The sequence below is a fragment of the Zea mays genome, chromosome 1 (assembly GCF_902167145.1).
Source record: "Zea mays cultivar B73 chromosome 1, Zm-B73-REFERENCE-NAM-5.0, whole genome shotgun sequence".
Taxonomy (NCBI): Eukaryota; Viridiplantae; Streptophyta; class Magnoliopsida; order Poales; family Poaceae; genus Zea; species Zea mays.
This window is the reverse complement of record NC_050096.1, coordinates 33,526,301-33,598,389: the sequence shown is the minus strand read 5'-3', so window position 1 is coordinate 33,598,389 and position 72,089 is coordinate 33,526,301. Positions and strand designations below refer to the sequence as shown.

The window sequence follows — 72,089 nt, the reverse complement described above, 5'->3', positions numbered from 1 at the left end:
TCTCGTATGGCACTGGGGTTACCAAGTCCAGAGAAATCCCAACAAAAGTCGGGCTCGTCATCTTCCTCGGAACCCGAGGGCCCGTAGGTCGAGACGGCTGTCAGCCGGTCCCAGGGCGACCGCCTATGATACCCCGGAGGGTTTGGACTCGCCTCTACGAAAGCGTCCACCAAAGCAAGGTCGCTTGGTGGGTCGAGGCTGAATCCAAAAGGCACGAGATGGGAATCGGTCGGTACCTCTTGGTCGACGGGCGGTGACGAAGTCGCGTCAGGGGCAGACTGCACCATCGTCTCAGGTACGAGGGTGACGCCCAACAAGTCCCTCGCGAGCGTGCTGGCGTCGTTCGTTTGCTTGGAGTTGGTGTGTTGCGGGGAAACGACACTCGTCTTCGTCTCAGACGTGAAGTCGATGCCCGACGTGTCCCCCGTTGGGGCGCCGGTGCCGTCGACTCGCTCGACAGCCGACGAGGTGCTGCCTCCTGCTTGGCCTTGGTTGCCCCGCCTCCTCCTCCATCGGCAGGGGAGGCGACGTGACAGACCCGAAAGTCGTTCTTCCGCCACGTGGGGAAGACGTCATCGATTCCGCCGCCGGCGAGCGGGTTGTCGGCTGCCATTGACGCTGTCGTGCGGCGGAGGAAGGAGTATCATGTCATAGCTGCCGTCGAGGGACATGAACTCAAGACTCCCAAAACGGAGCACCGTCCTGGGCTGGAAAGGTTGCTGGAGACTACCCATCTGGAGCTTGACGGGAAGCTGTTCGTCAACACGCAGCAGGCCCCTACCTGGCGCGCCAACTGTCGGCGTTTCGACCCCGGGGGGTCCCTGGACCGACGAGTAAATTGTCGCCGCGTGCCCCAGCCCAGATGGGTCGGCGCGAGACGGAGCGCAAAGGGGGGGAGAAAGCCGGAGGGAGACATGCATAAAAGGGGAAACCCACGGCCTTCGTGTTTGTCCCGCGCCCAGGTCGGGTGCGCTTGCAGTAGGGGGTTACAAGCGTCCACGCGGGAGGGAGCGAGAGGCTTACGCAAGCGCCGTACCGTCCTTCCCCGCGCGGCCAACCCTATGTAAGAGGGCCCTAGACCTTCCTTTTATAGGCGTAAGGAGATGGTCCAGGTGTACAATTGGGAGATGTAGCAGTGTGCTAATGTGTCTAGCAGAGAGGAGCTAGTGCCCTAAGTACATGCCGTCGTGGCAGCCGGAGAGGTTTTGGCACCCTGTTCCTGTGATGTCGTGGCCGTCGGAGGAGCGCTGGAGCCTAGCGGAAGGTCAGCTGTCGGGGCTGTCGAGTCCTTGCTGACGTCTCCTTGCTTCCGTAAGAGGGCTGAGAGCCGCCGTCGTCATGAAGCATGCGGGGCGCCATCATTACTTGTTTACCGGGGTGAGCCAGATGGGACGCCGGTCTTGTTCCCCGTAGCCTGAGCTAGCTAGGGGTAGGGTAATGATGGCCCCTCCTGTGACGTGGTCGGTCCGAGCCCTGGGTTGGGCGAGGCAGAGGCTCCTCCGAGGTCGAGGTCGAGTCTGTCTTTCGAGGTCGAGGTCGAGTCCGAGCCCTGGGTCGGGCGAGGCAGAGTTCGTCGTCTTCCAGGGCCGAGGCCGAGTCCGAGCCCTAGGTCCGGCGAGGCGGAGTTCGTCGTCTTCCGGGGCCGAGCCCGAGTCCAAGCCCTGGGTCGGGCGAGGCGGAGTTCGTCGTCTTCTGGGGCCGAGCCTGAGTCTGAGCCCTAGGTCGGGCGAGGCGGAGTTCGTCGTCTTCCGGGGCTGAGCCCGAGTCCGAGCCCTGGGTCGGGCGAGGCGGAGTTTCCTATGGCGCCTGATGCCGGGCTTGGCCGCTGTCAGCCTCACTCTGTCGAGTGGCACAGCAGTTGGAGCGACGCGGGCGGCGCTGTCTTCTTGTCAGACTGGTCAGTGGAGCGGCGAAGTGACTGCGGTCACTTTGGCTCAGTCGACTGAAGGGCGTGTGTTAGGATAAGGTGTCAGGCCACCCTTGCATTAAATGCCCCTGCGATACGGTCGGTCGTCGTGGCGATTTGGCCAAGGTTGCTTCTTGGCGAAGACTGGGCCTCGGGCAAACCGAAGGTGTGTCCGTTGCTGGAGGGGGTCCTCGGGCGAGACGTAAATCCTCCGGGGTCGGCTGCACTTGCCCGAGGCTGGGCTCGGGCGAGGTGAGATCGTGTCCCTTGAGTGGACCGAGCCTCGACTTAATCGCACCCATCAGGCCTTTGCGGCTTTGTGCTGATGGGGGTTATCAGCTGAGATTAGGAGTCTTGGGGGTACCCCTAATTATGGTCCCCGACAGGTATGTTTACTGTTCTTTATCTGCTGCTGTGCACGGGCTACGATTTGTGTGCGACGAACTTGCCATCGCTGTCGTGGTGCACTGCACCTAAACCCCGACAAGAAAACTTGTGGCGGTGTTGACCGTCCCTGCGCACAGAGCTCGCCCGGCGCGTACAATGCAACAGCCAGCGCAGCTGCCCTGCCGTGGAGACCTAGTCTTGCATGCAATGTGCTCCCGCATGCGGCTCGCACGCACGCACCTGATGTGCCCCACTACCTTATCTCCTATTATTACGGCATGCAAGAATTGGTCCATGGATCCATTTGCTACGCTGCTCAATGGCATGCAAGAAGTGGTCTGCATGTGTGCATGCAAGAATTGGTCCCATGGGTCCATTTGCTACGCTGCTCCACGACATGCAAGAAGTGGTCCCATGGAGTCGGAACCATGGGTTGAAATAAATAAAAGCAAAAGAACTTCCATTTTTATACTATTTATTCTTGTTGCAAATAGCAAGTAGAATAAAGCATGTTTATATATTAATTAATTATTTCCCGTAGTAATTAATTAGTAGAAAAATACATGCTTCAAAATGAGGAAATACCTTTTGCACTCGATGTGCTTATGTTCATGTATTAATTTTAGTATTATTTTTCTGCTTTATTTTCGGTAGTAAGTAGCAGAAAATTATTTGAAATACATGTGAACGTTAGGTTGCGCATTTTTATGTCGCTCTAAATATTTATGATATGTTGAGCTTTTGGACTCACGTCGAGCGATTAAATTGTATAGTGGGTACTCAGACACGTCGATCAGACTACGTTATTAATCGACCGAGTTATGGCATTGGCTGAGCACTGGCTGCGTCCTGGCAACACGACGCAGTATTTGTGCCGTTCGAACTTGGCTGCGTCATGTGATTGCTATGTCGCGCTCTGCATTAATCGGATTGCTCCCGTTGAGTCAGACCGTCATCGCTGAGTCGCGTATTTTTTGCATGCCCTGTAGGCACTATCTGTCTGACGCGAGCCAAAATTGCGCCTATTGCGCACGTTGCGTGGATTTATCGTGTACCCCAATTAACGAGCCATAGTTGTGCCTATTGCGCTTATTACGAAGGCTTGCTATACTGTCGTAGCTCTGATGGCCGCAACCGTGTTGCCGCCAGATACGCTGGAGCTTGTACTCGCAGAATGTGGTGGGTTATCCGAGCCCCTGAAGTCACAGCATAGCGCAACCTTCGTAAATAATTTCGTTTGGCTCTATATTTTGTTTGACATGTGTTGTGTGGCTTAATATATTTATATATATCGCCAAGTGGCCATAACAACTTTGACAAGCTCTATGGTGCTTGTAAGATCTGGGAAGTTAATGAAATACCTATGAAACACAAATAAATAATTCTCTGCTCTCTCCTCATGCATAAAGTTTTACCCGAAGTAACCCGAAGATATATAATATAATGCATGAAAGCCTCTTTGGCATAAGACATCACAAATTGGGATTTTATTAGTAAGCAATATGTCCTTACCAAATAATTTATGACCAAAAATCTCAGTCATACATTGCTCAACCAGATGTTAGCACATTGCTCTCTTTGTCGCTGAATGACATGAAGCAAACTATGAGATAAAAGGACATGTAGTCGCTAGCAACACGAAGTTGCGAGTATACCGAGAGGTTATTCTGAGAAGATTTTCACTATGTTGGTGTGAAAACTATTGTGTGTTCCCGTTGAACCACTTTGCTCATCCTGTCTAGGACCTTTATGCTTATGTTGCATACATCTCTCAGAATTGTAAATACTCATGGTCGCTGAATTGACTCGAGATAGTCCCTTCACGAGTATGGTATACATTATAAGTCAAATGGTAACAGTCAGTCCTGAATGGACATATAACTGGGGTTTTGTAGTAGAACTACAATGGATTCTACTCTTTGACATGCTTATCGTAATCTATCTCTGATCTACCAGAAGTAAGAAGAGTAGAAAATAGCCATAAAATCCCACATCACCATAGAGCTTGAAGCGAAATTGGGCATTAATCTATCACTGGCCCTTGGCACCGAAAGATCCATAATTCTTGACCACTAAGTTGTTGGTGTTGGTAATTTGTGATAGAAATATGAAGATATTGTAGAGACCTATTGTATCCTCTCTACTCCTGATGATTTCTTCGTATGAGAGCAGTATTATCTGTTGTTAAGGTCTGGTCCCAGATGGATACTGGTCTTGTTTCGTTCTTGCTAAGCAGATATTATCATTTGCTTCATCAAAAGCTAGTTATATGGTGATTTTTCCTAGATAAAACGAATTTTTGGCCTTGTATGTTCTATTTCAAAGCTTCTCTTTTTGCTAAACAATGAAGAGATCAAAATAATGCTTTATAGAACAAATTGGTGTATAATATGAGGAGAAAAGTTTGCCTTTTGGCAGCTTACACAACAAATATTTGACTATTGGTATAAGTTCTCTCTCAAAATTATTATACCTAAAAATGTTGCATTAATCGATACCCAATTTCAAAGCGGTATGAGTAATTGGGTAAACCATGGGCAGTGATAAAAACGAGCTGGACTATACATCTCTGCATATAAAAATCTTTGCTTGGCAGCATTGGCCTGATGTCGTGCACTTTACTACCAATATAAACACATTTTCCTATGTGCCTCAAAGCACAATGCAACCAGTGAATGTCTTTGTGAGCGTTAGACCCTGATGGTCATTTTACTTGTTGATCTGAAGTCAACTAATGGCTCCAAATGACGAATGGTATTCATGAGCCCCTGAAGAAGCCTTATGGATAAAATAGTGTTGTGCATGTTAGTCTAAATCTTAATGATTGACTGTGTATTTGGTAATAATAACAATAAGTTTGCAGAATTGTAACCACGAAGCAACTTGTGTTGCGTGTCTCGCTGGATGTTGAGACTAACCCTTCATGTTGAAGGGAAAAGATGTAGTATTCATGCCACTACATTAATCTAAGTCCAATGCTCACTGCATAAAACCTCTATCTGTAATGTGCGTAAGATTTCCCAAATAAATCACCACAATAGCATACATTGGCCACAACTAGATGATTGTGGTTGGGGATTTTATCTGTATGCTTTTAGAACATCTCGGCATTAGGGGGAGGAATGCCCATATAATGTAATGCCTCAATATTCTATTAAACGCACAAAAGCCAAACTGAACCTGTCGTTCAGTGTGTACTCCTGTGTATATGGAGTTCGCCAGAAATCGTTGAGGAGTAACCATATTGGTCTTAATGCTTCTACCTGATGTAGATGTGGATATACCCGAGATTAATATCATATCCACATTTGACTTATTGGTATTTGATCTATTCTCGGGGACGCCTATGAATATGGTCCATTAGCCTTAGTCAAAGCATATGTTCTGATTGCAGATTTACGTGGTCTGTGATAACTCTCATCCGATTAATTCACCCTGATGGTGATTTGCCTCACGAAGAGGTTCATCTTGATGATGAAATTCCTAGCAATGCGCGCAATGTCATTGTGCTGGGAATACGGAACAATGAATCTTTCGTTTTGGGAAATAACAGAGATCATTATTAAATGTGGGAGACAAATATGTCGACACCTATATTGCCTCTCTAGATTGCAAATGGATCCAAAACAAAGTCCTAGGCATGAGTGCTTTAAGCTCTCTTATCGGGTCATTGATAAATGCAATCGAGGCTGAACCAAGAATCGCAAAATGAAAGTCGCGAGCTTGAAGTTCAGACATTTATGGGCACTATTGAAATAATGTGTGGTGAATGTGATGGTTCAAGTGGTCTAGTGAGAGACCCATCCCACATATGTGTTGAATAAACACAGTTCCACTATGTAATATATCTGGCAAATGGCATAAATTATAATATGCAGTTAATAGGATTCTGAAGATCCGTCATGAGATCCTAGGAGGACTCATATCTTTGAATTATAAATATGCAACATATAAATCTCGTACCGGATAATACATTCCTGATGAATGACCACTCTCCAGTGTAGAGAGAATATCTCATAGTTGAGATTATAGTTCCTAGCTGGAACCTTCCAAAAGAAATAAAGTCTGTGTTAAACACCAAAGTTTGATAATCCCTATAAAGGGATAAAGACCCATACAGACCCAAAAAGGTATAAGATGAGGTACCAAAGGATTTGAAGTTCACCGAATAAGCACATGTGCATTCCACGAGTTTTACTCATGGTATTTTCCACTAGATGTGGAATTACGGTATCCTCTAAAGCCCCGATGGCAGAAACCTATAAGGTTTAGGTGTTACTAGCAAAATATCCCCATTATGCCAGAATGACAGACTATAACGATATATCTGATCGATGAAAAATCCCTGATGGATTACGATCTTAGATGGACTTTGGTTACACCATCATAGATGTTGCAATGGATGAACGCCTCGAGCGATGTGTCATATTTAGAATATGTACTATTGCAACTATATTATCCTCTAAGTCCTATTGAAGGACATGTTATTTGCTTTGCACAACTATGTATAAATTGTGGTGTAAGATAGAAAATGATAGCACCTCAACCTCATCCATTCTCGTTATTCCAGATGAACAATAAGACATATATCTTGAAGAATATGCTTGAATAATGAGGGATAACGACTTTGACAGATGTCATCGTCAGGGGGGAGTGAATGCTTATATTGATCACAACCGTGAGACAAGAAATGTCATATTCTATGCCCTGAAGGCGTGAGCTTGATGATCAATATGTGAACATTTATGGAACTTTCTATCAAATATATAGATCCAGTCGATCGAACACCATCACTCAAAGTAGCTTATTTATATTGATACGTGCACTTACCTCGTATGTCCTAGAAGTGAGTAGAGGTAAAGTTCCTGAAATAGTCCTTGCAAAGATATGCAATCCGTTTGCTAAATCTTTATGTGCATATACTTCTAGAAGAAGATGTTTTGCCTTATTGATACAATTTTGCAAGGATCAGGGGGAGCATATTTCTAAAAGTTAGCCCTTGTAGAAGATTCGATAGAATCTAGATCCCAGAGGATCGAAATCTGTCCCGATGACAGCTGTTGTACTCTTTTCCCTTGGTGAGTTTTCTTGATGTTTCTCACATGAGGTTTTTAACGAGGCAACAAAATGCAAATGCAATTTGTATCACCATGCACTCTTTCTCCACATTTTTCCCACTGGGTTTTTTGGAGTTTCAACGAGGCATGTGTTGGTCGCGGTATTCGCCCAAGGGGGAGTGTTAAGTAACCCTAGTTAGGGTTATGTGGGCAAATACCTGCTTTGCCCCTGAGGGGTCTCACATCTCTATATAAGGAACCTGTACACCCCCTCATAATACAGAGATCAGAAAGTGGCCAGAGGCCCAACCCTATATCCAGTGTCTCGTGTGTTTCCTCTGTCGTGCTTATGGGAAGGGAGACGGGTTCTCTACAGCTTCTTGCGCCTCTACTGCTAACGAGAGGGAAGGGAGCGGATCTGGTGATCCGTGGTAACGTAGTTCTCAACAAAAAGGAAGCAACAGAGATAGCCTTTCACATAGACATTTCCCAGGGTTTTACAAGCGCGTCATCAAATCACTAAGGGGCCGTTTGTTTCCTTGGAAATGAAACTCATTCCATGAATAACATTCTAGATATTAGATTACTAAAGAAAGTAATTCCTTAGAATTTGATTCAATTCATTTTTTTGTTTGGATGCTAATGGAATTCTTTTCCATGAATCAAATTCAATATCCTGTTTGGATAGTTATATATGGAATTTACATATTTAGAGGGAAGTAACCACATCAACTTATACACGACAAAATACACTTGTTTCTTGTGTGCACATGTGCCTTGATGAGTCATATACATGTGCAATAGATTAGAGACAAGTTTTCACCCTACAATTTATCAAGCAGCATGCATCACGAGAATAGTAATAATAATGCATCACGAGAATAGTAATAAGATGTCTAGGTCTTTTTCGATAATAATAGTCCGCAATCATACCCATGACAGTTGCAACAAATAATGATGCTACTCTTTGCCTCTTCTTCCTACGCCTCTCTCTCATTTCCCCCAAATTTGTTATAACCAATTCTAAGTTGTTGTGAGGAATCTACAACAGATAAACCATACATCATAAGCACACTTGAACAAACATGCATATATAGTTTGTTTGATTGAATGCACAACTGTTTGAAAAAAGAACATGCTCTTAGCTATTTTTTAGTGATCATCAATCAGCATATATAATGAACAACTACATGTATTGCTGCGGAATTAGAAACACATTCCAAGCACAACAACTAAAAAATTGGAAGAATTTCATCTGCTACCTCATCTCATTAAGTAGATGACAAATAATAAAATCATTCTATACACATATAGCATTGCCAATGCACATTCTCATGAGACATTGTATCAAACTTAAACACCTAGAGCACCTACGCGTGCTGAAAGTCGCCTAGAGGGGGGGGGGTGAATAGGCAAATCTGAAATTTATAAACTTAAGCACACACTACAAGCTGGGTTAGCATTAGAAATATAAACGAGTCCGAAAGAGAGGGCGAAAACAAATCACAAGCAAATAAGAACGGATGACACAGTGATTTGTTTTACCGAGGTTCAGTTTTTGCAAACCTACTCCCCGTTGATGTGGTCACAAAGACCGAGTCTCTTTCAACCCTTTCCCTCTCTCAAACGGTCACCTAGACCGAGTGAGCCTTTCTCTTCAATCAAATGGGACACTAAGTCCACTACAAGGACCACCACAACTTGGTGTCTCTTGTTTTTATTACAAGTGAGTTGAACACAAGAAAAGAGGGAGAAGAAAAGCAATCCAAGCGCAAGAGCTCAAATGAACACAAATGTCTCTCTCTCTAGTCACTAATTTGGTTGGAGTGATTCCGGACTTGGGAGAGGATTTGATCTCTTTGGTTGTGTCTTGTATTGAATGCTATAGCTCTTGTATGAGGTTTAAAGTCTGAAAACTTGGATGCAATGAATGTTGGGTGGTTGGGGGTATTTATAGCCCCAACCACCAAAATGACTGTTGGTGGAGGCTGCTGTCGAATGGCGCACCGGACAGTGTCCGGTGCGCCACCGGACACTGTCCGGTGCGCCAGCCACGTCACCAGGTCGTTAGGGTTCGACCGTTGGAGCTTCTGACATGTGGGCCACTGGACAGTCCGGTGGTGCATCGGACAGTCACTATTCACTGTCTGGTGCGCCTTCTGGCGCTGCTCTGAATTCTGCGCGCGCAGGTGCGTACTGTAGCACATTTATTGTTCGTTGCAGACGATCGTTGGCGCTGTGTAGCCGTTACTCCGCTGGCGCACCGGACAGTCCGGTGAATTATAGCGGAGAAGCTCCCAGAATTCCCGAAGGTGGCAAGTTCGGATTTGGGTTCCCTGGTGCACCGGACACTGTCCGGCGGCACACCGGACAGTCCGGTGCGCCAGACCAGGGCACACTTTGGTAGTCTTATGCTCTTTTTATTTGAACCCTTTCTTGGTCTTTTTATTGGTTTGTTGTGAACCTTTGGCACCTGTAGAACTCATAATCTAGAGCAAACTAGTTAGTCCAATTATTTGTGTTGGGCAATTCAACCACCAAAATCAATTAGGAAAAGGTGTAAGTCTATTTCCCTTTCAATCTCCCCCTTTTTGGTGATTGATGCCAACACAAACCAAAGCAAATATAAAAGTGCAGAATTGAACTAGTTTACATAAGGTAAGTGCAAAGGTTGCTTGGAATGAAACCAATAATTATTTCTACTAGATATGCATGGATGACTTTCTTCTTATTTAAGATTTTGGACCATGCTTGCACCACTTGTTTTGTTTTGCAAATGTTTTGTAAATTCTTTTCAAAGTCTTTTGCAAATAGTCAAAGGTAAATGAGTAAGATTTTGAGAAGCATTTATTTTCAAGATTTGAGATTTTCTCCCCCTGTTTCAAATGCTTTTCCTTACTAAAACAAAACTCCCCCTCAATGAAATCCTCCTCTTAGTGTTCAAGAGGGTTTTAGATAGTAATTTTGAAGAGGGTATACAAATTTGAAATCATATCAAAGATAAGATACCAATTGAAAAATATTTTCTTAACACAAATTGAAAGACTACATTTTTGAAATTGGTGGTGGTGCGGTCCTTTTGCTTTGGGCTAATACTTTCTCCCCCTTTGGCATGAATCGCCAAAAACGAATACTTGTGAGTGAAATATAAGCCCTATCTTCAAACTTGCTCCCCCTTTGGTAAATAATATAAGAGTGAAGATTATACCAATTTGGAGAGCATTGTGGAGCGACGGCGAAGGATGAATAATTCGATGGAGTGGAGTGGAAGCCTTTTGTCTTCGTCGAGGATTCCATTTCCCTTTCAATCTATGACTTAGCATGAAATACACTTGAAAACCACATTAGTCATAGCACATGAAAGAGATATGATCAAAGGTATATAAATGAGCTATGTGTGCATAATATCAATCAAAATTTCTAGAATCAAGAATATTTAGCTCATGCCTAAGTTCGGTAAATGTTTTCTCATCTAGTGGTTTGGTAAATATATCGGCCAATTGATCTTTGGTGTGAATATAAGCAATCTCGATATCTCCCCGTTGTTGGTGATCCCTCAAAAAGTAATATCGAATGGCTATGTGTTTAGTGCGACTGTGCTCAACGGGATTATCCGCCATGCGGATTACACTCTCATTATCACATAGAAGAGGAACTTTGGTTAATTTGTAACCATAGTCCCTAAGGGTTTGCCTCATCCAAAGCAATTGCGCGCAACAATGACCTGTGGCAATATACTCGGCTTCGGCGGTAGAAAGAGCTACAGAATTTTGTTTCTTAGAAGCCCAAGACACCAGAGATCTTCCTAAGAACTGGCAAGTCCCTGATGTGCTCTTTCTATCAATCTTACACCCTGCCCAATCAGCATCGGAATAACCAATTAAATCAAAAGTGGATCCCCTAGGGTACCAAAGGCCAAACTTAGGAGTATAAACTAAATATCTCAAGATTTGTTTCACGACCCTAAGGTGAACTTCCTTAGGATCGGCTTGGAATCTTGCACACATGCATACGGAAAGCATAATATCTAGTCGTGAAGCACATAAATAGAGTAAAGAACCTATCATCGACCGGTATACCTTTTGATCTACGAATTTACCTCCCGTGTCGAGGTCGAGATGCCCATTGGTTCCCATGGGTGTCTTGATGGGTTTAGCATCCTTCATCCCAAAATTTGCAAGAATTTCTTGAATGTACTTCGTTTGGCTAATGAAGGTGCCCTCTTGGAGTTGCTTGACTTGGAATCCTAAGAAATACTTCAACTCCCCCATCATAGACATCTCGAATTTTTGGGTCATGATCCTACTAAACTCTTCACAAATGGATTTGTTAGTAGACCCAAATATGATATCATCAACATAAATTTGGCATACAAACAAATCATTTTCAATAGTTTTAGTAAAGAGAGTAGGATCGGCCTTGCCGACTTTGAAGCTATTAGTGATAAGGAAATCTCTTAGGCATTCATACCATGCTCTCGGTGCTTGCTTGAGCCCATAAAGCGCCTTAGAGAGTTTGTAGACATGGTTAGGATACTCACTATCTTCAAAGTCGGGGGTTGCTCAACATAGACCTCCTCCTTGATTGGTCCATTGAGGAAGGCACTCTTCACGTCCATTTGATAAAGCTTGAAGCCATGGTAAGTAGCATAGGCAAGTAATATACGAATTGACTCAAGCCTAGCTACGGGTGCATAGGTTTCACCAAAATCCAAACCTTTGACTTGTGAATATCCCTTGGCCACAAGTCGGGCTTTGTTCCTTGTCACCACACCATGCTCATCTTGCTTGTTGCAGAAGACCCACTTGGTACCTACAACATTTGGTTAGGACATGGAACTAAATGCCATACCTCATTCCTCGTGAAGTTGTTGAGCTCCTCTTGCATCGCCAGCACCCAATCCGAATCTTGAAGTGCTTCCTCTACCCTGTGTGGCTCAATAGAGGAAACAAAAGAGTAATGTTCACAAAAATGAGCAACACGAGATCGAGTGGTTACCCCCTTATGAATGTCATCGAGGATGGTGTTCACGGGGTGATCTCGTTGAATTTCTTGGTGGACTCTTGGGTGTGGCGGCCTTGGATCTTGTTCATCCTCCTTGTCTTGATCATTTGCATCTCCCCCTTGATCATTGTCGTCTTCTTGAGGTGGCTCATCTTCTTGATCTTCTCCTTCTTCATCTTGAGCCTCATCCTCATCTTGAGTTGGTGGAGATGCTTGCATTGAGGAAGATGGTTGATCTTGTGCTTGTGGAGGCTCTTCGGATTCCTTAGGACACACATCCCCAATGGACATGTTCCTTAGCGCGATGCATGGAGCCTCTTCATCATCTAGTTCATCAAGATCAACTTGCTCTACTTGAGAGCCGTTAGTATCATCAAACACAATGTCACAAGAAACTTCAACTAGTCCAGTGGACTTGTTAAAGACTCTATATGCCCTTGTGTTTGAATCATATCCTAGTAAAAAGCCTTCTACAGCCTTAGGAGCAAATTTAGATTTTCTACCTCTTTTAACAAGAATAAAGCATTTGCTACCAAAGACTCTAAAATATGAAACATTGGGCTTTTTACCGGTTAGGAGTTCATATGATGTCTTCTTGAGGATTCGGTGAAGATATAACCGGTTGATGGCGTAGCAAGCGGTGTTGATCGCCTCGGCCCAAAACCGATCCGAAGTCTTGTACTCATCAAGCATGGTTCTTGCCATGTCCAATAGAGTTCTATTCTTCCTCTCCACTACACCATTTTGTTGTGGCATGTAGGGAGAAGAGAACTCATGCTTGATGCCCTCCTCCTCAAGAAAGCCTTCTATTTGTGAGTTCTTGAACTCCGTCCTGTTGTCGCTTCTTATTTTCTTGATCCTCAAGCCGAACTCATTTTGAGCACGTCTCAAGAATCCTTTCAAGGTCTCTTGGGTTTGTGATTTTTCCTGCAAAAAGAATACCCAAGTGAAGCGAGAATAATCATCCACTATAACTAGACAGTACTTACTCCCGCCGATGCTTATGTAAGCAATCGGGCCAAATAAATCCATGTGGAGTAGCTCCAGTGGCCTGTCAGCCGGCATGATGTTCTTGTGTGGATGATGAACACCAATTTGCTTCCCTGCTTGACATGCGCTACAAACCCTGTCTTTCTCAAAATGAACATTGGTTAGTCCCAAAATGTGCTCTCCCTTTAGAAGCTTATGAAGATTCTTTATCCCAACGTGGGCTAGTCGGCGATGACAGAGCCAACCCATGTTAGTCTTAGCAATTAAGCAAGTGTCGAGTTCAGCTCTATTGAAATCAACTAAGTATAGCTGACCCTCTAACACTCCCTTAAAAGCTACTGAATCATCACTTCTTCTAAAGACAGTAACACCAACATCCGTAAAAAGACAATTGTAGCCCATTTTGCATAATTGAGAAACAGAACGCAAATTGTAATCTAAAGAATCTACAAGGAAAAACATTGGAAATAGAATGGTCAGGTGATATAGCAATTTTACCCAATCCTTTGACCAAACCTTGATTTCCATCCCCGAATGTGATAGTTCGTTGGGGATCTTGGTTTTTCTCATAGGAGGAGAACATCCTTTTCTCCCCTGTCATGTGGTTTGTGCACCCGCTATCGATGATCCAACTTGAGCCTCCGGATGCATAAACCTACAAAACAAATTTAGGCCTTGTTCTTAGGTAACCAAACGGTCTTGGGTCCTTTCACATTAGAAACAAGCACCTTGGGTACCCCAACACAAGTCTTTGACCCCTTGTGTTTGCCCCCAACATATTTGGCAACTACTTTGCCTGATTTGTTAGTAAGCACATAAGATGCATCAAAAGTCTTGAATGAAACATTAGGTTCATTCGATGCAATAGGAGTTTTCTTCTTAGGAAATTTAGCATGGGTTGATTGCCTAGAACTAGATGCCTCACTCTTATACATAAAAGCATGATGAGAGCCAGAGTGAGACTTCCTAGAATGAATTCTCCTAATTTTATGTTCGGGATAACCGATAGGGTATAAAATGTAACCCTCATTATCCTGAACCATGGGAGCTTTGCCCTTAACAAAGTTAGACAATCTTTTAGGAGGGGCATTAAGCTTGACATTGTCTCCCTGTTGGAAGCCAATGCCATCCTTAATGCCAGGGCGTCTCCCACTATAAAGCATACTACGAGCAAATTTAAATTTTTCATTTTCTAATTCATGCTCGGTAATTTTAGCATCTAATTTTGCTATATGATCATTTTGTTGTTTAATCATAGCCATGTGATCATGAATAGCATCAATGTTAACATCTCTACATCTAGTGCAAATAGTAACATGCTCAACGGTAGATGTAGAGGATTTGCAAGTTTTTAGTTCAACAATCTTAGCATGTAAAATAGCATTCTCATCTCTAAGATTGGTAATAGAAACATTGCAAACATCTAATTCTTTAGCCTTAGCAATTAATTTTTCATTCTCATTTCTAAGGCTAGCAAGGGAGGCATTCAATTTTTCAATCTTAGCAATTGAACTAGCATTATCATTTCTAAGATTGGCAATTGAATCATCACAAATATTTGACTTCTCAACCTTAGAAATCAAATTAGCATTCTCAATTCTAAGGTTGGAAATAGTGTCATGGCAAGTGCTTAGCTCACTAGTTAAATTTTCACATTTTTCTACCTCTAGAGCATAAGCATTTTTAGTCTTAACATGCTTTTTGTTTTCTTTAATAAGGAAGTTCTCTTGACTATCCAAGAGTTCATCCTTCTCATGAATAACACTAATTAATTCATTTAATTTCTCCTTTTGTTGCATGTTAAGATTGGCAAAAAGAGTAAACAAATCATCCTCATCATCACTAGAATTAGCCTCATCACTAGATGTTGCATATTTAGTGGAGGATCTAGATTTTACCTTCTTCTTCTTGCCGTCCTTTGCCATGAGACACTTGTGGCCGACGTTGGGGAAGAGAAGTCCCTTGTTGACGGCGATGTTGGCAGTGTCCTCATCGGAGGAGGAGTCGGTGGAGCTCTCGTCGGAGTCCCACTCCCGGCAAACATGGGCATCACCACCCTTCTTCTTGTAATATCTCTTCTTCTCCTTCTTCCCCCTCTTGTCGTTATCCCTGTCACTATCACTAGACAAAGGACATTTAGTAATAAAATGACCGGGCTTACCACATTTGTAGCAAACCTTCTTGGAGCGGGACTTGTAGTCTTTCCCTCTCCTTTGCTTGAGGATTTGGCGGAAGCTCTTGATGACGAGCGCCATTTCCTCATTATCGAGCTTGGAGGCGTCGATGGGGACCCTACTTGGTGTAGAGTCTTCTTTCTTCTCCTCCGTTGCCTTGAATGCAACGGGTTGTACATCGGGTGTGGAGGAGGCGCCTTGCTCGATGATTTTTTTGGAGCCTTTGATCATTAATTCAAAGCTCACAAATTTTCCTATCACTTCCTTGGGAGACATTAGCTTGTATCTAGGATCACCACGAATTAATTGAACTTGAGTGGGATTAAGAAATACAAGTGATCTTAGAATAACCTTGACCATCTCATGGTCATCCCATTTGGTGCTCCCGAGGTTGCGCACTTGGTTCACCAAGGTCTTGAGCCGGTTGTACATCGCTTGTGGCTCCTCCCCTTGGTGAAGCATGAATCGACCGAGCTCCCCCTCGATCGTTTCCCTCTTGGTGATCTTGGTCACCTTGTCTCCTTCTTGTGCCGTCTTGAGCACGTCCCAAATCTCCTTTGCACTCTTCAACCCTTGCACCTTGTTATACTCCTCTCGACTTAGAGAGGCGAGGAGTATAGTGGTGGCTTGGGAGTTGAAGTGCCGGATTTGGGCAACTTCGTCCGAATCAAAGTCTTCATCCCTCGGTGATGGTACCTGTACTCCAATCTCAACAACATCCCAAATGCTAGTGTGGAGTGAGGTTAGATGGTGCCTCATTTTATCACTCCACATATTATAATCTTCACCATCAAACATAGGTGGTTTGCCTAACGGGACGGAAAGTAAAGGAGTACGTTTTGAAATACGAGGGTAGCGTAGGGGAATCTTACTAAATTTCTTGCGCTCATGGCGCTTAGAAGTGACGGACGGTGTGTCGGAGCTGGAGGTGGATGGCGATGAAGAGTCGGTCTCGTAGTAGACCACTTTCTTCATCTTCTTTTTCTTTTCGCCGCTCCGACGTGACTTGTCATGTGAAGGGGATCCCTTCACCTTGTTACCGGACTCCCCGGATGGAGCCTTCCCATGGCTTGTGGCGGGCTTCTCACCGGTCACCATCTCCTTCTTGGCGTGATCTCCCGACGTTAACCTCTTGTAGATTTTATGGACCAACTTTTTTGTAACTATATGTGGACATATGTTGCATCTCGGTAAAGTTTCATGAATATTTTAGGCTATTTATGTGTTATTAGTTTCTTTCTGTAGAAAACCATCAAAATACAATTAAATTTATAAAAAGTATTCTAGTGTTGACTTAAAAATACAAATAAGTTACCAATACTAATAAACATTAAGCCCCCACATGAACATGATAAACAATCTATTAATTTGGTATAGATTTGGGCATTATTTTAATAATTTCAACTAAAAATTTGTTAAAAAAATGTGATGTACTACAAAGTTGTAGATATCTTCGAGTTCTACGATTTTTATATAAACTTTATCTCCATATGATCTGATATGTAAAAGTTATGATTTTATAACAATATTATGCAAAAAAGGAAAAACAGGTACCTAAAATCCGCGTACCCGTATCCGACCAGAATATTCGGGTACGTATCCGACCCGAATCTGAAGGTGCGCTATTCCGGTAATACTCGTATCCGCCCCGAATATAAAAAAACACCCGAATCCAAAAACGTCAGATATACCTGACCAGATTTCACCCCTATCCGGGATCCACCCGTGGGGCTCGGATGGCATACGTGGAGATCCGGGACCCACCTGTGGAGATCCGAACTCATTGTAGTAGTCCCTGAGCATATTCACCCATCGGACACGTTGCTGCACCGGCCCGGTCCTCGAGCGGGGAGCGGGTCCTAAGGCCAATACCCCATCAGGCGGGTCCGGACCCATGTGCCCGGCTGCTCAGTTCCCTTGTACGTTGTTACGGGTAACCTCGTGGGGGAATTTGGCCTTGACACAGCAGCAGGGTACCCCAGTTACGGGGTACCGCCAGTATGACTATCTATCCTAAACTAGATTAAACTTTTTTCTACTCAATCTTAGACCGATGAAATAAAATGTCTACTCCTGTAAAGCACCAGTTTCACTGGTTTCCACTGTCGCCCATTTTGTAAAAAAAGTTCTTGTACTTGTTTCTAACCCAAGGTCCACCATTGTCATGCGTCATCAAGTGACGTAGACCGTTACCTTCTAGAAGGTCCATGAGAAAATGTGACACCCCAGTGTCACTTAGGGTTGTTCCTTAAGCTAACCCCAACCCATGATCACATGCAATCTCAATGAAGGAATAAACATTAAAAATGAGAACAAAGAATCATGTTAAGTCTACTTAAAACCTCCTTAAAGTTTTCATGAATTCTAAAGAAGGAAAAACTCTTAAACCCTAATTAATCCTAAGTAAACCATTTAAGCATAAAGGGTAAATGGGAGAAACCCTTGGGAGAAAAATACAAATTTTGGAGAAAACCAAAATTATAAAGTTTTAGTTCACTAATTAATTAACAAATCATAGTAAGGAAGTTTTGCCTTTTTAACTTTTTAAAATCCCCAAAACAGCCCCTAAACTAATGCACTTGGGGGAAATTCAGAAATTCAGAATCTGAATTCCAGCCCCCTCCCAAAGATCAATCTTGTTCTCTATTTTTCAGAACTCAAATCAAACAAGTCCAAACATCAAAGTTGTGCCAAATTCCCTTGAACACGCCCTGGAAAAGTTTGAACTCAAACCAATTTCATTTGACACGGTTTTGGCGCAGTTTTACCTCGGGACTCACCTTGTGACACTGCCACCTTTGTGACACGACAACTCTCTGTACACTGCCCCAAACCGCTCGACTTCCACACACAAACGACAAAGCTCTGTCGGGGGAGAAAATCTTGTGCAGCGATCATGCCCAAATTCGCGAAGATCTTCAACCTATGGGCGCTTGAACTCGGGCAGAAGCAAAAAGCCACGTGTTCGATCGCTTGCCTGACCGGCCGAGCGCGGACTGGCCGCGGCAGCGCGCGCCCCACGCGTGGTCGCCCCGCCCCGCGCATCTGTGTCGTGCCCTCGCCTATAAATGCGTCCAAGAGGCCTTAGCCGTTGGCACCGCACACCCCGAGCCTCGCCCGAGCCAGAGATCACCGGAGTTCACCGTGAAAAGCGAGCACCGCCACCCGCCATCCCTGCCCAGGCTCGGCCATTGTGGCCACCCCTTCCTATTGAATTCCAGCCTCGCCCTAGCCCCTGGATCGCTTCCCAGTGAAGCCGTGAAGCTTCTCCAAGCTTGAGCCGAGGCATTGCCTCACCGGAGAAGCGATTTCACCCTCGCCGGACTTCGGTCTTCCGCCGCCGCGCGTGGACCAAGCTAACCAGTGAGTCTTCGTCTAATTCCTTGCACCCACATCTTCCCTGGCATCCCGTGAAGCTCTCTGACTCGTTCAATTGAACTATCGCGCCGCGAGTAGGCTGGACTCCTCGCCACCGACGAGCATCTCCGCCTGCGCACGTAGACTGGCCGACTCCGACCATCCCCGACGGCAACCCGTACATCGCTGTGATCCCTGAGACCTCCCCTACGTCCTCGACCACCTCACCGGAGCAATCTCGCCGCCGGTAAGCCCCTTCACCCTTTCTTCCGCCGCTGTTACTGTTTAAGTTGGGACAAGGACCTCGGGTTAGGATTAGAAGAACCCGGGGGGGTTTCTGCAATGTCAGTGACTCATTCGAATAGTAGCCCAGGGACTGATCCGTGAGGAAAACTTAAAACACCCGCCAGGGACCCCAGTGCAAAGTAGTTTTCCATTTAATCAATTCTGTTAATCTTTTTAAATAACCAGAGAACTTAGAAAATCTATAACTTAATGAATTCTCAATCAAAAGTTGTCAAACTAATTTTGCTAGATCCTAAATATTATGAACTATCATTTAAAAATAATAAATTCTGTGCTTTCTATTCTACTTTTTAGAGTTTAAAATTAAAAACAGAAACTGACCAAACCTTGTTTAATTAAGGAAAATTAGTTTTGCTTCTGTGCTGAACCTAAGAAAATTTGTAGGTATTCAAACCTCTTTTAGACACTGTTTAAAAATAGTAGGAACCCTAGTATTGAAAAATATAGTGTAGATATTCATTTAAAGCTATTTTACCCAAAACTTAGGAAAAATTAGAAAGGCATTAGAAATTAATGAACAGCGAGCGGAATTATTTTTCCTAGTTTGCTTAAGTAATAGAGAATCTAGGAAAAATAAAGGGACCCTTAGTCCAGATCAGTTTTAAAATAAAATGTTTTATTTAGCATTATTCCAACTGGAAATCAATTGTTAGAATTACAAAACCAGACCCAAAATTGATAATAAAAATCCAGTGAACATATAACCACCAGAACCCCACTGTAAAAATAATGAACACCTCAGCCCATCATTTTAAGTAGGGTAAACAAATATAATATGATAATGAGGCATTTCCCAAATAAATCATGAATAACCCATAATAATGCAATAATGGGCAACCAAAATTTTGCTAAGTCAATGATGAGATAAGCCACCAGAAAAAAATGCAAACCCATTAAAAAGATGTAAAATAATACCTATTGCTAATATTGTATAAGAAAGGTCATTTAATCCAATTAATGCATACCACCCCTTCCCTTAAGCAAAAAGATGCCAAACTTCAGAATGATTGCTCTTGCGCAAAATAGAAGCTAAGAAAAATCAGAAATCTGTTGTTTGATATTTTTCAAATATAGTGGTAGTAGAAAGCACCCCTTTGGCTAGAAACTTGAGAAAACCCTAGTAAAATAACTAATAGGTATTAATGACTAGAAATTTGTGTCAAGTCATGTTATAGCACCTAAAAGCCAGCCAAAATAAGTTTTAGAGAATTACCTACTGTTAATTAATAGTTGTAGTTCAAAGCACCCCTTCTGCCCTAAAACTTGGTAATTTTGTCCAGAGAAAACTATTCACTTTCTGATCCCCAAATTTTGAGACAGATAATTATGCACCAGTAATAAGCCACTGTAATTTTTACAGGATTTTTGGAATTTTATTAAAGCAACTTGTAGTTCAAACCCCCTCCAAAAACTTAAAGAGAATAAAGAAAAAGAAAGAAGAAATAAACCTCACTCCAATGAGCCCAACTTGAATTCTGGTCAAAACTCACTAAGGCTTAAAAAGAATTCAGTGGAACCCCAAAATAAAACCTACCACTTGCCTTAGCTAAGTTTGACCCAATTTACCAAGTATACCACCCAAAGGTCTTACATAAGTAAGGTTTAACTTTATCTAACTCAAGTAGATCATACACCGTCAAAAGTTGAAATTTCTAAAGCACATATCATATCATGCATATATCTTACGCATTGCATTCATTAGATTGTAATCTTGCCGATGGAGAGTACGTGCTCATCCCCGAGCAAGGATCTGTCCAAGAGGAGGACCAGGAGCAAGCTTCTGAGGCTGCTATCGAGGATCTCCCCGCAGCCCCAGCAATTGAAGGCAAGCCCCGGTTTATATGCATAACCGTATTATTATATGCTACTTTACTACACTTAATGCTTGTAGGATTGTAATGTGCACTTAAGTGTAGGAGTTGCTTGAAACCTCTAGTTGCATGAACCTAGGATTCCTTTTGAGATGAATACTAGTATGCTAGGTCGAGTAGCTGCTTTGCTAATCAGGATCTCGGTAGAAGTCGAGTGATTTTTCTAGCACTCGCGTGGGGTCAGGAATTGATTGTATTCATCTTGATAACGGGATCTATGTTAGTCTATGGACTTGGATCCAGGGAGGATGCCTTGACCATGAGACGGGAAAAGGAATTAAGGATTAATGTGTGGATACCTGAGTCATGCTTTTGAACGTACTAAGCACATGCCGGGAAAAATGGTAACCGGTAAACCTAGTACCTGAGTGAAGCCGGGCGCAGACTTTATCCCTCATGCGACCTGAGACTGGGTCTCCCATGCTAGCTATGGTGGGTACAAGTGCGGTCACTGCACGGCGGCAGCCGGGGTCGGTGGAGCATTGTATGCCAAGGCGGTGAGGCCTGGACGCGAACGGGGAATCGATGGGGACGGTTGTCATGTGTTGGGTCGGAGTGCCCTGACATGCCGTGTGTTTAGGTTTACCTTGCAAGGTTAAAACTCGATTCGAATCGTCTGCTTCTCACAGCTAATGAGACTGCTTGACCCCTTGTACTGCATCGAGTAAGAAGTGAAATGAGGTTACATGAGATAATTTGTTGATTGAACTAAATGCTTGTCACCATGTATGCTTAGAAGGAGCAAATCTAGCTAAGTTAATGAGGATAGAATTTGAAAAGCTAAAAATTGATTTTTAGAAACAGCTAGTGCTTTTGGCAAACCAAAACCCTCAGCCAAACAGCTGCATAGTCTAGAGGTAGAGGAGTAGACTCCTCACACCGGTTAAGTCTAGCTAAGTATTAGTATACTCAGCCTTGCTTATGGCATAATTTTTGCAGGTACCATTCAGGAAATGGTTGATGGTGTGACTTAGCCTACCACCCTGCCACCGGGTTGGACGGTCGAGTGGGATGTTGCTCCGGCAAGAGAGGAGCACGAGGAGTAGTGGGCTAGGCCTTGCCCATTTCCTCGATACCGACGACATCAATTATCCGCTGCATTTTATTTTGTGAACTCTTATTTGCTACTCAAAAACTCTGATATATGTAATAATTCAGCACTTAATTTGAGGTTTCCTGTTTTATTGTATTTCTTCTATGACTCACCTTCGAGTGAGACTGTGGAATTTGATCCTGGTTAAGTGGCTCTATCAGACTAGATCTGAGGGACTGACGGGTTATTCCGATTTAAGTGTGTTGCGACCTCTGAGGCGTGACTTAGGCACTTAAGCTGGAATAATTCGGGCGGTTCTACCACAGAAAATACCTAAGTCCAACACGACACGAAGTCGCACGCAGCGCATCACACCTAGATATATCACATCGCTAGTGGAAGGACGACGAGTGGCCGAGTTAGCTATGAAAAGGGGCAAATATCCTTTTCAACTCATATCTTTCTTGTCTTTTGACTAAGATAAAGTGCATTATCTACAGTTTAATATGTGGTATGTGGATCAAATATCCACATTAATTTTAAATTTATTTTTTGTGGGGAGGGTCCATCACACTGGTTTGTCATTGGGCCCTCGCGTGTCGTAGAACTGTTGCACTATACCGTCAAATATGATTGGTGTGCCATCGCAGCACATGGCATTGTACTATATTCTACAATTCAAACATTTTTTGTTACACATTCCTCTGATGTTGATGCTATACAAGCATCAACCTTTATGAAGTCACTTGTAATCAACACAAGTATTGCATGGCCTAAAACATCATAGACGACATGGTCCAATCTATGTCATCATGTAAGGTTCATCAATTGTGTCTACATTTGCTCTTTACAATTGCACTCAATCCATCGACGCCAAGTCCTTACTCTAGCTTCACAGATATATGGTCCATTGCATCCGAGCCTCTTGACTTTTCCTTCACACTAGCAAGTGGTCCGCCATAACTAAGCTATATTCTTAACCTTCTCCACCTAGTCACATGACATCATGTCATGTATCATATGCATTGAGCTCATTCAATAAACATTAATTAAGCATTACATTATACTCAACCCACATCACCACCATGGCACATATTGCTCACACTAGTATGTTTGTAGACTTATCACATGTGTATCTCATATCAAGCACATGTTAGTCCACCTAGAGTGTCTCTCAACTACCAAAACAAAACTAGGTACTTTCACCAAGCCACTTGATGAACTACATTTTGTAAGTTGATAAATGAATTGAACATTCTAGAGTTCTCGAACATGGGTTGAATATAACAACATATATGGCACCACTCTCCTTTGACCAAAGGAAAGGTAAAATTAATTATGCTTGTACATTCATCCTGTAAAGCCCAAAATTCGTATAAGGGGAAAATAATAAAATAAATAACTAGAGAAATAAATAGTAAATTCAGCTATCTCAAATTATACTTAAGTTTTGAAAATTGAGGACTGAATTTTGAAACCAAGAATTATTAGAAAGGTTTTCTACTCAACTAAATTATTATTCATTTCATTAAATGATACACCATAAGCTTTTATCTAAACAAGCATTAAATCTAAATGGCTCAAATCTAGACTAGACCTTTTAAATTTAGTGCATAAAATTGAAACTCGGAAATTAAATAATAGTGAGATACTCCATTGATTTGATCTCCTCATAAGTTATACATATTTTTAAGAAACCTTAAATGAAAGTATAACATAACTCTTTCAAACTAAATAGATAATGAATATTTACTTTTGAAATAACTTTTTATTCTTATCCCACATTCAAAATGCTATTTTCCCTAAAAATAAAGGAACAATATGAGTGTGTCATAATTAAAACATCTACCAAACAAATAAAACTAATTAAAATGAATATATCTATTGCATCATGATTGATTTTTGAGTGAGCATTATGTTTTAGTTTGGAACTTGAAAATAAATGAAATAGAGAAAATGGAATATAGAAAATAAAAATAATAAAAGGAGAACAGCACCTGGGCCTAATCTCCTCCTTTCGACCCAGCTGAACCAAAGTCCGTATGGTCCACTTACCCAATCCTTCCGCAACCGCGCTGAACGCGTCGCTGATCGATGGTGCTCTTGGGGCAGTCACTACGGGCTGGCGCAGAGACTCACCTCTGCCACTGTCATGCGGGGCCACCTTGTCAGCACTTTCTTCTCAACCGAAACGAAGACCGCGTCAATAGCCAACGGAACTCGGCACCGGACGGAGCTCAACCAACTCCCCGCTGACGCCGGACTCCATCAACGTCTCGGCCGAATTGGCTACGGTCGTTGCACCTTGACCTCGGACTATAAAAAACTAGCCCAGCGGGCACAGGGGACCTCCCCGTGCTGACCAACCCTCATCGCCGCCACCAACTCTGGAAGGAGATTCGCCGCAAGGAAACAAAGACCACGATTCACCGCGCCAGGCTCTAATTCAGTACCTTGGGAGCATCAATGTAATACCCAAATTGTAAGGAAGAACAAATGGAGAAATTGGTTTTCTCTATATATGTGTGTATCTCTAGTTATCATCACATGTGACTACTCATGTTTAAAATGAGTAAATCTTTACTAAGACACAAATAAACCATTGCATCATATTGGATTTTTTTGTTTGTGCATTTAAAACAATAATAATATGGATAAAATATTATAATTAGTAGAAGATTTAGATTAAACCCTAGTTTTGAATTTGGGATTCACATGGAAAAGGAAAAAAAAGAAATACCATAAAATACAAAATAAATTCATAAGTAAGTAAATACCACACTAGTATTTTAAAGATTAATAATTAATCTGAGTGAAAATTCACCACAAATTTGAAATTCAAATGTGGATTCAAAAATAAGAAAAGGGAATAAAAGAAAAGAAAAAAAGAAAAGAAATAAGAAGTCTGCGCTGGCACAGAATTCGGCCTGCTCGGCCCATTGGCGTTTCCCTCTGGCAGCCCATTTAACCAACTCCCACGCTGCCGTCCTCCTCTTACGCTGACACGCGGGGCCGGGTCGTCAGTTGGCGGCTTTGGATCCTTGAGCTTGACTCGCCGCCAGGTGGGACCACCACGACAGAACCTTCTTCACCCGCGCGGACTCCGCAACAGAACGCGCGGGCGCCGGTGGTCCTGTTGCCGGAATGCACGGAGGAAAACCCGGGGCCGTTGCAACCATCGCGACCTTGCCCTTGTGTATAAATACCGATCACCTCTTCCAGCTGGTTATCGGCGGGGACAATCGACCCAATCGCCATTGGCGACTAGAGCTTGACGTCGAAAATAGCGAGAGAGAACTGGCGAGTATCGCTGGGAGGGTGTTTGCGGGCGCCGCTGCTGTGGTTCTGCTCGCTCGCCATCACCATGGTGTGCCCATGCTTCCGGTCTCTGCGCGCGCACTTCGCCAGATTGGGTGCCGCCGCAAGCCATCTTTGGCCAGCGCCATTGCCGAGCCCTCCGTTGGGGTCTGGGAACTGGGCCGCGTCCCCAGGATGAAGTTTATGGCCGCACCGAGCGTGGTTGGTTAGTATCGATGCGGGAATGGCTCATCGGAGCACGCTTTCGCCATGGATCCACACCTCACCTTGGCCGGCCACCACCAGATGCCAACCCACGGTAAGGAGCTCTCCTCCCAGTTTGCCTTGGTTTCCCATGCATACTGCGCTAGTCGGGGGTTGGGATTGGGGCTCGCGACCCTCCCTGGTAGGGAGCGCCGTCGCGGAATTGGTCGCCGCTGTGGGAGGCGTTCCTCCGCCGTCGTCCGTGTGTGGAGGTTGAAGGAAGCGTCCTGGCTGTCCGATCGTCGGTAGACGGACAAGATGAAGTAAAAATACTGATTCAGCCAGATCGGTCCATGACCGTTGATTGGTCGACGTGTGGCCAAGATTAGAAGTAACATACCCCCTTCGCGCTTCTAATTCCGACCGTGGATCCTTGATCCGACGGGTAGCAGGGCGTGCGGACTCATTTGGGATTGGGATCTAATCCGGGCCCCTGATTTCCGATCGGACGGCCAGAAACCACTGATACCCCTTCGCGTTGGCCTTTTTACTAAAGAAACCCTTGACTTCTGAGAAACTAACCCGCCATCCCTCTCAACTATTCTCTGTGTCTTGGCGATCTTGCGGGATAGCCCCTGGGTTTTCTGGAAAATGAGGCCTAGTCCAGAATTCGTTTAAATTGAATAAATGAAATAGAAAATAGATTTTTAATAGGAAAATAATTGCTGGAACTTCAATAATTCATAGAAAATGCATATGAACTCTAAATTACTTCATTCCAGTTCCTAAAATTTTGTAATTTTATTCTCTAGCACTTAGTGTCTCTGTTTTGACATGAAAGTCACATTAAAATTTATATCCTAATTAATCTTATATCAAATACATCAAACCTTAAGAAATTCATAACTTAAAATCTATATCTCCAAAATTAATAATTTCTGTTTCTGTGATCTCATTTTAATATGTAGATTATTAATATGTATTTTGTTCTTATGTTTGGTGTAATGTTAATTTTGCCTATACAATGTTTGTTTGTATTGCTACGACTAGCGCGAGGTTACGAGTCATCTGAAGATCATCCTGGTACCTGGAATCTCAAGTCCCAGGCAAGTTGTGCCCTTGATCACTTCTTTTTACCTACTCATGTTCTGATTAATCATGATGATCTGCATAGGTTAATTTTGATGGGACCCAACAGGTTACCCTAGTTTGATTATCTTTATACCTTGACTCCACTAAACTTTTTGGGTAGTACTTGCTAGTGCTATATGTGGTTTTGGGTATGGAGATACATTATTCATGATTACACTTTTATTATCAGTTGTTATTTACTGTTCATGATAAGATCATTATGTTAATTGGAACATGGAGAACCACCCGGGAAAACAGTGCTACCACAAGGGTTTAATGGGACGCCCTTGGCCGATTAATTAGGAAAGCTAGTGGAAGACTACCTTACCCGAAAGGGGCAAGGGCAGTAGGGGAGTGGTCAGTGTAGGGAGGCCCTCGGGAGGATTTTGCTGCGATGGCGGTCCTGCAAGGGATTCCTGCATTGGAGCTTCCTATAAACTGTAGCGGGTTTTCTGAAGCTAGTGGAACTTTGTAAAGGCCTCGTAGTGTTACCCTGCCTCGCCTCCTCGGTAGAGGTGTATGGGAAGTCGCGATCCCTTGGCAGATGGGTAACATGACTTGTGGGTAAAGATGCGCAACCTCTGCAGAGTGTAAAACTGGTATACTAGCCGTGCTCACGGTCATGAGCGGCTCGGACACTCACATGATTAAACTATGGAACTTAAACTCAATTTGTCATATGCATTGCATCGCAGGTGAGGTTGTTACTTTTGTTCTACTACTTAATTGGGTTGGTATTTACTTATACTTAGTAATTGCTAATAAAATTTTGACCAACTTTAAAAGCAATGCTCAGCTCTAACCATCCTCTTTGGTAAGCCTTACACTTCACGTGAGCTCCCACCTTTGGCGAGTTCATGCACATTATTCCCCACAACTTGCTGAACGATGAACGTATGTGAGCTCACTCTTGCTGTCTCACACCCCCCCACAGGTCAAGAACAGGTACCACAGGATGAGGCGCTTGGAGGATGCTGCGATGAGTTCGTGAGAGATCTAGGCCGTCGTCTCCCAGTCAACTTCGGGTTGCTGGACCGTTGTCTCCTTATAATGTAATTATTTACTTTGTATAGAACTCCTATTATATAGCAAAGATGTGACATTCGATCCTGTGCCATGATTCATCATATGTGTGAGACTTGGTCCCAGCACACCTGGTGATTATGTTCGCGCCCGGGCTTTGGACCCCTGAAATCCGGGTGTGACAATCAACTACGCGTGGCGGGCACATTCGTGTCATCAACTGGTGATCGTGGGGCCCGGACCATCGGTAATTCGTCAATGGCACCGGCGTTTGACCTTGGGCCGCCCCACACCGTGAAACAGCTACACAGTTGCATCGCCGTTGGTGAGTAACTCCCTTACTAGTGCAGTCACATCCCCTCTTTGCGTAAACGCTGTCTGGGGGGGAGGTTCCACCGTGCGTGGTGGAGGTTGAAATCTGCGGCAATGGTGTCCGCCGCGGGAAGGGGGGTCCCTGCGCGTCTGGCCGGTGAGAGGCGTGTGGTGGCGGTAAAACTGATGTCGGCCGATCGTTGATCAACGGATGGACGGCTGGGATTGAAGACCGTGTGACCCGTTCGCTTGTTTCACCCATGACGTCGATCTGGCTTTGGACGGTCAGGAGCAGATCCTTGGTAAGGCGTTGGTCGGGGTAGTGTTGACCGTCTGATCTAATCTATACGGTGTAGGTGATAGTGCCTTACTCCTTTTGATCCAAGCCGTTAATCGACGATCATGCGAACATTGTTACATACTGATTGGGTTAGGATCAGGATCTAATCTGGGCCCTTGACCCTGATCGGGCGTCCACAATTCAACAATACCCCGTCGGGTGTGAAGTTATTCAAAAGAACCCCTAATTAAGAATCAACCCGTAGTACCCCTCGGTTGTACCTGAGTCTGGGGAATTTTATAGTTTAAACCCCCGAGCTTCTCTGTTTTTGTGCGCAAAGTCCAGGGAGCAGAGAAAATAAATAAATAGTTATAGAAAATGATTTTTAGTATATAAATAATTCTAGAAACTCATTTTACTCATAGAAAATTCATACTAACTCCTTTTTAGTCCATTCCAGTTCCTATTATTTTGTAATATTATGGTTTATCATCTAGTACCATTGTTTTCACATGAAAGTCATATTAAAAATTATATCTTATTTAATCTTGTGCAAAACACATAAAATCATTAGAAATTCATAACTTTAAATCCGGGATTCTGATTTGATCCGTTCAAGTTGTGTTAGTCTCGTACGAATATTTACTATGCAATAACAACATTTATTATACCAAATATCATTATTTTATAATTAGATCTGTATTTAACTGATGTTGGATAGCCTTGTTAATCTGCTTATCATTATAATCTATTAAAATATGATCTATGGTCCATTTATAACTTAGATCAAAGTGAGTTAATTATTTATAAGATATTCTCTCATATGATTTATACTATCCAATTTATAATGTAGTTTAATATCTTAATCACATAGATCTTCTATAAAGTCATAACTCCTTAATCGTAACTCCGATCTTAGTAGTTCTCGATAACACGATCTCGTAGCGACGCGTAGATCATTATTATTCAGTTTGTTCTTATGTTTGGTGTGATGTTAATTTTATCTATATCATGTTTGTTTGTATTGCTACGACTAGCAGCGAGGTCACATGGATCTGAGGATCATCCTGGTACCCGGAATCTCAAGTCCCAAGCAAGTTGTGCCCTTGACCACTTCTATTACCCAATAATGTTCTTTATTATCATTATTCAATGCATAGGTTTAATTTTGATGGGACCCAATATGTTACCCTAGTCTGGTTATCTTTTACCTTGTCTACCCCTGAATTATTTGGGTAGTTTTGCTATTGCTTTATATGGGTTTGGGTTAATATTTCATTATATCCATGTTCCAATTATTCTGTTATTTTATTTATGTTCATGTCAAGATCATTATATTTTTAATTGGAACATGGAGCTTAACTTGAGAAACATGTGCCGCAACAAGGGTGGAATGGGACGCCCTTGGCTGACTAATTAGGAAAGCTAGTGGAAGACTACCTTACCCGAAAGGGGCAAGGGCAGTAGGGGAGTTGCATGCAGGGAGGTTCTCAGGTTGATTTTGCTGCGATGGCGGTCAGACGAGAGATTCTTGCAAGTGCTCTTCCCATAAACTGTAGCGGGTTTTCGGAAGCTAGTGGAACTTTATAAAGGCCTGTAATGGATCCCTAGCCATTAACCTCGGTAGTGTCTAAGGGTCTAGCTAACCCTGGCGACATGGGATACACGACTTGTGGGTACAGGGTACAACCTCTGCAGAGTGTAAAACTGATATACTAGCTGAGCTCATGGTCATGAGCAGCTCAGGACTCTCGCATGATTAATTTATGTAACTTAAATGCAATTTTTCATTTGCATTTGCATGGGATTATTTATTAATTTTATTCTATTATTTTTATTATGGTTTGATATTTACTTACATCTAGTAATTGCTAATAAAATTTGACCAACTTATTAAAAGCAATGCTCAGCTTTTACCCCTATTGTTGATCAACCTTACACATCACATAAACTCCCACCTTTAGTGAGTTCATGCACATTATTCCCCACAACTTGTTGAGCGATAAACATGTGTGAGCTCACCCTTGCTGTCTCACACCCCCCACAAGAGAAGAACAGGTGGTTCAAGAGGAGCCACACAGCGAGGAGTTCGATTCGATCTAGGTGGCGTCTCCCAGTTGACCTTATGGCGCCAAGGATGGACTTTAGTTCGATCTATATTTACCTTTATTTTGTAAGACTTCCGCTATGTAATAAGTACTCTGATTATATTGTGACATTTATCTCTATACACTATGTTATTATATATGTTGTCTTCTTTGGCGCATGTATGAGATGCACCCGGCTTTGTCCTTAAATATGGGTGTGACACATCCCCTTACTAGTATGTATATATGAGAACACCTAGAGGGGGGGTGAATAGGTGATCCTGTAAAACTTAAACTTATAGCCACAAAAACTTGTTAAGTGTTAGCACAATAAATGCCAAGTGGCTAGAAAGGAGTCTCAACAAAACACAATACCACAAGTGATCAATCACAGAGACGACACAGTGGTTTATCCCGTGGTTCGGCCAAGACCAACGCTTGCCTACTCCACGTTGTGGCGTCCCAACGGACGAGGGTTGCAATCAACCCCTCTCAAGCGGTCCAAAAACCCACTTGAATACCACGGTGTTTTGCTTGCTTTTTTTCTCAATCCCGTTTGCGAGGAATCTCCACAACTTGGAGCCTCTCGCCCTTACAATTGAAATTCACAAAGAACACAGAGCAAAGGGGGAATGAGCAACACACACAAGACTTCAAAAGATCAGAGCAACAACACGCACACAAGTCGCAACAAGAGCTCGCAACACAACTCAAAGAGTTCGCAACTCAACAAGAGCTCTAGATGCTATCACAATGAAACGAATGTGTGAGATCGATGTCTTGGTGCTTAGGAATGTTGTAGGAATGCTTGGTGTACTCCTCCATGCGCCTAGGGGTCCCTTTTATAGCCCCAAGGCAGCTAGGAGCCGTTGAGAACAAATCTGGAAGGCCATCCTTGCCTTCTGTCGTCGGGCGCACCAGACAGTCCGGTGCACACCGGACACTGTCCGGTGCCCGATTTCCTTCCTAAAATGGCGCAGCCGCCCGTTGCCCGCCAGAGAGCCGTTGGCGCACCGGACATGTCCGGTGCACACCGGACAGTCCGGTGCCCCCTTCTAGCCGTTGGCTCGGCCACGTGTCACGCGCAGATCGCGCGGCCGACCGTTGGCCCGGCCGACCGTTGGCTCACCGGACAGTCCGGTGCACACCGGACAGTCCAGTGAATTATAGCCGTACGCCGTCAGCGAATTCCTGAGAGCGGCTACTTCGGCCGAGGCAGCCTGGCGCATCGGACACTGTCCGGTGCACCACCGGACACTGTCCGGTGCACCACCGGACAGTCCGGTGCCCCAGACCGAAACAGCCTCTTGGCTGTACATAGCCAACTCTTTTCTTTTCTTTTTCTTCCTGTTTCCAATACTTAGACAAGTATATTAGTACACAAAACCAATGTACTAAGACTTAGAAACATACCTTTGCTCTTGATTTTCACTTTATTCATCCATAAACATGAATTCACATTTAAGCACTTGTGTTGGCACTCAATCACCAAAATACTTAGAAATGGCCCAAGGGCACATTTCCCTTTCAATATATAAAGCGGTTAGCTAAGTCATTTATTAAAAATAAAATGAAATTGAAGTTCATTGCCTACCATTATTATTTCTATGCTTGATTGGTACTAGTGGTAGTATATGACTTGTTCATGAGCAAGTGAACCTAGTGTTTGTTCTAGTACATGGTTTAACTTTGACAAGACAACTATTAAAAGATGTGTGAAGAAGTTTGAAGGAGGATCACACTGAGTTATATTTTATGCACATTGACTACTTCACGCAATTAAGAAGAAAGCTAATGAAAACAATCTAAGGAGCTCAAGTGATCCACAATGATCATGTCCATCCGAGTGGTGTCTTGCAAGCCCACAACTTTAAGTGAATTTACCCCCTTATTGGAAATTGACGACAAAGCGAGAGAAGTAGATCACAAAGATAGAATAAATACACAAGTGGGATCAAAATTTTTGGAGCACACAAATAAAGGGAGAAAGCTTATGAACTTTTTTGTTGCATTTGAAATATGTTATTCATAAGTTTCCTTGCATTTGCACAAGTACAATTTTTCTTAAGTGGTATCCTACTTATTTGAGTTGTGTATGCCAGACATAGAATTTGTCAGCACATATATGAATACTAGGTGAGTGCTCGTGCGTTGCAACGGGAATATATAATACCATGATAACTTATGTACAAATATGTGTTATACTGTTATGAGAAAAGTTTCGTCTATTTGTGATTCTAGCCATACATAAATTTTGTTATTTTAGGCCCCGTTTGGTTTGAGTGACTAAAGATTAGTCACTTCATTTTAGTCTCATTTAGTCCCTAAATTGCCAAACGATGGGACTAAAATAGGGATTAAACTGTTTTAGTCTCTAGTTCCTCAAGAGGTGACTAAAAGGGACTAAACCATATAAATTCCAATTTTTGCCCCTCCTTTATTTCAGTTGCACTAATGACGGGAGAAGGGAGAATGTTAAGTGGTATTTTGGTCCTCTTATGATTCATGTAATATGTTAAGGGACTAAACTTTAGTCTCCTAACTAAACTTTAATCCCTGAACTAAAGGAACCAAACGGGCCCTTAATCTAGCCATTTCACCACTACATTACAACCATTAGTACCATGCAGACTTCTATATATATATATGATAATAGAGTGCCCATACGTTGCGACGGAACACAAATCATCATGCCTCCGGAGTCCCTTACGGACTGCTCATAACATTCTGGTTAGTCATCACGAATATCCCATCGTAGCCAATGATGAGGAACTCGTCATCTTCCGTTAGAATCATCCAGCGCATCTCTGGTTTAGCAATAAGAGGCGATGGCGAGCCTTGAGGTAGTTTCAGGTCCCAGTCCCCCAAAGCCTAGGTCACAGGCAGTACGTCGTTGAGGTAGCCATCTTTGATGCCTTTGACGCTCTGCATCATATGTCGGCTTGTGATCCTTTGACATCTCCACTGCTATTCCTTTCCAACACAGGACTGCACGACAATCCCCAACATTTGCCTGCAAGATATGAACGAATATTAGAATGGTTTAAATCACAGCACTGAAGCAACTGTTAACATCCGCAGAGGCTTGAGTTCCATTATCAACTTATCTCTCACGGACCAATGTTGCCAGCGCTGTGATACCAGAAGAACGAATATCAGATAAAAATGACAAAAAGGAACAACAATAAAGCATACCTGTCACATAGTGTTGTTATGATATTACAATGCTTTCCCTACAGTATGGTTGATGAGGCTCCTGATCAACTACTCGTGATCAACACCTGATCTAGATTACAACTATAGAAACAATAGTGAGTAGGTCAAAAGGGGGACTTGAAAAGGATTTTTGGTGAATCTATGGAAACTAAACCAACAAATGACGATCAACTGCTCGCCGTCAGTAGACAGATAGTGATTTAAAACTGAAGGTAGCCACACACTGATGTAACCAAAACTGAATCCATCCAGAAACTCGTAGAGCTTGAGAAACTCGTCATAGATTTGCGGACAATCTCATCAATGGCTTGCAGTCCAGTACTCTATATAAGGTGAATAAATTAAAAAGAAAAAAGTAAATTATCTCTAATATCAGAAATTCAGAATAGGTTTGAGATTAAATACCTTGTATAGAGTACTAAACGCTAACCCATCATATTCACGGACCTCTTGGGTGTTGTTACGATAGATATGGCTAGATGAGAACACCAGATAAAAACGACAAAAAGGAACACCAAGAAAGCATACATGTCACATAGTGTTGCTATGGTATTATAATGCTTTCCCTGCAGTTTGGTTGATGAGGCTCCTGATTAGCTGCTCCTGATCAACACCTCCTGATCTAGATTACAACAATAGAAACAATAGTGAGTTGGTCAAAGGGGGGACTTGAAATAGATTTTGGGTGAATTTGTGAAAACTAAACCAACAAGTGATGATCAACTGCTCACCGTAAGTAGACAGATAGTGATTTAAAACTGAAAGCAACCGCACACCTATGAGGTCAATCCAGTTATGGAGATTAGAGCTCACATATTCACTTTCAAGGGCTTCTCTGTTGATGTGGATGGATTCTTCAGGTTAACCCTACTGTTGGGGACTTGTTCTCAAATGCTATGAATTAAGAACAAGGCAACATAAAATGTTAAATGATACTGTCCTTCGTCCGTGAAGCATTACTCCTTTGAGGATAATGGGTCTAGGACGAAAGTTGATAAAAGTCTTATTACGAAGTTGAACCTTCGTAATAAACTTTCAATAAACATTGTAAGATAATACAAAATAAAAGGTATAAAATGGATAAATGTTTCACAGATACATTATATCATATTCACTTAATACATTGAATCATTAAATACAATAATACCTATGCCTTGACAAAGGTTGTATTCCGAGAGATGCGATTGCAAAAATCAGAATGCGTGAACAGTAACGGAATATTGTTCACTATTTATAGGCACAGGACGCAGCCTGTGAGGAATTACAAGCATGCCCCTTATAAAAACTTACAACATTGACTCAGACATTTATGGACTAAAAGGTCATTCTATCTTTAAGTCGGTTTGCAATGCCGAAGCTTTACGAAGAGGAACCTTCGGCTATCTTATACAAACAGCTTCATCCGAGGATCGCTTCTCTCTATAAGACCTTCGGCGACGAAGCATGGACCCAACAGTAGCCCCTTTCGCGGTGCTAGATCGTTTTTCGTAACGAGCTTGATCCGTGAAAAAAGTTTCTTAAGCTTCGGAGCGCCGAAGGTCTCAAAAACACCTTCCCTGAGCTCGTTGTCGAGAAACGATTCAATTTCCCTGCGCGTGGCGGCCCCACCGTGCAGAATTACTGTTCAGTCTTTGCGACCCACCGTACAGCGAGTGCGAGCGGGTGTCCGCCTGGTGTAAAACTTCTGGCGCTTCGCCTTCTTACCTGCGGCACTATATAAACAGACGAGTAGGTGTGAAGTTACCACAGCATTTACTGCTATTTGCACTGTTTTGCTGCCAAAATTTTTAACCGTCGCCGAAGCTTGTTTGTCATAATCGAACGAAGCTCCATCTTGAAGCCTGCTTCGGAGGAAAAAAGTATTAAAGTTTCACAAGTTCATAGCTAAATGGCCAGAGTCCGCTCTACCGCCAGGGTTGAATGTGAGGGGGACGAAACGGAAGCTTCGGAGACTGTCTCTATCTCCGAAGCCATGCAACGATCCGGGTTAGTGACTTCGGAAAGGGCTCCTATTGATGATGCAGAACAAACAATTGCTGAAGCAGAAGGAGAAGATGCTGAGGAAACTGACCCCGAAGATGATTATCACCTTGCTACGCCAAGCAAACCCAGCCATTTGGACTTCGGGAAATCTACTGTTTCGAAGGCTGATTTGTCCAAGATGGTAAAGTCAGGCTATTTTACTGAAAATCAAAAGAAGCTACTACGCTTCGGGGGAGAAGAGACTACCCCAAAGCCGGAGAAAGATGAAATTGTTATTTTTAAAAGCTTCTTAAAGGCTGGGTTGAGATTCCCCCTTCATGGGATTATTGCAGAGATATTGAAGAATTTTGGAATCTATTTTCACCAGCTAACCCCTAACGCTATCGTTAGGCTTAGTGTTTATATTTGGGCACTCCGAAGCCAGGCGGTGGAACCGTTTGCTGACAGCTTTTGCCGAGTTCACGAACTGCACTATCAGACAAAGGCTAGAAAGGATGGATTACATGAGAATTTTGGTTGCTATAATTTTGCTTACCGGAAAACTACGAAGTATCCTGTGATCAGCTACCGAAGCAAATGGGCAGCAGGGTGGAAATCGGAATGGTTCTACGTCAAGGTTGATGACGATAAGGAAAAGCTTGTACAGAGTCCACTTGAACTGACCTTCGGAGAAACCCGCCCCCAGTGCCACATGTTACCAGAGGGTCCGACTCAAAAAGCAATGTATGAATTCAAAATAATTGCAGAGAATATCAGTACAAGGGACCTGGTCCAGGAATTCTTGGCTTTCAAAGTTTTCCCTAGTGTAAAAGAGTGGGAAATGCCGAAGCTGGAGGGGGAAAAGAAAAAAGGTGAACTTGTACGTTTGCCTTACTACTTCAAATTTAAGAAATACTTTAAAACTCCTTGCCAAGAGTGGCTGGATACGATTGAAGTGATGTGCAACGAAATACTTGGTAATTATTCCAAGAAAGAAGATCAATTGATGACTGCAGCCTTCGGCACCCGTCCAAAACGAAGGCTGAATCGAGTGTTGGACGCCTTGGGCTTCGAATACCCAGACTAGGAAGATCTGAATAAAGGTGCCGGGGGCCAAAAAAGGAAAAGGGCAACTGAAGCCTTAGATGAAGGTGAAAAAGAACCAATAAAGAAGAAAATTCAAAAGAAAAGGAAAGCCTCTTCTCCGAAGCAACAAATATCCGAAGCAGAAGAAACCCCCGCATCGCCTTCTGCTGCTGTTGTTGAGGAAATTCTGAAGGTAATGACTGAATCCTTACCTGCGAAGCTAAGTCCACTGGGTCCTCAACTGACAAAGTTTTTTCAGAAGGACAAGGAGCCCGAGAAATCAAGGAAAACAATCAAGGCAAAGAAACAAAGAATCATTACCGTGACAGAGGTAATTGACAAAACGCCGCCAAGAGCTTCGGCCCAAAAAACACGAGCGGCTGCAGAGGGAGCAGATATTGAAATTGCACCTTCGGAGGCCGCAGCCGCCGAAGTTACCTCAGCTGAAGATTTGAATTTAGAGAGCACAATTGAACATATTGACCAAATGCTGCTAGACATGGCTGCAGAAGAAGCTGCTACTGCTGCCGGAGAGACTGTGACCGTAGCGTCAAAGAAAGGAAAAGAAATTACTGACGAAGCTTCAGAAAACGAAGCCTTCGCGTTCCAAAACTTAGTTGGAGAACATCTAACAAAAGCTGAAATAGAAGAGCTTAAAGAGTATGCCCAATCCTGTGGATACAAACCTGGGGCACTCCTCTTCGGAGGCGTTGATGATGAGAAATTAGAGTGTATTCGGGACCAAACAGGGGCCAAAGTTATTAGTACTCTGTCCAAGAGTATTGGATTCCCGAAGCTAGAAGCAGATATCAGCCGCTACCGACGACAACATGTCGTTGGTAGTTTGTTTTACTCCAACTTCAAGGTAAATGACTTGTCCCTTAACTTTTATTGCTTCTAATAAAAACATGTCTGACGAAGGTTGTGTTTGTGTAGAGTATGCTATTGAGCAAAGCCTTGCAAATGCAGCAAGATCTTGAAGATAAAAAGCATGAAGTTATAATTGGAAATTTGGAAAACAAAATAAAGGAGCAATCAGATGCTTTTGAGAAAAAGAACTTTGAACTCCAGGCAGCCGAAGGTTTACTGGCGGAAGCTGAAGCAAAAATATCAGAACTGAACACGAAGCTTCTCCGCCAGTCTGAGCAGTTCGAACAAGAAAAACAAGATCTCAATGCAAAACTTGAAGCCGAAGCTCAGCAAAATTCGGATTTGAGAAAACTACTGACAAATCTTCAAGAAAAATGCCTAGAATTTAGCAACAAGTGCATTCAACGACTAAGAAAGATTTTTCATTCAGTTGGAGCTAGCAGCGAAAAATTTACCCCCTCAGCTGAAGATCTACCAAAAACCTTCGAACATATTGAGGGGGAGATTGACGAGCTCGACGAAGTCATAGCTGGGCATGGTGACTTCTGTGCCTGGGTGGCTTCTCGAGGGACTGCTGCAGCCTTCCTGAAGGCTGGCTGTGATCATGGGAAAATTGTCAACAGGCCAAATTTCACTTTGTCACCATCAATCCTGGATGACATCCCTGATCTCGCCCGAAGCATCTCGAATCGTTTTGTAAAAATGATATGGACAAAAGGTGGTCGAGAGAAAGCTGGAGACGAAGCTCGTAGCCACCTTGATCCAGTAAGAAATCATACCTTGTGCTTACCTTTTCCTGTAAACTTGATTCTGACTTCCAACGACCTTATTCATGTAGGATGACGAAGCCGAAGCTGATGATCAAAAATAACGCCGAAGCCGAAGCTCCTTGGAGATTTAGATAATAGACTGCAGACAGTACTTGAAAAACTTTTGAGATAACTTTTGCAAATGTAAACAAAACTTTCATGTATGCTGTTCATACCTTGTAATATATCCTTAACCTTTCACTGATGTATAAGAAATGCTTTGATGTGGACGAAATTTCCTTTTTTGAGCCGAAGGCGAAAAAACACCTTCCCTTCTTTTCGTACGCAACAAAGCATAGAAAACAACATTTTCCTTTTTTCTGGAGCTCTCCTTCATATAAAACAACATTTTCCTTTTCTCCGAAGCTCTCCTTCATAGAAATTTTTCCCTTTCTTTTTTTTCTCTTCTTGCCGAAGCAACCATTTTATGCGATGAAGATGATTATCCTACATATGCCTAGATGAATGTTTATGAATGCAAATGCTATGATGTAATGTGATGTGCAAATGAATGGCCAAACATGTATCCGAAGCCATATTCATAACCATTATTTTCTTAAAAACAATCACACTTCAGCTCTGCATTCCCTTAGGAACGACTTTGGAGCTTCTTCGCCTTTACTTTTGGCGGAATCAGCGTTGACTTTTCGCTGTAAGCTCTGCATTCCCTTAGGAACGTCTTTGGAGCTTCTTCGCCTTTTACTTAGGCGGTATAAGCTCTGCATTCCCTTAGGAATGTCTTTGGAGCTTCTTCGCCTTTTACTTAGGCGGTATAAGCTCTGCATTCCCTTAGGAACGTCTTTGGAGCTTCTTCGTTTTTACTTTTTGGCACTCGATGGTGCACTCTCAGCTTTTACATTTACATTCTTTGGGGGATTTTGCTCTTATAAGACTAAAAAAGGAAATTACATATGCTGGCCCCATTAAAAACCTTTCTCCCCCTTCGGAAAGGAAAAGGGTGCCATGAAAGAAAAAATAAAATGTGAAAAATTACATCGAATTATACATAATATCGCCGAAGCTCATCCGCATTCCAAGACCTAGGAATGTCATTGCCGTTCATATCTTTCAGTCTGTATGAACCGGGTCTTGACGAAGATGCTACTAAGAAAGGCCCGTCCCATTTCAACTGCAATTTGCCCACTGTTTCCGGGTTGGCCACCCTCCGAAGCACCAAGTGCCCTGGCTCAATATTTTTTAGCCGAACCTTTCTATCCCGCCATTTGACTGTTTCAGCTTGATATTTATTGATATTCTCCACGGCTTGCAGTCTGATCCCTTCTAAAGCATCTTTTTCTATAGAATAAGCAGCTTCGGAACCTGATTCTGCCGAAGCTACTATCCTTATTGATCCGGCTTTAGCTTCCTCTGGAGTTATTGCTTCGTCACCGAATAACAACTTAAATGGAGTGAAGCCTGTAGACCTTGATGTTGTCGTGTTGTGGCTCCACACCACTTTGGTTAGCTGATCTGGCCATTTTCCTCTAGGTTGATTGAAGATTAGCTTCATTATTCCTGTCATTATAATGCCGTTGGCTCTTTCAACGAGTCCATTTGACTCCGGGTGCCTGACTGATGCAAAATGGATCTTCGTACCAATTTGGTCACAGAAATCCCTGAAAGCTTCGGAGTCAAACTGTGTTCCATTGTCCACAGTGATAGCCTTTGGCACCCCGAAACGACAAACAATATTCTGCCAGAAAAACTTTTGGACGGTAGCCGAAGTTATTGTGGCTAAAGGCTTCGCCTCAATCCATTTAGAAAAATATTCCACAGCTACCACAACATATCTCAGGTTCCCTTGGGCCGGTGGTAACGGACCTAACAAGTCAAGGCCCCACCTTTGCAATGGCCAAGTGGGTTGTATGAGCTGTGTCAAGGACGAAGGTTGTTTTTGATCTCTTGCACATTTCTGACAACCTTCGCACTTTTGAACCAATTCTGCTGCATCCGAAGCTGCCTTCGGCCAATAAAATCCTTGACGGAAAATTTTTCCAAGTAACGGCCTAGATCCGATGTGAGATCCACACAGGCCTGCATGTATTTCTTTCATTAACTCTATACCTTCGGTTCTGGATAAGCATTTGAGCAACGGAGCACAAACTCCATGTTTGTACAACTCCCCTTCTATCATGACATATGGACGAGCTCTTGCCTCTATTCTCTTGTTATAAGCTTCGTCATCTGAAAGAAATTTACCCTGAAGGTAAGAGATGATCTCAGTTCTCCAATCTTCGCTAAAAACAGGAGATATATTAAGAACTGCTCTTTCAAGGAGTTCCACCGAAGGTGCTTTTATTGTTTCAAAGAACACATCCGAAGGTAAAGGCAGCCCCTGTGCTGCTGACTTAGCTAGCAGATCAGCATGCTCATTTTGTCCTCGAGGGATATTCTTGACAGAAAACCCTTCGAAGGAAGCTTCGACTCTTCGAACCATATCCAGATATTTTTCAAGCTTCGGATCCTTAGCCTTACAACTTTTGTCAATATGACCCGAAACAACCTGGGAATCAGTTTTAAGTATGGCCCTTCTGATTCCCATTGCTTTTAACTTCCGAAGACCTAAAATCAATGCTTCGTACTCAGCAATGTTATTTGTGCAATTAAAATCAAGTTTTGCCGCATAACAGGTTTTGACTTTGGAAGGTGAAACCAACACAGCAGCCGCTCCTGCTCCGAAGGTTCCCCAAGATCCATCACAAAACACTATCCAGGCTTCGTTGTCTTTATTTGTTTCCTCCTCCTGAGCCCCTGGTGTCCAATCAGCAATAAAGTCTGCCAGTGCCTGCGACTGAATCGAAGATCTATGAACATATTCAATACAAAATTCATTGAGCTCTGCAGCCCATTTTCCAATCCTTCCAGTAGCTTCTCTGTTCCTCATAATATCCTTCAGAGGTTGTGATGAAGGAACAATTATGTTGTAAGCTTGGAAATAGTGCCGAAGCTTCCTGGAGGCCATCAAGACAGCATACAATATCTTCTCCAACTCTGTATAATTTTTCTTTGATAAACTAAGGACCTCGGAAACAAAATATATTGGGGCCTGCCTTTTGACTTGACCATCAAGCTTCTCCTGAACAAGCGCTGTACTTACCGCTGAGTGCGAAGCTGCCACATATAACAATAAAGGAGCCCCTGGCATTGGTGGAGTCAATGTTGTTAGATCTATCAAATACTGTTTCAGTTCTTCGAAAGCCTTCTGCTGGATTGGTCCCCATTGAAAGACTTCGGCCGACTTCAGCACTTCGAAGAATGGTAAATTTCTCTCTGCCGATCTGGATATGAATCTATTGAGAGATGCCAACCTTCCTGTCAATCTTTGAGCCCCCTTCTTTGTAGTTGGTGGCTCCATCCGAAGTATAGCTTCAATTTTACTTGGATTGGCTTCAATTCCCTTTGTTGAAACCAAGCATCCAAGAAATTTCCCCTTCTTCACTCCGAAGACACATTTTTCTGGATTTAACTTTAAGCCAGCTTGCCTGAAACTGGCGAAGGTCTCCTGCAGATCAGCAATATGATTCTCCTGCTTCGTGCTTTTGACAATGATGTCATCAACATAAGTTAACACATTTCTGCCTATTTGAGATTGAAGAACCTTCGCAGTCATTCGGCTGAAACTTCCTCCAGCGTTTTTGAGCCCCTCAGGCATCCGAAGATAGCAATATGTGCCACTTGGAGTGATGAAGCTAGTCTTCGGCTCATCTTCCTTCTTCATCCAAATTTGGTGATAGCCTGAATAGCAGTCTAACAGACTCATGAGCTCTGACGAAGCTGCTGCATCAACTAAAGAGTCTATCCTTGGTAGTGGGAATTCATCCTTCGGACAAGCCTTGTTAAGATCTGTAAAATCGATGCACATTCGCCACTTGCCATTGGCCTTTTTTACCATAACAGTGTTAGCCAGCCATTCTGGGTACTTCACTTCTCTAATAACTCCTGCACTGAGGAGTCTTTTGACTTCGTTGCGAGCACCTTCGGCCTTATCATCTGACATTTTCCGAAGCCTTTGCTTTCTGGGTCTGAAGGATGGATCGACATTGAGCGAGTGCTCAATAACATCCCTATTAACTCCGCATAGATCATTGGCTGACCATGCAAAAACATCTTTGTTATTGAACAAAAACCTTATCAAGGTTTTTTCCTGCTCTTCGGATAGTTGAGAGCCTAACAGCACCTTCTGCTCTGCTATGTCCTCACATAAGAGCATAGGCTTCGGCTGATCTGCTGAAGCTGCTTTCTCCCTTCTGAATTTGTACTGTTCACAAGCTTCGGCTCCATCTATATTATGGATTGCTTTTGAGTCAGTCCAGTTACCTTCGGCCCTTCTTGCGGCTTCCTGACTTCCATGGATAGCAATGGGTCCCTGATCCGAAGGTATCTTCATGCAAAGATAAGCAGGATGAAGGATTGCTTCGAAGGCATTAAGAGTACCACGACCAATAATTGCATTGTAAGGATATTCCATGTCAACAATGTCAAACACAACTTGCTCAGTTCTAGTGTTGTTGATGAATCCGAAGGTCACTGACATGGTGATCTTGCCCAGTGCTACAATCTGTCTTCCTCCGAAGCCACAGAGAGGATGTGTAGCATCATTGAGAGCACCTAGAGGGGGGGTGAATAGGTGATCCTGTAAAAACTTCAAACTTAAGCCACAAAAACTTGTTAAGTGTTAGCACGATTATTGCCAAGTGGCTAAGGTGAAGTCTCAACAATCTCAACAAAACACAGTACCACAAGAGAATCAAGCACAGAGTGACACAGTGGTTTTATCCCGTGGTTCGGCCAAGACCAACGCTTGCCTACTCCACGTTGTGGCGTCCCAACGGACGAGGGTTGCAATCAACCCCTCTCAAGCGGTCCAAAGACCCACTTGAATACCACGGTGTTTTGTTTTCCTTTCACTATCCCGTTTGCAAGGAATCTCCACAAATTGGAGTCTCTTGCCCTTACAAGTATATGATCACAAATGAAACACAGAGTAAGGGAGGGAAGCAACACACACAAATCCACAGCAAAAGCGCACACACACGGCCAAGAATCGAGCTCACAAGACTATCTCAGAGTTCTCACTTAGAACAGAGCTCGAATCACTTAGAAACACAAACGAATGCGCAGAGACTTAGTGTGGATGATCAAGAATGCTCAAAGGTTGCTTGTCTGTCTCCTCCATGCGCCTAGGGGCTCCTTTTATAGCCCCAAGGCAGCTAGGAGCCGTTGAGAGCAAATCCGGAAGGCCATCCTTGCCTTCTGTCGTCGGGGGCACCGGACAGTCCGGTGCACACCGGACACTGTCCGGTGCCCGATTTGTTTCCTTAAACGGCGAAGACGACCGTTGCAGACCGTTGGCAGATCTGGCGCTGTTGGCGCACCGGACATGTCCGGTGCACACCGGACAGTCCGGTGCCGTCTTCCGACCGTTGGCTCGACCACGTGTCCCGCGCGGATTGCGCGGCCGACCGTTGGCCCTGGCCGACCGTTGGCTCACCGGACAGTCCGGTGCACACCGGACAGTCCGGTGAATTTTAGCCGAAGTCGCCGGAGAAAAACCCGAGAGTGGCCTCTTCGGCCGAGGCAGCCTGGCGCACCGGACACTGTCCGGTGCACCACCGGACACTGTCCGGTGCACCACCGGACAGTCCGGTGCCCCAGACCGAAACAGCCCCTTGGCTGCACACAGCCAAGTCTTCTCTTCTCTTCTTCTTTCTGTTTCTAACACTTAGACAAATATATTAGTACACAAAACCAATGTACTAAGACTTAGAAACATACCTTTGTTGAAGATTTGCACTTTGTTCATCCATGGGCATTGATTTACATTTAAGCACTTGTGTTGACACTCAATCACCAAAATACTTAGAAATGGCCCAAGGGCACATTTCCCTTTCAATCTCCCCCTTTTTGGTGATTTATGCCAACACAACATAAAGCAACTAGAACAAGTGCAAAATCACTTCAAATAAAAACTTAAATTGATTTTGATTCAATTTTGGCATATATGGATCATCCTTTGCCACCACTTGGTTTGTTTTTGCAAATCAAACTCAAATCTCTATCTCTAAGTCAAACACACATGTTGAAGCATAAAGAGAGTTATTCCAAAAGAGATTGATCAAAGATTTCAAAAACTCCCCCTATTTCCCATAATCAATACTTCTCCCCACAAGAAGCCAACTTTTGACAAGAGAGACAATAAAAGCTTTTGACACAACAAAAACTCTATTCTACTATTTTCAAAATCTCTCAAGTGGTAGCTGATCCATTTATCGCTTTGGCCTTTATTTTCTCCCCCTTTGGCATCAAGCACCAAAACGGGATCAATCTTGGCCTTTTAACCTCATTGCCTCACCAAAGTCTTCAATTAAGAGCAAATGGCAATAAGATTTCATGAGATGAACTTGGAATTAGTTACCCTCTCATCGGAGTGCAGTGGAAGTCTTTCATGGTCCAAGTCCACCTTTTCCCTTTCAATCCTCCTTCGAGACTAAATTATCAAACTCAAGCACATGGTTAGTCTTAAAGGGTCAAGTTGTAACACATCTCCCCCTACACATGTGCATCACTTTGCAACGGACTTGTGAGGTCCAGGGAGTGTTTGTACAACTTGAGCACCATAATAAGCAACATAATGCAAAAAGGAACATGATCAAAAGCATAACTACATGTATGCTACAATTCAATCCAGGTTCCGCGAATCTAAGACATTTAGCTCACTACGCAACCTGCAAAAGGTCTTCTCATCTAGAGGCTTAGTGAAGATATCGGCTAGCTGGTTCTCGGTGCTAACGTGAAACACTTCGATATCTCCCTTTTGCTGGTGGTCTCTCAAAAAGTGATGCCGGATGTCTATGTGCTTTGTGCGGCTGTGTTCAACAGGATTCTCCGCCATGCGGATAGCACTCTCATTGTCACATAGGAGTGGGACTTTGCTCAGATTGTAGCCAAAGTCCCTGAGGGTTTGCCTCATCCAAAGTAGTTGCGCGCAACACTGTCCTGCGGCAACATACTCGGCCTCAGCGGTGGATAGGGCAACAGAAGTTTGTTTCTTAGAGTTCCATGACACCAGGGACCTTCCTAAGAATTGGCACGTCCCCGATGTACTCTTCCTATCGACCTTACATCCAGCATAGTCGGAGTCTGAGTATCCAACTAAGTCAAAGGTAGACCCCTTTGGATACCAGAGCCCGAAGCAAGGCGTAGCAACCAAATATCTAAGAATTCGCTTCACCGCCACTAAGTGACACTCCTTAGGATCGGATTGAAATCTAGCACACATGCATACGCTAAGCATAATATCCGGTCTACTAGCACATAAGTAAAGCAAAGAACCTATCATTGACCGGTATGCTTTTTGATCAACGGACTTACCTCCTTTGTTGAGGTCGGTGTGTCCGTCGGTCCCCATCGGAGTCTTTGCGGGCTTGGCGTCCTTCATCCCAAACCGCTTTAGCAGATCTTGCGTGTACTTCGTTTGGGAGATGAAGCTGCCGTCCTTGAGTTGCTTCACTTGGAACCCAAGGAAGTAGTTCAACTCGCCCATCATCGACATCTCGAATTTCTGCGTCATCACCCTGCTAAACTCTTCACAAGACTTTTGGTTAGTAGAACCAAATATTATGTCATCAACATAAATTTGGCACACAAACAAATCACCATCACATGTCTTAGTGAAAAGAGTTGGATCGGCCTTCCCAACCTTGAAAGCATTAGCAAGTAAAAAGTCTCTAAGGCATTCATACCATGCTCTTGGGGCTTGCTTAAGTCCATAGAGCGCCTTAGAGAGCTTACACACATGGTCGGGGTACCGTTCATCCTTGAAGCCAGGGGGTTGCTCCACGTACACCTCCTCCTTGATTGGCCCGTTGAGGAAAGCGCTCTTCACATCCATTTGGAACAACCTGAAAGAATGGTGAGCGGCATATGCTAGCAAGATTCGAATTGACTCTAGCCTAGCCACAGGAGCAAAAGTCTCCTCAAAATCCAAACCTGCGACTTGGGCATAACCTTTTGCCACAAGTCGAGCCTTGTTTCTCGTCACCACCCCGTGCTCGTCCTGTTTGTTGCGGAACACCCACTTGGTTCCCACAACATTTTGCTTCGGACGAGGCACCAGTGTCCAAACTTCATTGCGCTTGAAATTGTTTAACTCCTCTTGCATGGCCAACACCCAGTCCGGATCTAGCAAGGCCTCTTCTACCCTGAAAGGCTCAATAGAAGAGACAAAGGAGTAATGCTCACAAAAATTAACTAATCGAGATCGAGTAGTTACTCCCTTGCTAATGTCACCCAGAATTTGGTCGACGGGATGATCCCTTTGAATCATCGCTCGAACTTGGGTTGGAGGTGCCGGTTGCACTTCTTCTTCCATCACTTGATTATCTTGTGCTCCCCCTTGATCAAGCGCCTCCTGTTCGTCATCTTTGGTTGGGGGATGCACCATAGTTGAGGAAGAAGGTTGATCTCGTTCATCTTGTTCCTGTGGCCGTACTTCTCCAATCGCCATGGTCCGTATAGCGGCCGTCGGAACATCTTCTTCATCTACATCATCACAATCAACAACTTGCTCTCTTGGAGAGCCATTAGTCTCATCAAATACAACGTCGCTAGAGACTTCAACCAAACCCGATGATTTGTTGAAGACTCTATACGCCTTTGTATTTGAGTCATAACCTAACAAAAACCCTTCTACAGCTTTGGGAGCAAACTTAGAATTTCTACCTTTCTTCACTAGAATGTAGCACTTGCTCCCAAATACACGAAAGTAAGATACATTGGGTTTGTTACCGGTTAGAAGCTCATACGACGTCTTCTTGAGGAGGCGATGAAGGTAGACCCTGTTGATGGCATGGCAAGCAGTGTTCACGGCTTCCGTCCAAAAGCACTCGGGGGTCTTGAATTCTCCTAGCATCGTCCTCGCCATGTCAATGAGCGTCCTGTTCTTCCTCTCTACCACACCATTTTGCTGTGGTGTGTAGGGAGCGGAGAACTCGTGCTTGATCCCTTCTTCTTCAAGGAACTCCTCCACTTGAAGGTTCTTGAATTCGGACCCGTTGTCGCTCCTTATCTTCTTCACTTTGAGCTCAAACTCATTTTGAGCCCTCCTGAGGAAGCGCTTGAGGGTCCCTTGGGTTTCAGACTTATCCTGCAAAAAGAACACCCAAGTGAAGCGGGAAAAGTCATCAACAATAACTAAACCATACTTACTTCCCCCTATGCTTAGATAGGCGACGGGTCCGAAGAGGTCCATATGCAGCAGCTCCAGGGGTCTTGAAGTGGTCATCACATTCTTGCTGTGATGCGCTCCTCCCACCTGTTTCCCTGCTTGACAAGCTGCACAAGGTCTATCTTTTTCGAATTGAACATTGGTTAGACCTATCACGTGTTCTCCCTTTAGAAGCTTGTGAAGGTTCTTCATCCCCACATGTGCTAAGCGGCGATGCCACAGCCAGCCCATGCAAGTCTTAGCCATTAAGCATGCATCTAGACCGGCCTCTTCTTTTGCAAAATCAACTAAATAAAGTTTGCCGTCTAATACACCCTTAAAAGCTAGTGAACCATCACTTCTTCTAAAGACAGACACATCTATATTTGTAAACAGACAGTTATATCCCATATTGCACAATTGACTAACAGATAGTAAATTATATCCTAGTGACTCTACTAAAAACACATTAGAGATAGAGTGCTCATTAGAAATTGCAATTTTACCTAACCCTTTTACCTTGCCTTGATTCCCATCACCGAATATGATTGAATCTTGGGAATCCTTATTCTTGACGTAGGAGGTGAACATCTTCTTCTCCCCCGTCATATGGTTTGTGCATCCGCTATCAATAATCCAGCTTGAACCCCCGGATGCATAAACCTGCAAGGCAAATTTAGGCTTGGGTCTTAGGTACCCAACTCATGTTGGGTCCTACAAGGTTAGTGCAAATATCCTTAGGGACCCAAATGCAAGTTTTGTCTCCCTTGCATTTTGCCCCTAACTTCCTAGCAACAATTTTCTTATCCTTTCTACAAATAGCAAAGGAAGCATTTAAAGCATAATAAATTGTGGAAGGTTCATTCACTACTTTCCTAGGAGCATGAATAGCATTCTTTCTAGACACATGATGAATAGTATTTCTCTTAGGAACAACATTTCTCCTAGTAACATTTCTATCATACACATAAGAGGAACTAGGAGCAAACATGGCATGAGAGTCAAAATCATCAAAAGCATTATAACTCCTATAAGCATTTCTAGTTTGTCTCCTATCATAATACATAAAAGCATGGTTCTTTTGCACATTACTAGCCATAGGGGCCTTCCCTTTCTCCTTGGCGGGAATGGGAGCCTTATGGCTTGTTAAGTCCTTAGCTTCTCTCTTGAAGCCAAGTCCATCCTTAATTGAGGGGTGTCTACCAATTGTATAGGCATCCCTTGCAAATTTTAGCTTATCGAAATCATTCTTGCTAGTCTTAAGTTGAGCATTAAGACTAGCCAGTTCATCATTAAGCTTGGAAATTGAAACTAGGTGTTCACTACAAGCATTAATGTCAAAATCTTTACACCTAGTACAAATTTCAACATGTTCTACACAAGAATTGGATTTATTTGCTACTTCTAATTTAGCATTTAAATCATTGTTGACACCTTTCAAAGTAGAAATGGTTTCATGACAAGTAGATAGTTCAAAAGAAAGCATTTCATTTCTTTTAACTTCTAAAGCATAGGATTTTTGTGCCTCAACAAATTTATCATGCTCTTCATACAACAAATCCTCTTGCTTTTCTAAAAGTATATTCTTTTCATTCAAGGCATCAATTAACTCATTAATTTTGTCTATCTTAGATCTATCTAAGCCCTTGAACAAACATGAATAATCTACTTCATCCTCATCACTAGATTCTTCCTCACTTGAAGAAGCATAGGTAGAGTTGCGAGTACCTACCTTCTTCTCCCTTGCCATAAGGCATGTGTGACGCTCGTTGGGGAAGAGGGTTGATTTGTTGAAGGCGGTGGCGGCGAGTCCTTCATTGTCGGAGTCGGATGAGGAGCAATCCGAGTCCCACTCCTTGCCTAGATGCGCCTCACCCTTTGCCTTCTTATAATGCTTCTTCTTTTCCCTCTTGTTTCCCTTTTCCTGGTCACTTTCATTATCAGGACAGTTAGCAATAAAATGACCAAGCTTACCGCATTTGAAGCATGATCGCTTCCCCTTGGTCTTAGTCTTGCTCGGCTGTCCATTGCGACCCTTTAGCACCGTCTTGAAGCGCTTAATGATGAGAGCCATTTCTTCATCATTAAGCCCGGCCGCCTCAATTTGCGCCACCTTGCTTGGTAGTGCCTCCTTGCTCCTCGATGCCTTGAGAGCAATGGGTTGAGGCTCGTGGATTGGACCGTTCAACGCGTCATCGACGTACCTTGCCTCCTTGATCATCATCCGCCCGCTCACGAATTTTCCAAGTACTTCTTCGGGCGTCATCATCGTGTACCTGGGGTTCTCACGAATATTGTTCACGAGATGAGGATCAAGAACGGTAAATGACCTGAGCATTAGGCGGACGACGTCGTGATCCGTCCAACGCGTGCTTCCGTAGCTCCTTATCTTGTTGATAAGGGTCTTGAGCCGGTTGTAAGTTTGAGTTGGCTCTTCTCCCCTTATCATGGCGAATCGTCCAAGCTCGCCCTCCACCAACTCCATCTTGGTGAGCATGGTGATGTCGTTTCCCTCGTGAGAGATCTTGAGGGTGTCCCATATCTGCTTGGCATTGTCCAAGCCGCTCACCTTATTGTACTCTTCCCTGCACAAAGATGCTAAGAGAACAGTAGTAGCTTGTGCATTTTTATGAATTTGTTCATTGATAAACATAGGGCTATCCGAGCTATCAAATTTCATTCCATTCTCTACAATCTCCCATATGCTAGGATGGAGAGAGAATAGGTGACTACGCATTTTGTGGCTCCAAAATCCGTAGTCCTCCCCATCAAAGTGTGGGGGCTTGCCGAGTGGAATGGAAAGCAAATGTGAATTTGAACTATGCGGAATACGAGAGTAGTCAAAAGAAAAGTTAGAATTAACCGGTTTCCTTTGTTTGTCGTAGTCGTCGTCCTTTTGGGAAGAAGAGGACTCATCGCTGTCGTAGTAGACGATCTCCTTGATGCGTCTTGTCTTCTTCTTCTTCCCATCTCTTCGCTTGTGGCCCGAGCCCGAGTCATTTGACTTGTCATCCCTTGGCTCGTTGACGAAGGACTCCTTCTCCTTGTCGTTGATCACAATTCCCTTCCCCTTAGGATCCATCTCTTCGGGCGGTTAGTCCCTTTCTTGAAGAGAACGGCTCTGATACCAATTGAGAGCACCTAGAGGGGGGGGGGTGAATAGGTGATCCTGTAAAAACTTCAAACTTAAGCCACAAAAACTTGTTAAGTGTTAGCACGATTATTGCCAAGTGGCTAAGGTGAAGTCTCAACAATCTCAACAAAACACAGTACCACAAGAGAATCAAGCACAGAGTGACACAGTGGTTTTATCCCGTGGTTCGGCCAAGACCAACGCTTGCCTACTCCACGTTGTGGCGTCCCAACGGACGAGGGTTGCAATCAACCCCTCTCAAGCGGTCCAAAGACCCACTTGAATACCACGGTGTTTTGTTTTCCTTTCACTATCCCGTTTGCAAGGAATCTCCACAAATTGGAGTCTCTTGCCCTTACAAGTATATGATCACAAATGAAACACAGAGTAAGGGAGGGAAGCAACACACACAAATCCACAGCAAAAGCGCACACACACGGCCAAGAATCGAGCTCACAAGACTATCTCAGAGTTCTCACTTAGAACAGAGCTCGAATCACTTAGAAACACAAACGAATGCGCAGAGACTTAGTGTGGATGATCAAGAATGCTCAAAGGTTGCTTGTCTGTCTCCTCCATGCGCCTAGGGGCTCCTTTTATAGCCCCAAGGCAGCTAGGAGCCGTTGAGAGCAAATCCGGAAGGCCATCCTTGCCTTCTGTCGTCGGGGGCACCGGACAGTCCGGTGCACACCGGACACTGTCCGGTGCCCGATTTGTTTCCTTAAACGGCGAAGACGACCGTTGCAGACCGTTGGCAGATCTGGCGCTGTTGGCGCACCGGACATGTCCGGTGCACACCGGACAGTCCGGTGCCGTCTTCCGACCGTTGGCTCGACCACGTGTCCCGCGCGGATTGCGCGGCCGACCGTTGGCCCTGGCCGACCGTTGGCTCACCGGACAGTCCGGTGCACACCGGACAGTCCGGTGAATTTTAGCCGAAGTCGCCGGAGAAAAACCCGAGAGTGGCCTCTTCGGCCGAGGCAGCCTGGCGCACCGGACACTGTCCGGTGCACCACCGGACAGTCCGGTGCCCCAGACCGAAACAGCCCCTTGGCTGCACACAGCCAAGTCTTCTCTTCTCTTCTTCTTTCTGTTTCTAACACTTAGACAAATATATTAGTACACAAAACCAATGTACTAAGACTTAGAAACATACCTTTGTTGAAGATTTGCACTTTGTTCATCCATGGGCATTGATTTACATTTAAGCACTTGTGTTGACACTCAATCACCAAAATACTTAGAAATGGCCCAAGGGCACATTTCCCTTTCAATCATGAATCTTATCTTCTGGCTCTTGCATTTGTCTGAAGGCTTTAGCAAATATGATGTCAGCTGCACTGCCTGTGTCAACTAAGACATTGTGGACCAGAAATCCTTTGATAACACAAGAGATAACCATGGCATCGTTGTGTGGGTAATCTTTGAGCTGAAGGTCCTCTTGGGAGAAGGTAATAGGAATGTGAGACCATCTTGTCTTGATGAAGGGTCCTTGCACCCCAACATGCTGTACCCTTCTCTGTGCTTCCTTCTTCTGTTTCTTGTTAACTGGCTCTGAGGACGAGCCACCTGTGATCGGTAGCACCAGCTTCGGGTCCGAAGCAGCTCCAGCTTGGTCGTTGAACGAAGCCATCAGCTCAAAAAGTGGAAGTGAGTTCACCGGAGGTGGGCGCCAATGTTGGGGACTTGTTCTCAAATGCTATGAATTAAGAACAAGGCAACATAAAATGTTAAATGATACTGTCCTTCGTCCGTGAAGCATTACTCCTTTGAGGATAATGGGTCTAGGACGAAAGTTGATAAAAGTCTTATTACGAAGTTGAACCTTCGTAATAAACTTTCAATAAACATTGTAAGATAATACAAAATAAAAGGTATAAAATGGATAAATGTTTCACAGATACATTATATCATATTCACTTAATACATTGAATCATTAAATACAATAATACCTATGCCTTGACAAAGGTTGTATTCCGAGAGATGCGATTGCAAAAATCAGAATGCGTGAACAGTAACGGAATATTGTTCACTATTTATAGGCACAGGACGCAGCCTATGAGGAATTACAAGCATGCCCCTTATAAAAACTTACAACATTGACTCAGACATTTATGGACTAAAAGGTCATTCTATCTTTAAGTCGGTTTGCAATGCCGAAGCTTTACGAAGAGGAACCTTCGGCTATCTTATACAAACAGCTTCATCCGAGGATCGCTTCTCTCTATAAGACCTTCGGCGACGAAGCATGGACCCAACACCTACAATTTGTATGGATTAATCATATAGCACAAGGAAAACATTAAATGGGATAGAAGATGTAACATATATGCGAAAGCTAGTACATCATCACCTTCAAGTTATGAAGCTGGGCTACATAATAGTATGCAAAAGTTGTTCTTTGCAATGCTAAACTGAAAGTCGCCTAGAGGGGGGTGGATAGGCGAAATCTGAAATTTATAACTTAATCCACAAACTACAAGCCGGGGTTAGCGTTAGAGCGAATATCAAGTCTGGGAGAGAGGGTAAAACAAATCAACCAAGAAAATAAAGCGGATGACACGGTGATTTGTTTTACCGAGGTTCGGTTCCAAAGAACCTAGTCCCCGTTGATGTGGTCACAAAGACCGGGTCTCTTTCAACCCTTTCCCTCTCTCAAACGGTCACTTAGACCGAGTGAGCCTTCTCCTTAATCAATCGGGTCACTTAGACCCTCACAAGGACCACCACACACTTGGTGTCTCTTGCTTTGATTACAAGTGTCTTGAGAACAAGAATGAGGAAGAAGAAAGCCAACCAAGCAACAATAGCAACAAAGAAACACAAGACGATCTTCTCACAAGTCCTAAATACTAGAGTTGAATTATGGACTTGGATTTGATCAGAGGCTTTGATTTGTGTCTTGGAGTGTAGTGTATTGCTCTTGTATTGAATGCACTGTTGTGAATGCTTGGATGGTTGGAGTGGGGGTGGTTGTGGGGTATTCATAGCCCCCAACCACCAATTCAACCGTTGGGGCAGGCTGTTGTCGATGGGCGCACCGGACAGTCCGGTGTGCCAGCCACGTCACCCAACCGTTAGGGTTCTGACGGTTTCGACCGTTGGAGCTTTGTCTTCATGTGGCACCGGACAGTCCGGTGCCGCACCAGATAGGTATTGTTCACTGTCCGGTGCGCCTTCTGTGGCTGCTCTCACTGCTGCGCGAACTGTCCGCGCATTGTGCGTTGTCAGACGACCGTTTGGAGTCGACCGTTGCGCTGGCTAGCCGTTGCTCCGCTAGAGCACCGGACAGTTCGGTGAATTATAGCGGAGCGGCGCTTCTGAAACCCGAAGGTGGCAAGTTTGAAGTCGTACGGCCCTGGGCACCAGACACAGTCCGGTGCGCTAGACCAGGGTTCTCTTCGGTTTCTTTTGCTCCTTTCTTCTTGAACCCTAACTTGATCTTTTTATTGGTTTGTGTTGAACCTTTAGCACCTATGGAATATATAATCTAGAGCAAACTAGTTAGTCCAATTATTTGTGTTGGACATTCAACCACCAAAATTATTTATAGGAAAAGGTTAAACCCTATTTCCCTTTCAATCTCCCCCTTTTTGGTGATTGATGCCAACACAAACCAAAGCAAATATATAAGTGCAGAATGAACTAGTTTGCATAAGGTAAGTGCAAAGGTTGCTTGGAATTAACCAATTTATATTTTTATTAGATATGTGTGGTTGCTTTCTTTTATTTAACATTTTGGACCACGCTTGCACCAGTTGTTTTGTTTTTGCAAATTCTTTTGGAAAATCTTTTCAAAGTCTTTTTGCAAATAGTCAAAGGTATATGAATATGATTTCTAGAAGCATTTTCAAGATTTGAATTTTCTCCCCCTTTTCAAATGCTTTTCTTTTGACTTAAACAAAACTTCCCCTGAATAAAATTCTCCTCTTAGTTTTCAAGAGAGTTTTAGGTACCAATTTTGAAAGTAGACATACCAAACTATATCAATTGAAAGAGATCAAATTCATTTGATATCAATATGAAAAATTCTTGAAAATTTTGAATTTGGTGGTGGTGCGGTCCTTTTGCTTTGGGCATAATATTTCTCCCCCTTTGGCATTAATCGCCAAAACAGAGTCTTTTGAGAGCCCTCTATACTTTCTCCCCCATTGATACAAGTAAATATGAGTGAAAGATTATACCAAAGTGAGAGTGATGTCGAGTGATGGCAAAGGGTAAATGATACCGATACAGTGGAGTGGAAGCCTTGTCTTTGCCGAAGACTCCATTTCCCTTTCAATCTATGACTTAGTAGAAATACACTTGAAAACACATTGGTCATAGCCTTGGTACATAAATAATAAAAGTTATGCATTTGTACCAAAGTGAAAGAGATATGATCAAAGGTATTAAAATGAGCTATGTATGCAATGTTTCAATCAAAATTTCGAGAATCAAGAATGTTTAGCTCATTCCTAAGTTTGGTAAAGGTTTTCTCATCTAATGGTTTGGTAAAGATATCGGCTAATTGTTCTTTTGTGCTAACATAAGCTATCTCAATATCCCCCCTTTGTTGGTGATCCCTCAAAAAGTGATACCGAATGTCTATGTGCTTAATGCGGCTGTGTTCAACGGGATTATCCGCTATGCAGATTGCACTCTCATTATCACATAGGAGAGGGACTTTGCTCAATTTGTAGCCATAGTCCCTGAGAGTTTGTCTCACCCAAAGTAATTGCGCACAACAATGGCCTGCGGCAATGTACTCGGCTTCGGCGGTAGAAAGAGCTACTGAGTTTTGTTTCTTTGAAGCCCAAGACACCAGTGATCTCCCCAAAAACTGACAAGTCTCTGATGTGCTTTTTCTATCAATTTTACACCCTACCCAATCAACATCTGAATATCCTTTTAAATCAAAAGTGGATCCCTTGGGGTACCAAAGTCCAAACTTAGGAGTGTAAACTAAATATCTCATGATTCTTTTCATGGATCTAAGGTGAACTTCCTTAGGATCGGCTTGGAACCTTGCACACATGCATACGGAAAGCATAATGTCCGGTCGATATGCACATAAATAGAGTAAAGATCCTATCATCGACCGGTATACCTTTTGATCTACGGATTTACCTCCCATGTCGAGGTCGAGATGCCCATTAGTTCCCATGGGTGTCTTGATGGGCTTAGCATCCTTCATTCTAAACTTGGTAAGTATATCTTCAATGTACTTTGTTTGGCTGATGAAGGTGCCTTCTTGGAGTTGCTTGACTTGAAATCCTAGGAAATACTTCAACTCCCCCCATCATAGACATCTTGAATTTCTGAATCATGATCCTACTAAACTCTTCACAAGTAGATTTGTTAGTAGACCCAAATATGATATCATCAACATAAATTTGGCACACAAACAAATCTTTTGCAATAGTTTTAGTAAATAGAGTAGGATCGGCTTTGCTGACTTTGAATCCATTAGTGATGAGAAAATCTCTTAGGCATTCATACCATGCTCTTGGGGCTTGCTTGAGCCCATAAAGCGCCTTTGAGAGTTTATAAACATGGTTAGGGTACTCACTATCTTCAAAGCCAGGAGGTTGCTCAACATAGACCTCTTCCTTGATTGGTCCATTGAGGAAGGCACTTTTCACGTCCATTTGATAAAGCTTAAAGCCATGATGAGTAGCATAGGCAAGTAATATACAAATTGACTCAAGCCTAGCTACGGGTGCATAGGTTTCACCAAAATCCAAACCTTCGACTTGTGAATATCCCTTGGCCACAAGTCGGGCTTTGTTCCTTGTCACCACACCATGCTCATCTTGCTTGTTGCGGAAAACCCACTTGGTTCCTACAACATTTTGGTTAGGACGTGGAACTAAGTGCCATACTCATTCCTCGTGAAGTTGTTGAGCTCCTCTTGCATTGCCAGCACCCAATCCGAGTCTCTTAGTGCATCCTCCACCCTGTATGGCTCAATAGAGGACACAAAAGAGTAATGTTCACAAAAATGAACGACTCGAGATTGAGTGGTTACCCCCTTATGAATATCACAGAGGATGGAGTTCACGGGGTGATCTCTTTGAATCGCTTGGTGGACTCTTGGGTGTGGTGGTCTTTGACCCTGAATTTTGATCATCTTCCTTGTCTTGATCATTGTCATCTCCCCCTTGATCATTGTCCTCCTCTTGAGGTGGCTCATCCTATTGATCTTCATCTTCATTGTCTTGAGCCTGATCCTTATCTTGGGTTTGTGGAGATGCTTGATTGGAAGATGATGGTTGATCTTGCGCTTGTGTAGGTCTTTGGATTCCTTAGGACACACATCCCCAATAGACATGTTCCTTAGCGCGACACACGGAGCCTCTTCATCATCTAGCTCATCAAGATCAACTTGCTCCACTTGGGAGCCGTTAGTCTCATCAAACATAATGTAACAAGAAACCTCAACTAATCCAGTGGATTTGTTGAAGACTCTATATGCCCTTGTGTTTGAGTCATAACCAAGTAAAAAACCTTCTACAACTTTAGGAGCAAATTTGGATTTTCTACCTCTTTTAAAAAGAATAAAGCATTTGCTACCAAAGACTCTAAAATATGAAACATTGGGCTTTTTACTGGTGAGGAGTTCATATGATGTCTTCTTGAGGATTCGGTGAAGGTAGAGCCGGTTGATGGAGTAGCAAGCAGTGTTGATTGCTTCCACCCAAAACTGGTCCGATGTCTTGTACTCATCAAGCATGGTCCTCGCCATGTCCAATAGAGTTCTATTATTCCTATCCACAACACCATTTTGTCAAGGAGTGTAGGGAGAAGAGAACTCATGCTTGATGCCCTCCTCTTCAAGAAAGCCTTCAATTTGAGAGTTCTTGAACTCCGTCCCATTGTCGCTTCTTATTTTCTTGATTCTTAATCCAAACTCATTTTGAGTCCGTCTCAAGAATCCCTTTAGGGTCTCTTGGGTTTGTAATTTTTCCTACAAAAAGAACACCCAAGTGAAGCGAGAATAATCATCCACAATTACTAAACAGTACTTACTCCCTCCGATGCTTATGTAAGCAATCAGGCCGACTAGATCCATGTGGAGTAGTTCCAGTGGCCTATCCGTTGTCATGATGTTTTTGTGTGGATGGTGGGAGCCAACTTGCTTTCCTGCTTGACATGTGCTACAAACCCTGTCTTTCTCAAAATGAACATTTGTTAGTCCCAAAATGTGTTCTCACTTTAGAAGCTTGTGAAGATTCTTCATCCCAACATGGGCTAGTCGGCGATGCCAGAGCCAACCCATATTAGTCTTAGCAATTAAGCAAGTATCGAGTTAAGCTCTATTAAAATCAACTAAATATAGCTGACCCTCTAATACCCCCTTAAATGCTATTGAATCATCACTTCTTCTAAAGACAATAACACATATATCCGTAAAAAGACAGTTGTAACCCATTTTGCATAATTGAGATACAGAAAGCAAAATGTAATCTAAAGAATCTACAAGAAAAACATTGGAAATAGAATGGTCAGGTGATATAGCAATTTTACCAAGTCCTTTGACCAAACCATGATTTCCATCCCCGAATGTGATAGCTCTTTGGTGATCTTCGTTTTTCTCGTAGGAGGAGAACATCCTTTTCTCCCCAGTCATGTGGTTTGTGCATCCGCTATCAATTATCCAACTTGAGCCCCCGGATCCATAAACCCGCAAAACAATTTAGGCCTTGTTCTTAGGTACCCAAACGGTCTTGGGTCCTTTCACATTAGAAACAAGCACCTTGGGTATCCAAACACAAGTCTTGGAGCCCTTGTGTTTCCCCCAACATATTTGGCAACTACTTTGCCTGATTTGTTAGTAAGCACATAAGGTGCATCAAAAGTCTTAGATGAAGCATTAGGCTCATTTGATGCAGTAGGAGTTTTCTTTTTAGGCATTTTAACATGGGTAGAATGCCTAGAGCTAGATGCCTCATTCTTGTACATAAAAGCATGATGGGAAATAGAATGAGACTTCTTAGCATGAATTCTCCTAATTTTGTGCTCAGGATAACCAGCAGGATATAAAATGTAACCCTCATTATCTTGAGCCATGGGAGCCTTGCCCTTAATAAAGTTAAACAATCTTTTGGGGGCATTTGACATTGCTTCCTTGTTGGAAACCAATTCCATCCTTGATGCCAGGGCGTCTCCCATTATAGAGCATGCTTCTAGCAAATTTAAATTTTTCATTTTCTATCTCATGCTCATTGATTTTGGCAGTTAGTTGAGCTATGTGATCATTTTGTTGTTTAATTAAAGCTAGGTGATCATGAATAGCATCAACATTAATGTCTCCACATCTAGTACAAATAGTAACATGACCAACAGTAGATGTAGAGGGTTTGCAAGCATTTAATTCATCAATCTTAGTATGTAAAATAGCATTCTCATTTCTAAGATTGGAAATATAAATATTGCAAACATTCAAATCTTTAGCCTTAGAAATTAACTTATCATTCTCAGTTTTAAGGCTAGCAATTGATTCATTCAATTTATCAATCTTAGCAAATAAACTAGCATTTTCATTTCTAAGATTGTCAATTGAATCATGGCAAACTTTTGATTTCTCAACCTTAGCAATTAAACTATTGTTCTCATCTCTAAGGTTGGAAATGGTGTCATGGCAAATGCTAAGCTCCTTAGTCAAGTTTTCATTTTTCTCTACTTACTGAGCATAAGCATTATTTACCTTAACATGCTTCTTATTTTCCTTAATAAGAAATTCCTCTTGGCTATCCAAGAGTTCATCCTTCTCATGAATAGCACTTATCAATTCATTTAGTTTTTCCTTTTGTTGCATGTTAAGGTTGGCAAAAAGACTAAGCAAGTTATCTTCATTATCACTAGAACTACCCTCATCATTAGATGTAGTATACTTGGGGGTGGTTCTAGCTTGTACCTTCTTTTTCTTGTCGTCCTTTGCCATGATACACTTGTGGCCGACGTTGGGGGAAGAGGAGACCCTTATTGATGGCGATGTTGGCGGCATCCTCGTCGGAGGAGGAGTCGGTGGAGCTCACGCCGGAGTCCCATTCCCAACACACGTGGGCATCGCCGCCTTCTTCTTGTAATATCTCTTCTTCTCCTTCTTCTTCCCTCTCTTGTCGTCGCCCCTATCACTGTCACTAGAAATAGGACATTTTGCAATAAAATGACCGGGCTTACCACACTTGTAGCACACCTTTTTGGAACAGGGTTTGTAGTCTTTCCCCTTCCTTTGCTTGAGGATTTGGCGAAAACTCTTGATGATGAGCGCCATTTGCTCGTTGTCGAGCTTGGAGGCGTCGATGGGGAGCCTACTTGATGAAGACTATTCTTTCTTCTCCTCCATCGCTTTGAATGTGACGGGTTGCACCTCGGGTGTGGAGGTGCCGCCTTGCTCGACGATTTGTTTGGAGCCTTTGATCATCAACTCAAAGCTCACAAACTTTCCAATTACCTCCTCGGGAGACATTAGCTTATATCTAGGATCACCACATATTAATTGAACTTGCGTAGGATTACGAAAAACGAGTGATCTTAGAATAACTTTGACCATTTCATGGTCATCCCATTTTGTGCTCCCGAGGTTGCGCACTTGGTTGACCAAGGTCTTGAGCCGGTTGTACATCGCTTGTGGCTCTTCTCCTTGGTTGAGGATGAATCGACCGAACTCCCCCTCGATAGTCTCCCTCTTGGTGATCTTGGTCACCTCATCCCCTTCGTGCGCGGTCTTTAGTACATCCCAAATCTCTTTGGCACTTTTTAGCCCTTGCACCTTGTTATATTCCTCTCGACACAAGGAGGCGAGGAGTATAGTAGTTTCTTGGGAGTCAAAGTGACGAATTTGGGCGACCTCGTCCGAATCATATCCTTCATCCCCTACGGATGGTACCTGCGCTCCAAACTCAACAATATCCCATATGCTTGTGTGGAGTGAGGTTAGATGATGCCTCATTTTATCACTTCACATACAATAATCTTCGCCATAAAAAACCGGTGGTTTGCCTAATGGGACGGAAAGTAAAGGAGTGTGTTTAGAAATGCGAAGATGGCGTAGGGGGATCTTACTAAACTTCTTGCGCTCATGGCGCTTAGAAGTGACGGACGGTGCATTGGAGCCGGAGGTGGAGGGCGACGAAGAATCGGTCTTGTAGTAGACCACTTTCTTTATTTTCTTCTTCTTGTCGCCACTCCGGTGCGACTTGACGCAGGAAGGTGATTCCTCCCTTCCTTTGGCGTCGGACTCCTTTGATGGAGCCTTCCCGTGGCTTGTGGCCATTTCTATCTCCCTCTTGGCAGATCCTCCTGACATCACTTCGATTGGTTAGACTCTAAATGAAGTACTGGGCTTTGGTACCAATTGAAAGTCGCCTAGAGGGGGGTGGATAGGCGAAATCTGAAATTTATAACTTAATCCACAAACTACAAGCCGGGGTTAGTGTTAGAGCGAATATCAAGTCTGGGAGAGAGGGGGAAATGAATCAACCAAGCAAATAAAGTGAATGACACGGTGATTTATTTTACCGAGGTTCGGTTCCAAAGAACCTAGTCCCTGTTGAGGTGGTCACAAAGACCGGGTCTCTTTCAACCCTTTCCCTCTCTCAAACGGTCACTTAGACCGAGTGAGCCTTCTCCTTAATCAATCGGGTCACTTAGACCCTCACAAGGACCACCACACACTTGGTGTCTCTTGCTTTGATTACAAGTGTCTTGAGAACAAGAATGAGGAAGAAGAAAGCCAACCAAGCAACAAGAGCAACAAAGAAACACAAGACGATCTTCTCACAAGTCCTAAATACTAGAGTTGAATTGTGGACTTGGATTTGATCGGAGGCTTTGATTTGTGTCTTGGAGTGTAGTGTATTGCTCTTGTATTGAGTGCACTGTTGTGAATGCTTGGATGGTTGGAGTGGAGGTGGTTGTGGGGTATTTATAGCCCCCAACCACCAATTCAACCGTTGGGGCAGGCTGCTATCGATGGGTCCAGTGCGCCAGCCACGTCACCCAATCGTTAGGGTTTTGACGGTTTCGACCGTTGGAGCTTTGTCTTCATGTGGCACTGGACAGTCCGGTGCCGCACCGGACATATACTGTTCACTGTCTGGTGTGCCTTCTGCGGCTGCTCTGACTTCTGCGCAAACTGTCCGCGCACTATGCGTTGTCAGACGACCGTTTGGAGTCGACCATTGCGCTGGCTAGCCGTTGCTCCGCTGGAGCACCGGACAGTCCAGTGAATTATAGCGGAGCGGCGCTTCTGAAACCCGAAGGTGGCAAGTTTGAAGTCGTACGACCCTGTGCACCAGACACTGTCCGGTGGCACACCGGATAGTCCGGTGTGCCAGACCAGGATTCTCTTCGGTTTCTTTTGCTCCTTTCTTCTTGAACCCTAACTTGATCTTTTTATTGGTTTGTGTTGAACCTTTAGCACCTGTGGAATATATAATCTAGAGCAAACTAGTTAGTCCAATTATTTGTGTTGGACATTCAATCACCAAAATTATTTATAGGAAAAGGTTAAACCCTATTTCCCTTTCATAAACCTATTAGGGTTGAATTTGCGAACTGAAGATGGCCAAAGTCAGAATATAAAGAAAACATTATGTGAAGAAAATTTTCTTGGAATGTTTGAGAAAATCTATTTTATATTGAGAAAGCTAGATATACCCTGTGTATCTGAGAACAGTACAGGTTTTTACTAACACGGTTGCAAAGCTAAATTAACCGTCATTATAAAAGCAACAGAACTATCCTGGTGGACAAACAATCCATCCTCAAGAAAACTATTATTACAAGTATAACTAACATCAAGAGGAACTATTACCTTTGCCCATGGAGGGAGAGCAACATCAAGAGGAACTATTACCTTGACACCAAGATGATATTTTTAGACAATGGAACCAATTATCCAGCTTTCACCTCATTGCGAGGATAGGGCCAAACTTATTACAGGACACCAAGATGATATGAATTTGAATTTTCAGGAAACTCAGACATGTAAAAGAATTCTGGAATAAGCTCTTTGACGTCACTTGTATTTGATAAGCTATTTATGTAAGCACTCTCCATGCTTTGGAAAAATGATCTACATGGTCAAACTTGCCACCCTGCACAAGTGTCAGACAAACATAAATGTAAATAATATGACAAGATCCCTTATTTTGAATTGTGGTGAAATACGACAAGAGAAATTATGTATTGACAAATTTGTGAATAATGTTTTAGATAATAGCTATGTGCTCGAATTTTAAGGAAACAATGATACCTATGAGCAAAGTGACAACCTGAAAATTTAGATGCATAGATGTAAATGGCTCGAGCCTAAGCATGTAAATGAAGAATGATTCCCATGTTAGAGTAGTGAGATCTGTAATAAAAACTTTAGGAGCCTAACCATGGTTGTAAAAGGATTACACTGGACGACCATAGAACTGTCGAGACTAATGCTTTATAATAGTAAAAAGTAATTAACAGCCCCTCAACTGGCAAAACCCCATCATTAGTTTCCCTAAGATTCTCCTACGGATAATGCCACATCACTGCATCTAAGCGAATTTCTGAAAGCATGTAGATTAAGATATGGACAATATGATTAAGAAAATAGGAAAATTCATCATTGCCTATCAGTTACAACAAATAAAATAATAATGCAGGAAGTTGAAATGGGTGGCTCTTGGCTTCACAAGTCCATGTACTGGACAACCGATCTACACTTAGTTTTCTAAATTAAACCTGCAGAACCATTATGCCATTTCAGGAATATGCTTCAGAAGGACAGTAGTAGGAAATTGAGCTTCTAAAGACTGCAGCGATGTTGCCTACTAAAGTGGTGAGGTGATTTTACTACGTGTTGTGACGTTACACTAAAATAATGGTTTCGTCAGTTGCAGTTTTTTATTCTGTTGTCAGCTTTGCTAATTTGGTTTTTACTCCAGTCACTCTCATAATTAACAAGTTCAATCCTCGACACTGATTATTACCCCATGCTTATAAAATTCAACCAAGACCAGATAAATCTAAGACATAATATGTTGAATTTGCACCCAAAAGAAAGAAAGAAGTTTGTTTATTAGTGATTCTGGAACAGCTAAGGACAATAGAGTTTTACCACTGTGGAGTGGTCGCAGGCGTGGAGCGGGCGGCACCAGCGGTCGTCGACCGGGTAGGGGCGGCTGTGCTTAGGCTGGGCACTATTGGCCTGTGGCTAGTCGCTGCGCCGTGCCTTCTAGGCCTGCACGTAGGCGAGGAGGTCGCCGCCGCCGCCGAGGCTCTTGTTCTACTTGCACATCTCGTGGATCTTGGAGAAGTCCATGGAGTAGTCCAGCAGTGCCCTGTTCTTCGTGTTCTAGTCCCTGAACGTCGGCACTGTCATCCAGGCGTTGTCAACCATCTGTCTGTCTTGTGATAGTAATCATCCCAATAAAAGCAAAAACTTCAAATAATATCTTTGCGCGCCTGACAGACGTCATGTTTCAGATAATATAATTTTAGATACAATAAAATCATAATAGCACAATGCTCTCTTCAACAACGATAGGTTGTATCATGAAAGCTTAAAAACTTGAGCACAAATAACACATGGCATAATAATCTAAAGTTGTTGTTTGAACAATTAGCATATCAGACTTGTAGATCTGATGTTAACGTCAAGACCATTTCCTTATAAACAAATATTCTCGACGCAAACCAAGATCACTCGAGGGTGCACATGATCGAACCTGATAAAACTATATAATTAAAATAGCTAGCGCTAGAGGTACATCCTCAAAGACAATTCCATGTAGCCTTTTCAAATCCAATCTCCAAATATGACTAAGAATTTGGCCAATTAAAATAGTTGAATTACACCAAAAGTAAAATTTATATGCTTGCAAAAAGTGACCAAGAATGTGAACCGTAAACTAAGCTACCTAAAGTTGTTTCAATGACGTGATCTTTCAGCCTGCTTTAATCATTCACTAGTAAGAATGTGATCATCAGTGATGATTTTCTAGTGACGCTGGTGACTTCAGTCACAGATTGATACATTTCTATGACCAAATTTACATCTTCGTCAACAATTACAAGGGACGAAGATTAGACTTGAATATTAAAGACGAAAATGAAAGGAACGTCATAGACGAAAATGAAAGGAACGTCACAGATTAATTTGGCTTGATCGGCTGACGTAATGATGAAATAAATTGGTCACAGATGAGTTTTAGTAAAAACCGGCCCACGTGTACACACCACTTGACGGCGTGGGATCTTGGCCTACATGGGCCGCAGTTTTTTGGGACACAGCCCCCACCTGGCGACGCGGACCCGGCCCAGAACTGGAAGCGGCAGTTAGTTATTTGGCAAAAAAAGTTGCGCCCGCGGAGCTTCGAACCAGGGACCTGCGACTTTCTTTAAATCGTTGCTACCACCAGACTACGCACTTGTTCTTGTATATAAAGAAAGTATCCGTCTATTAACAGGTGTTCCCATCTGTCGTTATGTTAACAGGTTTTCCCAGCCGCCATTCTGCGATTTGCATGGTTGTTCGCCTGTTCTGATTTTTCCTGCTGCGATCTGCGCTTCTGTGATCGGCCGTCAGGTTACGGCACACAACGACGCCGGCGTCTGTCTTCGTCCGCTTGATCGGCAACTGGGTAGCGTCGCAGCGAACGAGCGATCTTGTCGCCTGATCCATTGATCCAACTGTGTTGGAAGAACGGCGTCGTCTGCAAACAGCGAGGCAGAGAAGCTTCGGGCGCGGCAAAGCAGCGGCGTCTTGTGCAGAGCTATGGCAGGCGTGGACAGAACAGCGGCAGGGCGGGGAGAAAAGACAAGGTTTGATGTGTTGTGTTTTTGACAATAAGGTTCCATGTGTGTTTGAATTTTATTTCATATATGCATGTGTTTGATGTGGTTTTCAATTTTGTTCAATGTAATCATAGTTATGGAGTTAATGCAAGTTTTAATTTATTGTCAAAATAGATGGATAGAAGATGGGTTTATGGGAAACAATTCACACCTGCATATGTGAAAGGAGTTGAAGAGTTCATGAATTTTGTTACTGAAAGATACCCAGAAGACACAGACATTCGTTGTCCGTGCGTGAATTGTCTTAATCAAAGGTTGCGACCTCAGAGTGAAGTAGAAACTCATATACACATTTATGGAATGTTAGCTACATACACGAGGTGGATTCATCATGGGGAGTCGGCAGATACAGAAGTTGAGGGTATAGAGGAGGATGTCGAAGGATATGATAATGACTTTGGGATACATATGGATGTGGACGATGATGTTTACGATGATGATCATGGAGTACCTGAGATGATCGGTGAACTGTTTGCAGCGGCAGAGGCTGATGGAGAAGAGCCAATATTTGCAGGAGTTCTTGGAGATTCAAAGAAGGCACTTAGTCCGGGTTCTAGCCATTCAAAATTTTCTTTTATGGTGAGGATGTTGTATATGAAGTCTCGTTATCGAATCAGCAATACAACATTTTCAGCAATGATGAAGCTGATGTCCGATGGATACCCTAACAGTGAGTTGCCAAAATCATATAATGAGGCCATGAAATATCTTAAAGAATTGGGCCTTGGATACGAAAACATCCATGTGTGCAAGAACAATTGTGTGTTGTTTCGGAATGTTAATGCTAAATTGAATGAGTGCCCAGTATGCACGGAGTCTAGATGGAAAGATGAAACTGGTTTGAAGCGGGTTCCACATAAGGTTTTGAGGCATTTTCCACTGTTGCCAAGGTTGAAAAGAATTTTTGCTTCAAAACAAACTTCAGAGGAAACACAATGGCACAAGAAAGTGAGGAAGCCAGTCGCCAATGTGATGAGCCATCCAGCTGATGGGGAAGCGTGGAAGGACTTTGACCGAAAGTACCCAGGTTTTGCAAATGATCCGAGGAACCTGAGGCTAGCCTTAGCTACCGATGGATTCAATCCATTTGGCAACATGAGTACCCAGTACAGTATGTGGCCAGTGCTTGTGACACCGCTTAATCTCCCACCATGGGAATGCGTGAATCCAACAAACTGCTTTATGTCTTTACTCATCCCAGGTCCAAGATGTCCAGGAAAGGATTTTGATTTGTTCCTTGAGCCCCTAATTGAAGAACTGCTGAAGCTATGGAAGGGTGTCAAGACCTATGATGCATGTACTGGTAGGAAGTTCGACCTTCGTGCTGTTGTACTATGGTGTATACATGATTATCCAGCGCTGGCCACGTTATCTGGGCGAACAACAAAAGGGTATTATGCATGTATTTATTGCGACAAGAATCCGTTGTCTATGGCAATAAGGAACAAGTTATGCTACATTGGACATCGTCGTTACCTTAAAAGGACACATTCATGGCGGAATAGCTTGGATTTCAATGGTAAGCGTGAAAACAAAGTTGTGCCTGGCAGGTTCACTGTGGATGAGGTCCTACAAGAGCTAGAGAAGGTGAAAGATGTCAGGCCAGGGAAGCAGGCTGACATTACTGGAAATAAAAGGAAGCGTAGTAGTGACGGTCCAAAGATTTATAGCCGGAAATCTGGGTTGTGGCAATTGCCATATTGGAAAGATTTGATGCTTCCACATAATCTCGATGTGATGCACATAGAGAAAAATGTATGTGAAAATATTCTTTGCACACTACTTAATATACCAGGCAAGTCCAAGGACACACATAATGCAAGGCTAAATTTGTATGATATGGGCATAAGACCTGAACTGCACTTGCAACAAGATGGCAACTCGGCCTTCAGGGCTCCACCTGCTCCATATGTGTTGGGGAAGGATCAGAAAGTCGAGTTTTGCAAGTTCCTCAAAGGTATCAAGTTTCCTGATGGATTTGCGGATAACCTAGCAAGATACATAAGTGAAGATGGTTCAAAGGTGGTTGGAAAACTGAAAACACATTCTTGCCACATACTCCTACAGAGAATCATAGTCGTTGGCCTTAGAGGACTGGTGAGGAAGGATGTATATGAAGCAATTGCAGAGTTGGGGACCTTCTTCAGGGAACTATGTAGTAGAAATCTACGGATAGATGTTGTGCAACGGCTAAAATGAGATATTCCATTGATCCTATGCAAGCTTGAGAAAATCTTTCCACCTGCCTTCTTTGATGTCATGGTGCACTTGAGTGTCCATCTTCCCGATGAGGCAATGCTTAGAGGACCTGTTCAGTATGGATGGATGTACCCAATAGAAAGGTGACTAGGCACTTTGAAAAATTTTGTAAGGAACAGGGCTAGGCCGGAAGGATCAATTGCTGAGGCATATATGGCAAGTGATACCTTAACATTTTGTTCTAGGTACATGAAGGATGTTGACACTAGATTTAACCAGGATGATGATAGTGGTACAGAGATGCCATTGCCTAATGACATGTCTGTTTTTAAGCATGGTGCTACTCCTGTTGGAGCTACTAAGACTGAGTACATTGATGATGCTATCATGAATAAGTTAGTTTGGTATGTGCTACATAATGCTGATGAAGTACAGGAATATTTGACGTAAGTTAGTTTGGTATGTGCTACATAATTTATGTTATGTTTATTAAATTTGAAAATATGCTTATGAATAAAGTATGCCATGCAGTCTGTACAGGGAGGAGCTATCGCAGCAAGGTGCACGTCCAAATGATGTTGATCGAATGGTTCAACAAGGATTTGCAAAGTGGTTTATGTCCCATGTAAGTCACTAAACTTTTATGTTATAGGTTTACTAAAGTTTTGGGTATGCATATGTAATTGCTCAGCTGAGTAATTTTGTTGCAACAGGTTGAGAAGAAGCGTAATGAGAATCCAGAATTGGTTAGCGAAGGATTGTGGGCACTGTCATGTGGCCCAGCTCGGCGAGTTAAGACTAGTACAGCTTGCAAGATTAATGGAGTGCGGTTTAGCACAGTGGATCGTGAGAAGTTCATGCAGACACAAAATAGTGGTGTAATGACTGAAGGTGAACATAATGGGGAGAACATAGATTTTTATGGTGTCCTTAAAGAGGTAATTGAGTTACAATATAACTCGAATTATCAAGTTTGTCGGTCGGTGGTTGTATTTCGATGCGATTGGTACAACCAAGTAGGAAAGACTGTGGGCATTCGAGATGACAGTCATTTCAAATCCATCAATGTGCAGTCATTTTGGTACAAGTCCGATCCTTTTATCTTGGCAGACCAAGCGAAAAAGATATTTTACCTGCAAGACACAACTCCACAATGTAAAGATTTCCGAGTTGTGCAGAAATTTGAACTTAGGAATATTTATGATGTGGCTGAAAAATATGAGGGTAGTAATGATGCGCATCAGGATGATTATTGTTCTGATACAGAGCATATAGTGCAAGAAGGTGATGATAATCAGGTTCTGCACAATGTTGAAGGTGGAGAAGCCAGTCTAATTGAAGGCAATTTAGAGGAACTAATAAGAAAAAAGAAGGAAGTTGCTATTATTCTTGAAGATAGTGAGGATGAGGAGGAAGATGATACAATGTTTCAATATTTTAATGATGGTGGCGACGACAACAATGATGACATGTCCATAGAAGATGAAGATGAGGATTTCTAGTATTGATAGTTGATTTATGAACTGTTCAGTTCAGATTAGTACAGCATGCTGAATGTGTGTATGAAATTCAGTTCATGTTTAGATGATACAATGTATTTTCTGTATTTTCAGAACTGAATGTGTGTCTGAAATACTGAATTTGGGGTGAACTGAACTTGTGGTGAACTGAATGTGTATTCTGTATTTTCTGTATTTGGGGTGAACTGTATTTTCTGTATTTTTGGGGTGAACTGAATGTCCATCTGAAAATCTGAAAAATGACCATCTGAAAATCTGAAAAATGAAATGACCATCTGCTAGAAATGAAAACAGAAAACTGAAAATGCAGAACTCTGAACTGGGCAGTCTAGAATCTAAACTTTGAACTTTGAACTGGGCAGTTTAGAATCTGATTTTTGGGGTGTTGATGGAGGTGTACTCTGAACTGGGCAATTTAGAATCTGATTTTTGGGGTGAACTGAATGTCCATCTGAAAATCTGAAAAATGACCATCTAAAAATCTGAAAAATGAAATGACCATCTGCTAGAAATGAAAACAGAAAACTGAAAATGCAGAACTCTGAACTGGGCAGTTTAGAATCTGAACTTTGAACTTTGGATTGGGCAGTTTAGAATCTGATTTTTGGGGTGTTGATGGAGGTGTACTCTGAACTGGGCAATTTAGAATCTGATTTTTGGGGTGAACTGAATGTTCATCTGAAAATCTAAAAAATGACCATCTGAAAATTTGAAAAATGAAATGACCATCTGCTAGAAATGAAAACAGAAAACTGAAAATACAGAACTCTGAACTGGGCAGTTTAGAATCTGAACTTTGAACTTTGGACTGGGCAGTTTAGAATCTGATTTTTGGGGTGTTGATGGAGGTGTACACTGAACTGGGCAGTTTAGAATCTGATTTTTGGGGTGTTGATGGAGGTGTACTCTGAACTTTGAACTTTGGACTGGGCAGAGTTTACAATCTGAACTGGGCAGCAATCTGAACTGGGCAGCAGAGTTTACTCAGAACACCCAACAATCTGAACTGGGCAGTTTACAATCTGAACTGGGCAGAACAGTTGATGCTTAAATATGGACTGGGCAGAACTCTGAACTGGGCATAACAAAAAAATGCAGAAATATAACTGCGCATTCAGAACTGGGCATTCAGAACTCTGAACTGGGCATTCAGAATATGAACTGGGCATTCAGAACTCTGAACTGGGCGCTCGGTTACATCCTGGACAGAGAACAGTTGATGCTTAAATATAACCGCGCTCTGTTACTAATGAACAAACGTGACTAGTCCAATGGTAACTCCTTGCTACTGTGAACCCTGGCGTCCTATGTTTGAGCTTGGGATAGGTAGGTTTTTTTGGTTTTGTTTACATTTTTCAATCATTTTTGTATTTTTCTTTTATTTATTTACATGTATAGCACCAGTTTCTCCAAATCATTTCAACCTTTTTTTGGGGTGTTGATGGAGGTGTACCATGATGTTTTGTGCCGGTGCAATTTGTAGAACTAGTTTAACTATTAATGTAAGTATTTGTTATTTTACTAAAGAATAAGTGCTAAAAAACCTTAGGTAGCTAGAAAAATCTAGAAACTTGCATGTACACTTCATTTTGGTGTACAATGTTGACAAAAAAATTCAATTTATTCTGACAAAGTGGTGACATACATCCTACAAAAATGCATACATCCCTCATATAAGGCTAATTACTAAGTGAGAGATGTTCATGCTTGTGATGGATCTATACTACCACTTTCTCCAAATCATTTTAAAATTTAATGGCATGTTTATGGAACCAACCTATGATGTTGTGTGCATTTATGTATTTTTCAGACCTAGTTTACTAATTACTGTAATTATTTGTTGTATTTCGTAAAGATATTTGTTACAATACCATAACCTAGCTAGAAAAATCTAAAAACTTGCATGTACACTTCATTTTGGTGTACAATGTTGACAAAAAAATGCAATTTATTCTAACAAAGTGGTGACATACATCCTACAAAAATGCATACATCCCTCATATAAGGCTAATTACTAAGTGAGAGATGTTCATGCTTGTGATGGATCTATACTACCACTTTCTCCAAATCATTTTAAACTTTAATGGCATGTTTATGGAACCAACCTATGATGTTTTGTGCATTTATGCATTTTTTAGACCTAGTTTACTAATTACTGTAATTATCTGTTGTATTTCGTAAAGATATTTGTTACAATACCATAACCTAGCTAGAAAAATCTAAAAACTTGCATGTACACTTCATTTTGGTGTACAATGTTGACAAAAAAATGCAATTTATTTTGACAAAGTGGTGACATACATCCTACAAAAATGCATACATCCCTCATATAAGGCTAATTACTAAGTGAGAGATGTTCATGCTTGTGATGGATCTATACTACCACTTTCTCCAAATAATTTTAAACTTTAATGGCATGTTTATGGAACCAACCTATGATGTTGTGTGCAGTTATGCATTTTTCAGACCTAGTTTACCAATTACTGTACTTAATTGATGCATTTCGTAAAGATATTTGTTACAATACCATAACCTAGCTAGAAAAATCTAAAAACTTGCATGGACCATTCATTTTGGTGTACAATGTTGACAAAATAGTTTCAACTCATTCGGACAAAGTGGTGACACACATCCTAAGAAAGGCATACATCTCTCATATAAGGCTAATTACTAAGTGAGAGATGCTATTGCAAGTGAGAGATGTATAGTACCACTATGTCAAAAATATTTCAAAATATTATAACATGATCATAAACCAAACTAATGTGTCCATGAATAGATAATTGCAAAAAAACATAGAGATAAATAAAAAACAAAGAATTAATATAATGGTAGGCAAAACAC

General features: G+C 42.9%; 1 long non-coding RNA gene and 1 pseudogene across 1 annotated transcript; one reads left to right on the top strand and one right to left on the bottom strand.

The window, feature by feature from the left end:
- Window positions 1-22,540: 22,540 nt before the first annotated feature.
- Window positions 22,541-22,719, top strand: LOC111590813 (uncharacterized; annotated as a pseudogene).
- An 11,205-nt stretch (window positions 22,720-33,924) lies between these two features.
- On the bottom strand, window positions 33,925-34,461 carry LOC103633547 (uncharacterized). Its single transcript, XR_002266644.1, has 3 exons — window positions 34,412-34,461; window positions 34,041-34,257; window positions 33,925-33,958 (listed from the first exon to the last, which is right to left on the bottom strand). It is a non-coding gene; the product is annotated as an uncharacterized lncRNA (long non-coding RNA).
- Between the last annotated feature and the right edge of the window lie 37,628 nt (window positions 34,462-72,089).